The sequence below is a fragment of the Vigna unguiculata genome, chromosome 9 (assembly GCF_004118075.2).
Source record: "Vigna unguiculata cultivar IT97K-499-35 chromosome 9, ASM411807v1, whole genome shotgun sequence".
Taxonomy (NCBI): domain Eukaryota; kingdom Viridiplantae; phylum Streptophyta; class Magnoliopsida; order Fabales; family Fabaceae; genus Vigna; species Vigna unguiculata.
The window spans coordinates 26864464-26936552 of NC_040287.1; the positions used below are offsets into that span (position 1 = coordinate 26864464).

The window sequence follows — 72089 nt, forward strand, 5'->3', positions numbered from 1 at the left end:
CTATTGGAAGGAATCCCACAAAGGAAAACAAATATATAATTAATGGTATGATAAGATGAAAAATATCTTAGAGATCTAAGAAAACTTTTCAAATATCAATATACTCAATGGTTGATAAAAAAATGACGCAAAAAATAAATAATAAATATAATAAAATTTTATCATAGATCTTGTATCTTTTAAACTCCAATATATGTTGGATGGTGATAAAAAAATATTCATGGCAATTACATTAAATTTTTATATTGTAGTAAATAAAAATTATTTATACAATTATAGTGAAAAAATTAAAGTATGATTGTAATGAGTTAGAAAATAAAAAATAATTAGATAAAATTTATCGAAATAGAATTCTACATGATGAAAATAAACAAAAATAAAAATATTAAAAACTTAACAAATGGGTGTCTTATAAACAATTTGGAGACTATTGGAAGGAATTGCACAAAGAAAAACAAATGTATAATTAAGGGTATGATAAGACGAAAAATATATTAGAGATCTAAGAAAACTTTTCAAATATGAACATATATACTCAATGTTGAGAAATAACAAAAATTGTTTTAGCGAAATAAAAGAGAATTGCACAAAGAAAAACAAATGTATAATTAAGGGTATGATAAGACGAAAAAATCTTAGAGATCTAAGAAAACTTTTCAAATATGAACATATATACTCAATGGTTGAGAAATAACAAAAAATGTTTTAGCGAAATAAAAGAGTTCTTCAAATGAAACAAAAATTAATAATAATAAGTAAATAATTTTTTTATATTACCTAGTAAATGAAATGTTTATGTTATTAAACACTTAAATTGAGAGTATTAAACATTCTCATGTGAAAGGAAAATATACAATAAATAAAAATTTAAACGATGATGGAGATATGGCGGGGACAGGTATTATAGCGGGGATATATGCATCCCCATCCCCATCCCCATACCCAATTGAAAAAATCGGGGATTTCCCATACCCATACCCATACCCAGTCAATGCGGGGATTCTCCGTCAAAACGGAGACGGGTTCGGGCAATACCCACAAGGACAAGTTTATTTGCCATCTCTAGTTCACTCTATGTGAGACTAACTGACTTCTTAGAGTGTCAAGATGCAACCTTACCTTGAATCCTTACTAAATTATATAGATGGGACACCACCATGAACTCCCACTAATAGGGGTCATGGAATTACGTCCCGACCAACTGAGGCACCACCATGAAGTCTTACCTAGAGGCTCATGAAATTACGTCCTAACCATACCAATAACATATTCCATCCATTTATATCATATCTCATACCAACACCATGCCACTTTCATTACCAACCATCCCATTTGTTTCACATGCCAAGATCATACCAACACACCCAACAAATTCATACCCTCAGATATTTCATGCATAATCACATGCCTCATACTTTAAATAAAGCAAACCAACCAATCAAACAACCAATAACAACCATGTGAGGAAAAACAGTTGACCTGCAACACATCTCGCTCGAGCTAGAAGCACTCGCCCAGGCGAGAAGGGTGCTCTCGCTTGAGTTGCAGACTCTCGCTTAGGCGAGATAGCGACAGAGGCCCTGGGAGGTTTTGTGAACGCTCGCTTAGACGAGCCCTCCTCGCTTGAGCGAGGCCACCCCTCGTCTGGGCTAAGACTACAACAACATGCCAAGGCCCCCACGCGTTCTCGCTTAGGCGAGCGTCTCTCGCTTGAGCGATATAGTACCTCGCTCAAAACAAGAGTTCTCCGCCTGAGCGAGAGTTTGAGGATAGACCTGGCCTGCTTCTGCAAGTCTCGCCTAGGCGAAACAGGCTCGCTTGGGTGAGAGTATCAAATCTCGCCTCTATTCTCCCTGCACAACCACATTTTTCATATCCAAATAACAACACAAGGCATCCCACAAGTTCACAACAACATACAGTCTATACAAACACCAAGTAGACTCCAAAAACAGGCCAAAAATGATTTAAAACTCAAAACCCTAACTTCCCTTACTTGGATAGTGCTAGCTAAGAGCTTTGACACCTAAACCGTGGGGTATAACAGCTCAAGGAGTAGCTTTGAGAGCTGGAAATAGTGAAACCATTCAAAATGTGTTACCAAGGTGAACCTTAGTTAGACTCACGACTACAGAGCGGAAAACAAAGAAGACACGGAGGGGAAATCAACTTACGAGAGCAGAAACAATGGAGTTGAGCGAGCTCGAAGAGGGAAATGTCCAAACCCTAACAAAACTTCTGTTGGGAGGGAAAGAAAGGCTAAAAGTACTGTCTTTGCAAAGTGTGGCAGAAATGAGAGGGGTTAGGCTGCCTTAGGGGCTTTGGACATCCTATGGGTCAGCCCTAAGCTCAACTGATTTGGGGCAGCCCCTTAAAAATTAGGGCAGTACAAATAGTGGGCCTTACATTTAAAATTAAAACTAAAAATATAAAAAGAAAAACACACACACACACACACACACACACACACACACATATATATATATATATATATATATATATATATATATATATATATATTAAATTTTGTTTATTTATTATTTATTATTTTTCTTTAATACATTAAATATTTTTAAAAAACATAATATATAAAAACCACCAAATATTTTAATTTATTTAAGGATAATCGAAAGTCGAAGTTTTTTACAAACATTCGTAAGTATATATTTATATGTTTTTTTAATTTTAATTGTATTTTGTTTTTAATTATTTTTTAATTTCTTAAATACATTATTAATTTGTTAGTTTTTTATTTTATTTTTCTTTTAGCTTTTCTAATAATTATTAAAAAGTAAAATTATATATATATATATATATATATATATATATTTATTTATTTATTTTGGGCCGAACTTTTTGAAAAGAAGAAATAAAACATTATTAGAGATCCGGTTCTAAATAAATAAAAATTTAAAAACATAACACCTGATGTGGAGAAAAAAAAAAATCATATGTCGACATCTATAAAACGGGTAAGAATTGGATGTCTGACAAAAAACTAAAAAAAGAAAACATAGCAGATGTTGAGAACAAAATAAAGAATCGGATGTCAATATTCATAAGAGAAAAAACTTGGGACGAGATTAGAGAGTATGTCTTAAATAAGAGAAAGAAAAAATGTATTTCCTAAGAGAAAAAGTGAGAATTTAAAAAAGTGTTGGGAATGGAAAAGAAATGTTTGGAGGTGCAGGAAAAGGTCCCGGTCACAATTTTATTACCTTTTCCTACTGCATTCATTATTTTTTTGAGAACTATTAACCAGTTCTGAAATATTAAGAAAATTATTAATTTAATTTATAGTATTGACCATTTTTTAAATTTATTATTGACGACAAACATTTAGTTGTTATTTAGTTGTTGCAGATACATTCGTCTAGTTAGATTTAGAGTAATCACTATAATAGGAATTTCGTTAAATCGTGTCGCCTATTGCCGAAGTGAAGCTTTAATTTTGATTGGAGAACAGTGTTAACAGAGTCTCATAAATATTGCATCTATGTTTTTTTTTCTTTTTTTTTTATATGCACAACGCTAATGAAACAATGTATTTCATTGATTTAAAAGTTAGATAAATTTTGTAAAAAAAAAAACATAATCAAGTTAAAAGATAGTGTTAAGATATTTTGAATTGATTGTCAGCAAAAGTACCCTGCTTTTACTAATTGTTTCATTTTTTTTTGTTTGCCCTTACTTAAGTGCTTCCTCAATTTTCTTGGCGCTGAATGGCTTCAACTTTGTTATCTTGTAATCATGGTCACCGGGTGCTGTCCTTTGTAGAGTTTTTCTCGCTTGATCTTCTGTTTTATTTTATTTTTTCCCTACGTTTTCTTCTTTAACTAATTGATTATGCTAAAATAAGAAAATTTAACGGGTCTGGTTAACCAGTGTTCTAAGAGTATTGTTTAAGAAGTAACTAATGAACATTGATTTCTGTAAAAAAATTATAAATAATTGTAATATTAAATCAAGGAAAATGATATAGTAATATCCAAAAAACGACAATTTCTCTTACAATCTTATGTGATAGTGATTATTTTATTTTATTTTTTTAAAATAAACTCTAAATTTAAACGTGATTTTGGATCCATCTTCAAGTGCATCTTCTCCGAGTCATCTTCTTCTTCCTCAACTCGTGCTTATCTCTCCATGTCGCTTACTTTCTCAACTTGCGCTTCCTTAACTCTCGTTTTCTTCAACATCTCGACAAAGTATTGAACCCCTCTTTTTTTTTGAAAACCCCTTTGGTTCTTCGTTCCCCTTTGTTGTTGTTGGCAGAAACGTTTTCGTTTACCTAGTGTATGAAATGTGTGGTGGTTCATCGTTGGTATCAATTTTGGCGGAAATGACCCATTTTTATTGTACTAAGTGGCGTAGTGATAGTAGTAGCGTTAGGTTGGTTGTGGGTTTAGTATTCGCCGTCGAAGAAAATCGGGTTTGCTTATTGGAAACTTTGTTGGTAGTAAGTACAATTGATTTGTGCGTTTTTGTTTTCATTAGTAGTTCTGTTTAAGGGTGGGTCGAAGAATGGTTATGTTGGGAATTTGTGTTTTATCGGTTAGAGTTTATTTGTATGATTGTTTATGAATTCGTTCCACTTGAGTTTGTTCTCGGATTAAGTTAGTGAGGTTTGTTATTGCAATCATGTATTTCTATAATTTTCTGCTTGCTTTGTGGTTGGCTATTGTAGCAGATTAATTCAATGAGTATATAAATTCTGATTCCATTTTTTGTTTGCTGAAAAACGTATTAAACAGGTTAGACAAACATGTGCAAAGCAGTGTTGAAATAACTGCAAACCCACTTGATATCATTTGAAGCTCATCAACCTACATTCCATTTTTAATTTTTTTTAAACACTTAAACTCTTGGACGTGGTTCCCTTGATTATGTACCTAGAAGCTTCATTTGGTTAAGTATAAATATACCTTTTAATTATGGAAGACATGTGAATAGTCTCTAGAAGAAATTTGCAAACCAATGGATTAGTAAATTCAAACCCACCTCATGCCATTTGTATCTCATAAACATACATTCATTTCTATTTTTTTTAATACTTGCTCATGGTTCCCTTAATTATGTACGTCGAATGTTCATTTGCTAAGGTAAAAATGTTCCTTTTAATTCTGTAAAACATATTAATTAAGTGTGGAAGACATCTACAAACCAGTGCTTAAATAAGTGGTAACCCACTTCATGTCATTTGTACATCATCAACCTACACCCAATTTATAAAATATTTTTTATACTTACACATGTTTGCCTTATTTATGCACCAAAAGCTTCATTTGGTTAAGTAAGAATGTACCTCTTAATTTTGAAAAACATATAAATCAATTCTTGAACAAATTTGCAAACTAATAGATAAATAAGTGCAAAACCACTTCATATCATCTGCACTTGCTAAACCCACGTTCATTTTTTAAATCTTTGTTAAATACTTGCACGTGTTTGCCTTATTTATGCACCAATAAGCTTCATTTGGTTAAGTAAAAATTTACCTTTTAAATCTGGAAAACATAAAAATAATGTGCGAAGACATTTGCAAACCAGTAGGTAACAAATTGCTAACCCACTTGAGATGATTTGGACATCCATCATCAACATACACCAAGTTTATACAATTTTTTGTACACTTTCACGTGTTTGTCTTATTTATGCACCAAGAAGGTTCATTTGGTTAAGTAAAAATGTTACTTTTAATTATGTAAAACATATAAATCAAGTGTGGGTGAAATCTGCAAAGCAATGGGTAAATAAGTTCAAACCCAATTCTTGTCATTTGAAACTCATAAACCTACATTCATTTCTTAAGTTTTTTTTTTAAATACTGGTCGTGGTTCCCTTAATTATGTACCTGCAAGCTTCATCAGGTTAAATAAAAAAGTATCTTTTAATTATGAAAGACATATAAATCATCTGTGGAACAAATGTGCAAACTAATGGATAAATAAGTGCAAACCCACTTGATGTCATTTGCACCTAATCAACCCACATTCATTTTTGAAATTTTTATTTAGTTACTTACATGTGTTTGCCTTATTTAGGTCCCTGAAGCTTCATTTGGTTAAGTAAAAAAATACATTTTAAATCTGGAAAACATATAAATCATTTGTGGAACAAATGTGCAAACTAATGGATAAATAAGTGCAAACCCACTTGATGTCATTTGCACCTAATTAATCCACATTCATTTTTGAAATTTTTATTTAATTACTTCCATGTGTTTGCCTTATTTAGGTCCCTAGAAGCTTCATATGGTTAAGTAAAAAAATACATTTTAAATCTGGAAAACATATACATCTGGAAAACATATAAATCATATGTGGAACAAATGTGCAAACTAATGGATAAATAAGTGCAAACCCACTTCATGTTATTTGCACCTTATAAACCTACATTCATTTTATAATTTTTCTTTTAAATACTTGGACCTGGTTCCCTTTATTATGTACTTGCAAGCTTTATTTGGTAAAGTAAAAAGTTCCTATGGAATATAAAACAAGTTTGGAATAAATCTGCAAACCAATGGATCAATATGTGCAAACCCACTTCCTCTCATTTGCAGTTCATAAACCTACATTCTTTTTTTTTTCTAAATAATGCTTCATTTATGCATTAGGAAGCTTTGTAAGACCCGGGAAAAATTAATTAATTAAATAATTAATTAATAAATAAATGCGGGTAAAGGCGCCTTTATGGCATTAATTGTTGTTTAATGTGATGTGGAAAAGTACTAGCTCAAATGGTTGAGAGTACTTTGATTGTGTGAGAGGACTTGGGTTCGAGCCTTATGTATGCCAATTATGTGTTATTGTTTTATGATTTGTTTCTAATAATATGTAGGAGTATGGAAATTGTAATGTAAACTGTTTTTGATTAGAAGGTATCACCAAATGGGATTTGGTATAGTGGTTGTACTATGGCCTTATGAGTGGAAGGTCATGGGTTCAAACTTTGTTGGGCAAAGAATAAGCTTTATTTTTGCTAACTACTAGTTGTGGTATGAAGATGAAGGGGTAAAGAAAACCTAGCAGGAGGGTAACCATTAGGTGCTGAAAAATCAACCACTAAGGGACTTGAATAGCCATTAAGCCTACACTAAAGCCAATCCCGTTTTATTTTTAAAACATATTTTAAAGGCACCTATAAAAGCCAAAGTTTAGGAAAAAGGAAGGGACGAAATTGAGACTGTGAGTGGAGGTTTTGAGTGTGCAAAGGGCTGAATCGAGAGGGAGTCTGTGGCACGTCATTGGCAAACCAATAATTTGCAATTTTTCTTCCCAATTTCAATCTAAATTTCAAGTTAGGGGAGTTGTCTCTGTGTGTTGTATGTTAATTGATGGTTGTGTTATGATTCTGGATTATTGCTTCTTGATTAAATTCTGAATGGTGGCAATTTCGCATTCTATGTGCCGTGATTGTGAAATGGAGATATTTGGAATTTGGATGTTTGATTATGTATGTGGAATAGGTTGTGGGATGAGGGTTTTGGATAATTTTAGTCTTATATTCGCAATTGGTAGTATATTGGGTTGGAATGGATGATTTTGAATGTCATTTATCATTATAATTACATTGGTATCGATTGAATGGTTGTGGTACAATTTTTGGGTATGATTTAACATGGTTTTGGGTAAAATGTGTGTGTGCCAATGAGGGAACTCTGCAAGTCTCGCCCAAGCGAGTTTATCTCGTCTAGGCGAGAGTTGCAGAACCTCACGTCTGGTTTGGTTCGCGCTGCTCGCCTAAGCGACCTTGGTTTGGTGTTGAGCGACTTAGTCTCGCTCAGGCGAGGGACAGCTCGCCTAAGCAAGGTCGCGAGGAAACTTGGGCGCTTTTGAGCGCGATATCTCGCCCAGGCGAGAAGTATTGGTGTTTTGAGCGACTCCGTCTCGCTCAGGCGAGAGACATTCGCCTGAGCGAGGTCGCGATGAGAAATGACGTTGTTTAAGTGGTTCCTCGTTTAGGCGAGGGGTGAGTGTTACTTTGAGCGATGGTGCAGCTCACCCAGGCGAGGGAATCTCGCCTAAGCGAGATAACGTGAGATTGTGGTTATTTTAAGCTCGCCCAGGCGAGGTGAGCTAGCCCAAGCGAAGCAGAGGGCTTAGCTTGGGCGAGAGGCTCTGGCTTGAGCGAGTTTATGTGGATTTTCTCGTGTTGAATGATCTTATGAGTGTGTTTTGGCTGTTTATGCTAAGGTTAGGTTGTATATGCATGTGGTGTGGTGTTTGGGCTTGAAGGACTAAGTCCATTAGGGGTCTGGGATGTGCTCGGAGGTTGGACACATGATGGGCATGGAACTGGTTGAGTTCCCGTCGGCTACTAATGGGCGAGGAGTCCTTAGTATGGTGATTGCATGTGTCGGGCGCACGATGGGCAAGGAACTGTGATGTTCCCGTCGGCTACTATCGGGCGAGGAGTCCATAGTATGGTGATTGCGTGCGTGCCAGGGTCCAAGTATGAGACTTGGATGCTTTACTATAGACGAGGAGTCTGTAGGGCAGGACTATGAGCAGGATAGGCTCATAGGGTTGGACCACGAATGAGTTAGTTTCGTGGGAGCATAGGGAAGTCCCAAGACCTAGTACATGCATACGACTCATGAAGGACTATGAGGTCATGGTTGGGTAATTTGATATGAGATATTTAATTATGTTGTTTTGGGTTGGGAAACATGTTTATTTCATATATTTGTTTATACTTTATTGTGCATAGCTCACCCTATCTCTGTGTGTGTGGCGATGATGATTTGGGAGCAGATGATTTGACAAGTGAGCCAAGAGACGCTTAGACTCGGAGCGTGGGCTAGCTTGGGATTATTGTTCATATATTTATTATTTAGTTTTGAGATAATTATGTAATCATTTCGAGAGCCATTGAATTTTAATTCAGTTTTATTATTATGGACTCCTGGTTTATGACAGTTATATTAAAGTTTTAAATTTCCCGTGTTTTTGGGAAATAGTTTTATTAAATGTGAACTTTATTTTAATTTGGAATTATTTATTAAATATTCGTAATATTCCTTAAGGATGTTACAAGCTTCGTTTGGTTAAGTCAACATGTACCTTTTAATTATCAAAACATATAAAAAGACTCTGGAAGAAATGTGCAAACAAATGCATAAATAAGTGTAAATCCACCTTATGTCATTTACACCTCATAAACCCACATTAAATTTTCTAATTTTTTTGAATACCTTATGTCATTTACACCTCATAAACCCACATTAAATTTTCTAATTTTTTTGAATACTTGGACGTGGTTCCCTAAATTAAGTACATGGAACCGTCATTTGGTTAAGTAAAAATATACATTTTAATTTTGCAAATGGCATGAGGTGGGTTTGCACTTATTAATCCATTGGTTTGTAAATTTCTTCCATAGTTGATTCACATGTCTTCCATAATTAAAAGGTACATTTATACTTAACCAAATGAAGCTTCTAGGTACATAATCAAGGGAACCACGTCCAAGTGTTTAAAAAAAATTAAAAAAGGAACGTAGATTGATGAGCTTCAAATGATATCAAGTGGGTTTGAAGTTATTTTCGCACTACTTTGCACATGTTTGCCTAACCTGTTTAATACGTTTTTCAGCAAAAAAAAATGGAATCAAAATTTCTATACTCATTGAATTAATCTGCTACAATAGCCAACCACAGAACACGCAAAAAAATTACACAAATACATGACTGCAATAACAAACCTCACTAACTTAATCTCAGAACAAACTCAGGTGGAACGAATTCATAAACAACCAAAAAAATAAACTCTAATCGATAAAACACAAATTCCCAACAAAAATCATTCTTTGTCCCACCCTTAAACAGAACTACTAATGAAAACAAAAACACACAAATCAATTGTACTTACTACCAACAGAGTTTCCAATAAGCGAACCCGATTTTATTCGACGATAAAGACTAAACCCACGACCTAATGCTATTACTGTCATTGCGCCACTAACTACAGTAAAAATGAGTCCTTTCCGCCAAAATTGATACCAACGACGAACCACCACACCTTTCATACACTGGGTAAATTAAAACGTTTCCGCCAACAAAAACAAAGGTGAACGAAGAACCAAAGGGTTTTTTAGAAAAAAGAGGGGTTCAACACTTTGTCGAGAGGTTGAAGAAGACGAGAGTTGAAGAAGCACAAGTTGAGAAAGTAAGCGACGTGGAAAGGTAAGTGCAAGTTGAGGAAGAAAAAGACGACTTGGAGAATATGTAGTTGAAGATAGATCCAAAATCACGCTTTTGTTTAAATTTAGGGTTTATTTAAAAAAAATAAAATAAAATAATCACTACCACGTAAGGTTGTGAGATAAATTATCATTTTTTTAGTGTCACTATATAATTTTCCTTAAATGAATTATAACCTTAATAATTATAAGTCCACTTTTACTTTATTTAGTGGACAAAAATATCTATAAGTGTTATACATTTGTAATTGATTTATTTTATGCACAAAAAATAATTAAACAATAATTTTTTTATATTTTAATGTTACTAAAAATGAAATTATAATGAAACTTAAAAAAATTAATAGAAAATAAAATATTGTTTGTTTTTTTAATATAGATGGTAACATCCCAATTTTTAGCAGCTTAAGACTAATAAAAATAGGGAGTTTCATCATAGTTCCAAAATAGATAATTCAGTGTACACAATATATTACTACAATCTTACAAAAGATATGACTATAAAAATATATCACTTATACACTTACACTAAATTAATAAAAATATACCTAAACTGACCACCACTAAAGCTCACACCTAAAACGATGGCTCCTCATCCTTTAGAAGTGCCTATGACGTTGCAACCACATCTGCTCCCACCATTAAGGTGATCATCGCAAAAGGAAATATACAACACGAGACAGAAACACAAAATGCAAGGGTAAGCTAATAATGATTTAAAGAAGGTTACATTAGAGCAAGAACATAATAACAATCAATTATCACAAATTCACACAGGAACGCTCCAATACTCACACACTATTAAACTCTAGACTCAATTATCCGGATATATGCAATTAACATAGGACCTCTTGGTGGCTTGCAGCAGTGTATGATTCCCAAACTCTACAGAGTTTGGCCTCAAGGGGTTATCACCCAATCATCACACCAGGTAAGTCTCCTTCGCGCCAAAGACTTGATCGAGTCTAATGGCTAAGACCTCCTGCTATTCCTCACGACATAATCCATTATACTCTATATGAGCCTTAATGGTTATTGGAGCGTCAAGATACTAACCAAAATTGAGTCCTTATGTCTTTGCATACCCTACCTCATCCACACTTAGAATTTCTCCACGAAATTCCTCCATAATTCACATACAACAGATCCATATTTACCCAATCTCACTCAAAGCATACCAAGACAGTCAAAATAATCCATTTTAGACCAGTCAATGAAATCAAACACATCAAAATAGCAAACACATGAAATCTGACAGCTCAATGCTTAGCCTCAGCATTAAAATTTCATTCCGGACCTGTAGGGGTCCCAACGCTGGGGCACCGTTCGACTGGCGCTTAGCCCCATTCTTCTCGCATTTTTCAACGCTAGGCACCACTAGGCTGGCACTCAGCATTGATCCTCTCAGATTTTTCAAGGCTCAACCTTGAATTCTGAGGCTTAGCCTCACACCAGAAAATAACACAGATTCTGGTTTTCATTGGGAGATGTTTCACTTGATTTCATGACCCAAATTGGCACCTCTATGGCAGTGTTGTCTAGTTTTCAAAATGGTTTGCAAGCAAAGTGAGATGATACCAATTAGAGCCATGATTCAAGTGTTCATTTTCCAATTCAACATCAACTCATACAATGCATTCACAATTCCACTTATACAAAGCATCAACTAGTTCACAATTCACAACAAATCAAGCAGTCAATTCTAACTACACACAATTATATTCATTGAACTCTCTAAATAAAGTCAATTATCAGCTTCTCTTACCTGTTATCCTGCTCAGACAACTTTATAAACGTCAACACCTTAAAAATGACAATGTCTCTAACTCTACAGGATGCGCTATCTACACATAGAAACATCACAAGAATGATCAGGACATACCGTTATGATCACTGATCAGCAAACACTTATACTGATGATTAAAACGTCGCATGCAAGCGAAAGAGAGCTCGCATGCAACAAAAAATAGAAAAAGACTAAAAAGAGAGCGGAAACTCAACTTACGCGAACGGAGAAACTCGTCGGTCCAATTTGAAGAGCTCGCCAAGAAGATCAATCCTACGGTCTCGGTTCTTCAATCAAACGACCAGAGAGACAAAATCTCTATAGAGAAGTCAGAGAACTCTAGAAAAGTGGTTTCTAGAGAGATAGTGTATTTTAAAATAATGAAACTCGTTTATAACAATTCTATTTATATTAAAACCTTTTAATATTAAAATAATCGAGTCTCACTATTTTTAAACCACTAATGCCATTTTCTAGGGTCTTACATTCTCCCCAACAAGAAAAAATTTCGTCCTCAAAAATTCACTCATGAGATAGAAAAAAAACCATGTTTTCCTCATTTTCTCTACAACAACCACCTAGACATGAATAACTTAACGATTGCAACACCTAGACTTACTGAAAACTCTGCCTCTGTGCTAAGTGATAAAGTATTCAATAGTGTAGATTGGTTTAGCCAGTACTCTCAAAGCAACTCCCAACCTCCAACCTTAAAACTTGAACGATCCTTCACACCTGGCTAATTAACTTGTATTAGATATACTGACTCACCTTCTATATGCTCTTCACTACCTCTTGTAGGTATTTATCAAAATCTAAAGATTTGCAGCCGATCTCAACCTAAAACATGATTGTTATCACTTCCCATTATCTAGTTTCTTCCTTGAGGTACCACTCATCTGACTTGATCACACACAACTTCATAACATTCTTGACCACCCTATCCACCACTATCCTCATGACATCATGCTTCTCATACTAACTTTGACCAAGGCAGCAGAGTCTATAACAATGTTATCCCACTTTCAGACTAGACCCTTCACTTGCGGTAACAACGACACCAAATTCTGACACTTCCTCAGCATTTATTAAACCACTGATCTGCAACCATCCCTCCACCAATTTTTTCCCTTCATTATTGAACCAACCATTACAATTCTCTTTCTGCTTAAAACATATACCAGTACTTTTCCACTTGTGAGGTGATAACACAACTCAAAACCATAGCTCAATTCATCTCTTTCGTCTCCTATCCATCTCCCTTTATGCAACTCTATACTTCTAGCTGTTGATGATCACTAAACATCTTTAACAAACCTTCATAACACTGACACATTTGTTGTTTTAGAGAACTCACTACCACATCAACCACAAGGTCATGAGTAAGCTACCTTCTCTTCTCCTATATTCCCACTATTGATAAGTGTATCCCACCATTATTCCACTGCATCACTCTGATCAATAAACCATTTTCATATCTAATGTGTTTAGCCACAATATACCGCACAGAATAATCAATCATTGAAGTGTCGATCATGTTCTTCTTCAACGTCTTGACAACTCTCTTCACACTTGAGAAACTTGCCACGAAACCTTGATAACAACTTGCATGTAAAACCTTACTTAAAGTCACTCTTAGAACTTCCTTTCTCTTAACATGTTTCCCACTCATCTTAACCACTTATGGTCGTAGATCTTAACATATAATTACTTCTCATTCCAAACTTTGTTACACTGGGTTACTCATGATGACACACTGTAAGACCCGTGAAAATTAAATTAATTAATTAATTAATAAATGCGGGTAGAAAGTGCCTTTATGACATTAATTATTGTTTAGTGTGATGTGGAAAAGTACTAGCTCATGTGGTTGAGAGTACTTTGATTGTGTGAGAGGACTTAGGTTCGAGTCCTATGTATGCCAATTATGTGTTGTTGTTTTATTATTGATTTTAAGGATATATATGAGTATGTGATTGGTATTGTAAACTTATGTTGATTTGGGTATATCACTAAATGTGAATTGGCATAGTGGTTGTGCTGTGTAGCATTGTGAGTGGAAGGTCATGGGTTCAAAAAGGGGTTTCTTTTTGGATCCCAAAACATTCTCCCGTACTCCCAAAACTTTTTTTAAATTCCATCTTTGGCCCCCAGTAAAATTAAATGAAGAAACACTAAAATAATACACCCACCTCCTTGATAGAGACCGTACCCCACCAAATTAAAATATTTAAAATGCAGTATGTGACAGTTGAACCAAGTCGTCTCCCAACGACCAATGTTCTTGTTCAAAGCTTCAATTTCCAGATTCAAACACAAGGGGGGTTTGGTAGATTCAGTATGCTAATTAACAGATTAAATTAAATGCGACAATGATTAAAAATGTATTGACATCCTTGATTCAAACACAATTTCACTTATCATAGGCCACCAAATTAACACCTCTGCTTTCTCTCAATCCACTAGATAATAATCCACTAAGCGAAAATTGCAATCCAGCTTCATTATGCAATTAAGTAATGCACACATCCTTAAATTCGTGACAGCCAAGCTACATACATTAAGCATGAACATAACTTAACCCAAACACATGCAATTACTATGTAAATTAAGCACAAACAAATTCACCACATACATTCCCCGAATTCAAAACAAAGAGACATGGCAGATTTCACAAAACAATCACAACCTCAAAGGTTCATTGCATTTTTCATCAAAGAGTCAATACACGAATTTAGCTAGACATGGAAATGCGACAATTAAACACTTTAAATCTGAATTCAATAAAATAGAACATCATAAACCCTAACTTACGAATTCTTCAATGAAAACTCAAGAACAAAACAAATTTTGAAAGCTTTAAATGAACCAAAATTGTTGTTATCATATAAAAACCGATATCCCCATCAATGGGTGTTGTTCCAAGTCAATAAAATCCACAAAATGAGCTGCCCAATCTACCAAATGCATTCAAAACGTAAATCCCACAATGGGTTCTGTTAAATGTGCATAGAAATGGCAAAAACTAGTGCAAAAACATCAAAACCGAGTGGAACACCTCCATGGACACCCACCAAAGCTTGGAGAACGGAAATGGAGGTTGAAGAGGAGTGGAGAAGAAAATTATGCAGCTGGTTGCATGCCAAGAGACCTAATTTCGTGGTCAAATCAACTTTGCCAGCATTATTTACAAAAATGTCATTCTGCCACTCAGAATTACAAAAATGCCACTACTGGGCCTCAAGTGTTTGCCCATTCACTCAGATGACATGGAAATGATGTGGCAATGATGTGGCAAGTCTCTTCAACTAAATATTAATGTTCAAGCTCCAAAATTGCTTCACCCAAATACCTAAAATAATTAAAAACGAAAATTAGGCCAAATAATGTGAAATTAACCCAAATTCGGAATAGTGACCCAATAAAGCCCAACAGATGAAAACACACTAAAGATGATCAATTAAGCACTAAACTACTATCAAATGGGTACACAAAGGCTAGTGGAATGGAGGAAAATAATGACTCATCACTCCTACACCCCCAAACTCGTGCACCCCCAAAGAATACCCACCCACCTCCTGCACTCCAAATTAATATCCAGACCCTACATCTTTTGACCTAACTATTTCACCTTTCTCTCGCGGCGCACTTCCTCCACTCCACTCTGCATTGTATTCCTCTTCCTCTTCCATTTGCATCACCTTTGTCTCACAGTCTCCACTTCATCTATATAGGCGAGGAGTAAAGGAGAAAGAAGAACAAGGTTAAATAAAGGAAGAGATTAAAGAGAAGGGAAGAAATTGTTTCACTGCATTGAGATAATGCGTTAAATAAAAACACAAAAAATAATGAAACGGATGTCGATATCCGCAACATAATTTTCTGAAGCGGATGTCAACATCCGCAAAATAAAAAAACAAAAAAAATTACGAAACGGAATGAAACGGATGTCGACATCCGTAATACCCAAAAAAACAAAAAAAATAATGAAACGGATGTCAACATTCGCAACATAATTTTCTGAAGCGGATGTCAACATCCGCAAAACAAAAAACAAAAAAAATTATGAAACGGATGTTAACATCCGCAACACAATTTTCTGAAGCGGATGTCGACATCCATAATACAAAAAAAAAGGAAACAGATGTCGACATCCATAATACAAAAAAAAAGGAAACAGATGTCGACATCCGTAACACAATTTTTTGAAGCGAATGTCGACATCCGTAATGGTAACAAAACAAAAAAAAATTATGAAACGAATGTTGACATCCACAACACAATTTTCTGAAGCGGATGTCGACATCCATAATACAAAAAAAACAAAAAAAAAGAAACGGATGTCGACATCCGCAACACAATTTTCTGAAGCGGATATCGACATCCGCAATGGTAACAAAAAAATTACAAAACGAATGTCGACATTCGCAACACAAATTAATCAAGGACAAAAATGTAATTATTGGGGTACAAGAGAAAGGTTGGGAGTGCAAGGAGAAGCCCCTTAAAAAAAATCTGGAAAAATTGCTCTGGCCTGCTTTTTATCTTATTTTTCTTTTTGAGGTTCAATTATTCTTCTGCACTCCCTTCCTACTTTACCCTCCTTTTTTTGTAATTAATTTTTGTGTTTCTTAAAAATCCCAGAGAGTGGTCAATGTGAAAAACTTATTAGTTAATGACTCGTGTAGTTATTTGTTACGAAAATTATATTTGAACAAATATTTTTGACACGATTTTTAAAATACTAACATGGCAAGGGAGTTTTTATTTTTTTTCTTGCAAATGCTTCAATTATATGGTTCCTTACACGATCAGGAGGATTGGTTTTGCAAAGTGAAAGAGAGAGAGAAAGAGAGAGAGAGGGAGAGAAAACGAGTGTTGTAAAGTTGTGGAATTGAAGCTCCATTGCAACCAGTGAGAGAAAGAGGGAGAGAAGTGAAGCATTGCATCCGTGTGTGTGGATTACCGGAGACAGTGAGTACCGAAAGTCGTCGACGACAACCATTTCATCATCCCCACTGTACCATTCAACCGTTCTGTGAGTCCATTACACCTCTTTCCCCCTTGTGTATTCGTCGAAAGGTGTTCCTCCCTCCAAAACCCTTATTTTGTTTATTTAATTTTATGGAACAGAGTAGCCGAAAGTTGAACATGAAAAAGTTTGTTTTTGATGACATTGAACATAAAGGTTGAAAATTTTCATTTATTTAACCCAAAAGTTTGTGTTAAAGAATGATTTAATTTAATTTTGAAAGTTTGACTCATTTGGGGATGTTGATTTCGTTGGCGGGTGTGTGTGTAAAGTTTATTTATCTGTGGTTAATGTATTGTTGGCTTTCCATTTGGTTGTTAGTGATGTGTGTTATTTGTATGATATTTTTAGTCATGAAGGATTAGGCTTGGACAATGAACATTTTTTTTTGTTTGCTTCATTTTTTGTGGTTGATTTGGTTGTCCGGTGTGTGTGTAAAGGTTATTGATGTGTGGTTAATGTATTGTTGCCTTTACATGTGGTTATGTGTGATGCAGGTGGTTTGTTTGATATGTATAGTTGTGAAGGAGTACAAAATGGACAACAAAGGTGATGGATATGTTGATTGCACTGAGGAGAAGAAGGTGTGTTAATTTGCACTCTTGTATTGATGTTTATTCAATTTTAATTAATGACTTTTTTTGTTTATATCTTATAGATGTTATTTTGTCATTGCTGCAAAGCGAAGTTTATCGGTGCTCTGAATGATAGATTAAGTCTGCAACAGAAGGATTTTATTGCTAGTGTATGTCATTTAATATTTAAATTGGTTGTTGAGTAAACTGGGTGTCTGTGGCAGTTTCAAATTGTTATATTTGTCATGTCATCCATAAGTGGGGAGTAAAGACTACATATGTGGGCAGTCAAGTTACAAATTGTGGAGCGAAGTTGCAGAATTTACAAGAACGGAAATATGGATATGTGATAACAGAATGCAGTCACTTACACAAATTTTGCACCATTCAATGTCCATTTAATAAACACTAAATATTCACCACCGTGGGTGTTTGTGGCTCTTTCAAATTGTTCAAGTCGTCAAATCTTCCATATTTGGGGAGTAAAGCATTAACATGTGGGGAGTACTGGTAGAAAATGTGGACTGCACTTGCAGGTTGTAAAGAAATATAATTGCGGTAATTTGATGACACCATGAAGTCACCAAAACACTGAATATTGACCATGGTGGATATTTGTAGTTTTTTAAAATTATCAAAATCCCCAAGTCATCCGTAAGTGGGGAGTGAACCATTAATATGTGGGGAGTGAAGTTGGAAATTATGTTCCGAGGTCGCAGATATTTAAAAAGTTACAAAATTTACTTTTCATCAAGCAATGCAGTAACTATCACAAATTTTCTATCTACCAAAATGCATGACCAAAAACTAAACATTGACTCTTGGTCTTTGTTGAATGTTTTAAATTATCAAAATCTGCATGTCATTTGTAAGTGGGGAGTATGTGGGGAGTGAAGTTGGATATTATGTTTCGAGGTGGCAGATTTTTTTAAAACTAATTTAAATATGGTATTGGGTTCACATTATTCACTCACTTAAACAAATTTACCATTTTCCATTGACTGACGTGGGTGCTTTATTACTTGACAATTGACAAAATACTCAACTCGTACTTAACTAGGGAGTTAGGAATTACTATATGGGGAGTTAAGTTGAACATTATGTTCCCCAATTGCAGATATTTTTAAAACTAATTTAAATATCGTATTGGGATCTCACAATTCACCCACTTAAACAAATTTTCCATCAGCCAGTCTTCATTTACTGACGTGGGTGTTTTCTTACTTGACAATTGACAAAATACTCAAGTCATACTAAAATGGGAAGTTAGGAATTAATATGTGGGGATTTAATTTGAACATTATGTTTCCCAGTTGTAGAATATTTAGAAAACTAATTTAAATATCGTATTGAGATCACACAATTCACTCACTTAAACAAATTTTCCATCATCCAATCTCTATTCTCTAACGTGGGTGCTTTCTTACTTGACAATTGACAAAATACTCAAGTCATACGTTACTGGGGAGTCATGAATTAATATATGGGGACTTTAGTTGGACATTATGTTTCAGGTTCAAGATATTTTTAAAATTAAATTAAATATCATATTGGGATCACACAATTCACCCACTTAAACAAATTTTCCATCTTCTAATTTTCATTGACTGACTTGGGTGCTTTCTTACTTGACAATTGACAAAATACTCAAGTCATATGTAACTGAAGAGTCAGGAATTACTATATGGCGAGTTAAGTTGAACATTATGTTTCCAGGTTGCAACTATTTTTAAAACTAATTTAAATATCGTATTGAGATCACACAATTCACTCACTTAAACAAATTTTCCATCTTCCAATTTTCATTGACTTACATGAGTGCTTTCTTACTTGATAATTGACAAAATACTCAAGTCCTACGTAACTGAGGAGTCAGGAATTAATATGTGGGGAGTTAAGTTGAACATTATATTTCCAAGTTGCAGATATTTTTAAAACTAATTTGAATATCATATTGGGATCGCACAATTCAACCACTTAAATAAAATTTTCATCATTTAATCTCCATTCACTGACGTCGGTGCTTTCTTACTTGGAAATTGACAAAATACTCAAGTCATACTTAAGTGGAGAGTTAAGTTGGACATTATGTTTCCAGATTGTAAATGTTTTTAAAACTAATTTAAATATCGTATTGGGATCATACAATTCAGCCACTTAAAAAAATTTTCCATCATCCAATTTTCATTCACTGACATAGGTGCTTTCTTACTTGTACAATTGCAAAATAACTCATGTCATACGTAAGTGGGGAGTCAAGCATTAAAATGTGGGGAGTTAAGTTTGACATTATGTTTCGAGGTTGCAGATTTTTTTAAAACTAGGTTAAATATTGTATTAGGATCACACAATTCACCCACTTAAACAAATTTTCCATCATCCAGCCTCCATTCACTTAAATGGGTGGGTGGTTGTCTTACATGACACCTGCCAAAATACTCATATCATACGTAAGTAGGGAGTCAAGCATTAATATGTGGGGAGTTAAGTTGGACATTATGTTTTGAGGTTGCAATTTTTTTAAAAGTTAAATATGGTATTGGGATCACACAATTCACCCACTTTAAGAAATTTTTCATCATCCAATTTCCAGTAACTAACATCGGTGCTTGTCTTACTTAACAATTATCAAAATCATTAACTCAACCCGTAAGTCGGGAGTCAACTATTGATATGTGGGGAGCAGTGTTGCAAATTCCTAATTGCTCTTGTAGGTGGTTAAAAATTTAAAATATCATAATACACATTGTCCTTCATACAATTTCAATAAACGAAACATTACATACCACCATAGTCCATGCTTATGTTGCTTGAAAGTTGTCAAAATTCTCAAGTCATCAGTAAGTGGGGAGTTAAGAATTATTATCTGGGGACTAGTGTTGTAAATTCTGGACTGCAATTGCATCTTTTAAAAAAATTTCAATATGGTTTTGTGATCACACAATTCATTCACTTACACACATTCTACATCATACAAATTCCATAACATGAACATTGTATATTGACTAACATGGGTGGTTTTGGTCCTTCAAAATTATAAATTACATCAAAGCTTAAAAAAGTGGGGACTCAAGCATTCAAATGTGGGGAATATTGTTGCAATTTCTACACTACAGTTGCAGATATATAAAAACTGACAACATATAAATGAACAACAGAGTTCCAAATTAATATTCAGCCGAACTTCTACAAAACCTATGTCCTTCATGTAGGCACCCATTACAAAAAATCAGGGGATCTACCATATGTTTTTAGTCAACAAAACAAACAACTTTACCAAAATATCACACTCCGCTCAAATTAATTGAGACCACTACATGCACTTCATTTCATTCGTGTTCAATCCAGAATTTTGCTCTTGGAAGTGCTTTACAATGTCATCAAAGAACTTCGATAACAACTAACTTTTAACAAAGACGATTAAAGGACGTCGTAGTATTGAAGGACGTCATGCCTGTGGATGTTGTCAACATCTACAATCCAATCCCAAATGTATTGTTGTCTTATCTGTTGTAGTTCTTCTTGCCAAACAAATAACACAAATGTTACTGCACACATCACACTGAAATAGAAAATGAAAAAAATCCAAACAACAACACACAAGCACCCAAATACGGAATTTCTTAAATGTGCTTTCTTCAAAAACTGCAAAGAGCCACAACTCTAGAACACACAAAAGCGAACTACACCAATGTGCACTACAAATGAACAAAACAGTGATGACAACACCACCAAATCAGTTTTGCAAACTTCCATCAAAAACAAAAGAAAAACAACTCTTTTCCACCAAAGCTCAAAACTTGACCAGAAAAAAAAAAATTCATCATCATCGAAGACAGTAGGGAAATGTCTAATGGAAGCACAACAAACTTACAATGCAACACTATGGATGACAAAATCCTTGTCGTCGACGACTGAAGGTGGCCGTAGTCTCCGCAAACCCACACTGAACTCTAAATGCAACAGTCTCGATGAATGATAGTCAATGAGAAAAGTGTAAGTGACCTCTGGTATGGACTACGAAATGCTTGTCAGCGAGAACTTCAGGTGGGTGGTCGTTGTCTCCTGTTACTCCGGTGAGAAGTTGGAAACACTTCATTTTCTCTCTCTCTCTCACTGTCTCCACCAGTTCCTTGTTTCTCTTTGTCTTTCGCCCTTTCTCTCTCTTTCACAGTTTGCAAATAATCCTCCCGCACGTGTAACGGTTGCTTTCATTAAAGCATTTGTAATAAAAATTTTAAAACTCAGTTGCCACGTTAGATTTGACAAAATCGTATCAAAAAATTGTCCAAAATATCATTTTCATATTTGTTACTACAACGAAAATATATTTGTCGTCAGATAAACTATTAAGCCGGTACACAATCAAAATAAATATAATCAATATAATATTCTATTGTCACAACTTTTGGTTAAAACCATAACAATTAATATTGTTTTTTATGTCAAGTAAACTAATTCCAGCAGATTTTTGTTGATTTTTTCCAATCTTCCTGGTTTTATACTGATTATTTGCATGACCTTTTTTGGGATTCATATATATAAAAGATGTATCACGAAGGCACGGTTGCTTGGGAAAATGGGTAATATTTATTTGAATATCGTTTCAGGACATGTAATTCGGTAGGACTAATTTAGAAATGTACTTTAATAATAATGAAGCATAAAATAATAACAGAAATCGTTTTTACTGCATAAAATGAAATAATTGAGCATTAAGTACAAGATTAATATTATTACAAATGAAGTCACTAGCAATCGAAATATCGAATAGTTTGTGAACAATAGCTTTCATTAGCAAAAACAGCCATCACCTGCATATGACTGAGGTACACTATAGACAACAATAAACCTACCCTTGCTTCCAAATCATGGATAAAAGGTTAAAGAGAGACAGATTTTCAAATCTAATCAACAACGAACAAGACAAGAATCAAACCACAGACAGAAACATTAGTAATTTCTACAAATACTTTCGTGCAAGAGCTCGGACTTTGGTATCAAAATGGGACGACGTGATCCGAGAGCCAGGCAAGTACAGGGGATTGAGGAGAGTCTGCAATTTCCCAAACAAACAATAAAGTTACTTCATCTCCTATCACTTCAACAATCCGTAAAATGAGGTTTACAGACAGAATTAACATAAGAATTTGCACTTATTTCCACAATCAAATTAAGAGAACAATTAACACTTCTTTTACTGATAGGAGTGTTCCAAATCTTATCCTCTCGAACAGAACAAAAAGTAGTAGTTAAAACTCCGAAACTCCAACTACCGAAAAGAAACCATTGGGAACTTATTTTGCATTCTGCATATTGATACAGGAAGAATATTGTTCTCCAAAACAGTTAGTAAGGATGGAATTTTGCAACACTTATAAAAATTGCTTTTAACCTTGGGGTCGTGTTTTGGGCCTAGATTACGTGTTTATTGTTTAACTACGATAAAATATTTATGGCACAACAAATATATTCTCATTTACTTTCCTAATTATACACCAAGTGACAAAGCTTATCTAAAGGTAGGTCAGGTTCCAACCACAACCCCCAAGTCTTTGAGCGATAAAACATAAGTCTTTAAGCGACAAGACTTATCTTAAGGTAGGTCGGGGTCCTACCTATCACCACAAATAAAATTTCAGTTTGTCAATTGTCATTCTAGTTGTAATTATGTACGAAGTATCTCATAGGTAATTTAGCATACCTATGATAGTGAAACATCGAATTGGTAAGTATGGGGAAAATGTAGAATGTGGCTAATTCAACATTTTGATAAGACTAAGACTAGATTTTTTTTATTCCAACAGCTACAGGTACTTTGTGTAGTCAGCAAAGCATGCTTCAAGGAACTGAGAGAAGCATATTGTAGACTAAGAAAAAGCCACATACGAAACTGAAAAAGTAATGAAATGTAAATATGAAACATGTTATTGGGGTGAGCAAGAGAAAAAACATATTACCTTTATGTAAAGCTCGTGCACCTCTTGGAAGAAACTTTTAATGCCATCATCATTACGAGAGTCATGTAGCAACATCAACCTGGTATGTATGATAAGTCAAGGAAAATCTCACACAAATGCAGAAAGAATGTTCGTAAGCTGTAAGAATTCTCCACTCTTGGCTTGTTCATTTTGTTCCCCTTCCGGTCACAGGAAAGTGAGCAGGATCAATGGCATAATTATACAATTAAAGAAGCAAACAATATTCAATGGTCCTTAAAGGTGGGGACTCCGTCTTCATTTATTTGGATAAAACAAGATTAATCAAAAAGAAAAAAGTGAACAACACAAGAAGGGCAATACAACTTTCTTTGTCTTAACTATAATTAACCCCACATATAAAGGATATGACCAGCTGTAACATACACGGACACCATAAGCTCATTAAACCTGTCTACCGATTTCAAGTACCTGCATAGATATGTCAAGGAACAATATGTTGAGAAAAAGAACATATAGAACAGAAGCACAAAAGAGGATCATGATGTCAAAAGTTTTAAATTTGAACTAGAATTGTGTATCACCCAAAAATTTAACTCACATAGCACTAGTAGTCCATGCGAGGTCCTGAACAATATCCAAAGCAGCATGGAGGATAAATTGATGCAGCTGAGCAGCATCCTCTCTCTGTCACCAGAGCATGGAATTGTAAAATGGTGTAAATTTGGTGAAGTAAAAGGATAAACTTCTTTAAAAGCCACATAAGACAAGCTGATGAACATAAGCAATTAAATTAATCAGGTGAAAAAACCCAAACAAAAAACAAATTACTCCATAACATTTTTCACACAATAATAGCGAAAAGAATCACACAACTTAATGAGTGATCATGGGTCAATCCACCTAAATAGTCTTATTACCAATATCTAGCAAGCAGCATGTTAAACAATATAAATAAATTTCATAAATGAACAAAAAGCTTGAAAATCACAAAAAGCTAAAATAAAATAAATAAAGAAGAAAACCACACTTTAGCAGCTACTCCAACTTCAGCTTCATATATAGGAATATCATTTCTGCTAACAATGATGAAACAGGCAGTGGTTGCCATTATCAATACTCTGCACACACAAAATGCAAAAGAGGATATAATATATTATTATTATACTTATGTCCAATATATCAGTAAAAATTTCAAAATCACAGAAAAATGAAAATCCTAGTGATTTGAAAATATTTGCTTGCGTGCAAAAGCAGAACAAATTAATCAATTGAAGAAGCAGACACTGTCGTGTTCACTCCGAGTTTAAAGCTCCACCAAGTCATCTATATTTTTTAACTATTATATTATGTCTTATCTTCCTACTCCACTTCTTTCCTAGTAGACCAACAGAACAAGTACTTAGAAATGAAAAGGGAATAATGTGATTTTCATGAAGACAGAAACTATAAGGATTATTGGTCCAAAACCAGAAAGACAAAACTAAAGCACATAATTTCCTTTACATTTTAACTACTTTTGCTGTTATGAGAAGTACATTTTTACGTATAACTATAAAGAGAAAAGAAAATAACTGTTGTCTACTCAAAAAGCATTATTTAATTTATTTTGATTGATCATTTTGACTTAATAATTAATAATTATTATCAAATTTCAGCATGCACCACCATGGCGGAAAGCAGTGGCGGTTTTCCGACCTACCGCTACAACAAGGCGGAGGCGAAACAGATTTCCCATGACGGTTCATGGCGGCCGTTTTTTGTATAGTGGCTGGCGGTGGGAGAATGGCAATGGTGGAAGAAGCAGAGTGGAGAAGAAAGATGGCAGCTGCATGGAGAAAAGTAACAACAAAGTTGGAGAAGGGAGGGCAGCAGCGGTGCAGAAACCCTAATTGCACCATGTTTTCTGTGTTTAAAACACACTTAAAAGTTGGCTGAGGCCCTAATAAAAATTTAAAACCCACCCTACTCTAATAGACACAACTTTAAAACACTTTTTCTTTTATTTTTTCCAGCTGCAACTTACTACCACCAATATTCACCGCTGCCACCACTGCTCACTAGTCACCGCCGCCATTAGCAGTCACCAGCCAAGCCTTTTTTTTATTTTCAGTTTTTTTTTTTTTAATTTTCTTCTTCTGCTCTTTCACTACAACTATTTTTCAAAAAAAAAAAAACTATTTTCACTATAATATTATTACTTTTGCATTAGAATTACATGTGGGAGGATTATATTTCTTTTGAAAGTAATGTTTCCACCATAACCTGTTATGTTTCCATTATAACTTTATAAGGAAATTTTTAGTTTCCTATATTTTCTATTATCCGATATCAATAACACATTTTGAAGTTATCCTCCACCCATGTGACTGATTATCTGTTATGCTCAACAGTTCTTTAATTTGCCACTTAATTAATATACTTTTCACCATTGGTGGGAAACAGGATTACAAAACATTCCACTCCACTAAGTAGTAAATATGCTACCTGCTTACTAGGTTTGAGCAGAGGATAGCTAAGTATAAGTTAGATAGTTTCGATTCATTCAGGTACATCAAACACCATGAAATTTTAATTCAAAAGCGCACTTCCAACCCAATTGCCATACATCAATCAATAAGAACCACAAGTTAAACAGAAGGGAGATCTACAAAAGATCCCTCATTCACTTACCCTTTACAGGCTCTCTCATGTTTCAAGATACAGATCAAATTCTAAGCAAAGATACATGACATAATAGATAATGCTCAGTTTTTCTTTGGGGCATATTCCACCAATTTATCCAGCATGGAAAAAAGCCAACATGGCTAAAACGGGTTTGTTTAACAGAAATTGGTCAAGCATTATAATTTTCCAGAAAAAAAAATTGGCATCCTTTATAATTTCAAAAATCCTTATCCTGAAAGATTTGGACACAGTTGCATCATCATGGGTTTCTACCTATCCAAGACTACTGACACGTGAATTAGATCCAAGACAATATTAACACTCCATAATAGGGACCGATGTAAAAGATTTACAGTAAAAATTGCACCCAAGAAGACTGACTTACAATTAGGAAGCCAATTTTTTAAGACAATGCTTAACAGCGCCTGGCTATTGCAGTTTCAGTCAACAAGGAAAATTGAGTTTCATATTGGCTAATGTCAAAGACAGCTAGAAACATAAGCACTAAACAAACTGCATAACATAAGATAAATCATTACATTGCATATCAGAAAATTAGTTCCTAAAAGTTCATACACATCAAGACAAACGAATTGAAAATAAAAATTGATATAGAACTATCAATATTTAACGATCAAAAGTAGCACTAGCTAATGGTGGAACCTATTATAAATAAGTATGTCATACTATTTAAAATATACATATTATTTTCATGAAACTATGATGGCAATTATAATGGAAAATTACAAGATATTGGTGCTCATATTTTATGAGCAGCTTTATATGCAAAGGCCAATAGGTAGTAGGAGGAAATTTTAAGACAGAATAAAAACACCTAGCCCCTTCCTCGGAAAACTTAGTTCTATTGGGTAAGGTCTTGATGAAATCACTAAAGTGGTATAGAGCGGTATGAGTCCATTACAGGGGCTGAGTTTAGTGTAGCAGCCATAGCGGGCCAAATATCGGGCTGAATAGTGGTGCTAAGCTCTGATTCCAGAAAATCCCTCTAAACAAAGATCTTATGGCTTTCTTAGGGAGTATGCTTGGGATTTCAATCTCCAAATATGAAATTTACAACGGTAATAATATTGAAACTGATCAACAAGACCTGGACTTAATAAATTGTGATTCATGATTATAGTAAACTTGTATTTGACTGTTGCCTGTATATACTTACAGTTACATGTTTTGTTTAAGACACCTATGACTTTTATTGTTAAATATGAACACCAATAATGTTGAGTAATGTTTACAACTTTTTAGAATTTGTATGTAATAACATGCATCATACAAACCATATAAAAAAAAATTCAAAATAGCAGCTAGCTTGTTATACCCTATCCCTCTTCTAGGCTCCGTATCTATACAGGAGTACAACACACCCTATCAGAGATTTCACTCTTAGTATTGACAGTATCTCCACAATCTTAGTATACCATCCTACAGCACTTAATAATAATAACTCTTGTTTTAACAAAAAGAAAATAAATTTAATTTCTCTTCAACATTATCAAATGGCCAAATAACTGTTAATTACTTTGGCATTTGGCTGCAAATACCACGACAGTATTCTGCAAGCTGATCCCATCTAGTAAATCATTGGCATATGGAATCGAACCCAAAGTAGGCCCATGTTTTAGCAATTGATAGTGGAACGGGATTTGTAATACACATACTAAGTCCTGATTGAAGTGAATCTCCCGTAGTAGATGTATCAATTACGTTGCACAAAAAGAATAAGACTTTAAGAACAAAATAGAAGGATGCACAGAATGAATGAAATCAATATCGAAACACCAAATCAATTGAATAGAAACGAAACACAAACTGAAATAACCCTAGATCCAATAGAGAGGAAATGCACGGAGATTAGAGAGCGAAAGAGACAAACCAGCGAGCGAGGAAGAGAGTTCTGAAGGATAGAGAGGGAGAGGAGGAAGCTCTGGGTGCGAGAGTAAGGAATTCTATATTAGTGAAATTTAAATTTCTATACTTTAAATTAATCAAATATTTTACAATAATACTCATTATTGTTTTCCAATCACACTCTTCTTTAAAACTCTCATATCACATGTTTGTACTCTTAAAATATCCACTAAAATACTCTTTTGAGTGCTATTTTCGTCGGATTTATTTAATTTTATTTTGGTGTTTAATTAAGTTTTAATTTTTATTAATTTTAATCAATTTGAATATGTTTGCTAATAGCATATAAATAGTTAAGATATCAGTTTGTGTTTTTTTTTTAATTTTTTAATTTTAAAAAATTATGTACATATCAAATCAACTATCACGTGTTATTATCACTCTCTCATGTCACTTATTACTTGTCATTTTCTTTCTTTTAATTTAGTTTTTATATTTGCTAATTTTTTTTAGTTTAGTTCTATTTTTTATTAAAATGAAATAATTTTGTCATTTTTTATTTGAGACGGTTTATTTTCTATATAAATTGTATATTAAATTTTTTTTATTAAAATTAACATTTTTATTGATTATTTATGAAATTCAATTTAAATTATTAATAAAAATGTAAATTTTAATAAAAATATTAGTATAACATTTATATAAAAATTAAATGATTAAATATGTTTTTGTCCCTTAACTTTCTACTTTGTGACAATTAAAATTAGTCCCTTTCGAAATTAATGAGAGATACATTATTTTAAAATACATATTTTTTATGTGAATTTATATCTTTTGACTATTATTACACTTTTTTTTTTCATAATCCTAAAATTGTAACATTTAATAGCATAATACTACTGAAATGAAATGTTTCATTATAAATATTAAGAAGTCAAATAATTCAATATATATATATATATATATATATATATATATATATATATATATATATATATTAGTAAAGTCTTACAAGATAAGATTATAGTAATATCACTAATATACATTCGCATATATTAGACAAAGATCCTATTACAAGACTCCACCTAAAATGTTTTAATATTGTTGCTCCACCCAAACAACCGACCATTAAACAATAAGAGGTGCCTTAACACATGTTACTCCACCTATTCATACAAATAAGGTGATCATTGCAAAAAAGAACACGACATGTAATAGACAAACAAACAAGATATGGTAAGCAAATTAACAAAATAATATCATATTTTAATAAAAACATGTTGTATCACAATACCATGCATTCCAACTAATCATACAGATTCATAACTATTAATAGATGACTCTTCTTAACTCAATACACACTGATGTCAAATCTCGGGAGGTTTTAACACTTGCAATGGATAACCTCCGCCCACAAGGTTAATCCTATATAAGCCACTAGAACTTCAAAAAATTCTTCAAAGCAGGACTTCCTACAACTCCCAACACCTCAACCATTTTTCTCTATATGAGTTGAATGATTAGTAGAGTATTAGGATAATTTCCAATCTTGAACTCCTATATCAATGCATACACTACTCAACAAGTGGACTTTTCCCATGGAATTCCTTTCACCAAAACAAATCACACTTTACTTCATGCTTATTACCATTATCTCATACAAAAATCCATTCATCTACACAAACCATAACATAACATATTTCAAACACTCATAATGTCAATACACAAACATCCATACACACATATACATCAATAAACCATATACCTTATTTTATTCAAGATCAAACTAAAACCAAAAGTAAGCATGTTTTTAACAAAAAGAGAAACCTAAAATAGGCCAAACATAAGACATAAAATTTTCTAACTATAGACCTCAAATCAAAGATCTCACCATTCAAAGTAATAATTCTTGTGTCTAGGACATGTTATCAAAATTTTAGTTCGATTCGACAGTTAACGAAACGGAAATTCCATTTTTTTCCTAGATAATGCAGAGTAGAAAAACATGGTGGCGCCTAATGCTGGAAAAGTGGCGCTTGGAGCTACAACCCTCTGGAACCCACTGATTTGAGTGTGTTGACGGTCTAACAATGGCGTCTGACATTCCCAAGTCTGTGGTCATTGTCTCAATGACGCTTTAACAACACCCGATGGTTTATCAATACACACAACTCCCTCTTTAAGTTTTGATTGAGCAATTTGACTCCTCTTTAGTTAATCTCCACTTAGTAAACTTTCAAACACTTAAAATTAAAGAATCTCACAAAGGCATCCAAGTTCATAAACAAAACAATAAATTTGCACAAAATCAACATACAACGCAAGCTTAACCTCAATTTAGCAACTTTAACAAGCCATTCAAAATTTCAAATGAAATAAACAAAATGATGCACAATCCAACATACTACACCAATTCAATATCAACTTATCAGCTAAAACATGCAGTTCATCACCACAAAAGTAAATCACAAATTCATAATTTATCACATCAAAATTATGAGTTGACAACAACAAATTAACAATCTTGACATGCAAAAGCTAGAATTAGTTTTTCTCACCTGTAAAAGGCAGTCCAAATAGCTCTAAGAACACCAAAATGCCTTTAACTCCACATGATATTCTATCTACACGTAGAAACATCACAAGAATGATCAGGACATACAATTATGATCTTTGATCAATAGAGAGTCATATTAATAATCTTGACATGCAAAAGCTAGAATTAGCTTTCCTCGTCTATAAAAGGTTATCCAAATAGCTCTAAGAATACCAAAATTCCTTTAACTCTTCATGGTGCTCTATCTACACATAGAAACATCATAAGAACAATCAGAACATACCATCATGATTACTGATCAATAGAGACTCATATTAATGACTCAAAGGTCACATGTAAGTAAGTAAAGCCTACATGCAAAGAGAAAGATTGATTGGACCAAGAAAAAGGGTAGAAAACCAACCCACCCTATTGTGATTTTGACCGGCTACCCTTATAGAACTTAATGCTTTGATCACAAAGATAGTCTCAGATCATCAAACAAATTAGCAAAGAAAAAGAACACCTAAAGAGAAATTAGAGGACTCTAGAAAAATAGTTTCTAAAAATATGATGTATTTTAAAATAATGAAACTCGTTTTTAAAAAATCTTATTAAACTTCTTATTTATATAAATCCTCCTTCTAAACTATAAGAAAATAAACACCTCTGGATATTACCCAAAACCCCAACTTAATTCGTTGACACGTGTCCTTTTTTTAGGTTTTTTCGTAACTTTATCTTATTTTAAATAGAACCCGTGATCTGAATTGAAACACTGAGTATTTACTGATGTAACCCTTTTCTCCAAACTCAGTTTCGTTTGAAATTTTGGAGATAAAAGTAATTTGCTCTTTCCCGCTAATTTGAGTGTTGGATGGAGAGAATACTTTGTATGATTTGATTGATGTTAGATGCATTTTGAGGTCTGATGGTTTGGGATGATTTTTTAATTTTAAGGGCATTGTTGGGTGGTTCCAATGTATGGATCTTGCTTCTTCTTCTTTCCAGGTTTCAACCCCTCGCAACTCCATTCAAAAAATTAATCTTTTATTTCATAATCCATTCCCTTAATTTTTCGTCTTCCTCTACCAAAAACTTTTCAAACCTTCTCCCACCCTTCTCCATTCTTATCCCTAAAGCATAAATGAGGGTCCTCATTCGTTGAAGTTGACATGGTTTTGGATTAAAAACGCCTTCATTATTTTGTTCTTCAAGCTTTTTCTACGACTCTCCAACCACATGGTAGGTTCTTCTACTTTTCCTTTTCTATTGGTTACCTTTTTCCTTTCCCCTCTAATTTCCCTTCATTTCGTGTTTATGTGTTGAAAGTGTCATCTGGGTACTCCAAATTAGTTCATATAATGATCTAAATATATATGATGTTCTTGAATGTTTAGTTTTACAGATTCTTATTGTGGATTGAACAAAAAGGTAAGTTTCTTTTTCTGTATTGTTTACTTATTTATGCTTTAATATGTTGTTTTTCAAATTTTAGGGTTTTTTCAAAGTTATACTTTTACAGATTTTTTTTTATTCTTCTGATGAGTTTTTATGGTGCATGACTAAATGCAAAAACTTTTGGTGAATGGTTCCCGACCTCTATTATGAATAACTTCTATTATGAATAGTTATGTGTATTGCTTTTATTTTTAAGGTTTTCAGAAGTTAGTACATTATTGGACTTTAAAACTATTATGTGACTTTATTTTTGTCTTGGGTTTATTGTCTTCTGATTGTTTGAACTTAACAATATTTATGAATTCAAATTAAAAAAACATGGTTGTATGAAGTAATGTGAGAACAACTAACAAAAAATGTGTAGTTTGTGCTCTTAAAGTAATTTATGCGGATACAACGCCTTTATTATTTGCCTTCATTATTTCGTTCTTCAAGTTTTTTCTACGACCCTCCAACCAAAGTAGGTTCTTATACTTTTCCTTTTCTATTGGTTACCTTTTTCCTTTCTTCTCTAATTTCCCTTCATTTCGTGTTTATGTGTTGAAAGTGCCATCTGCCTACTATGTTCTTGAAAGTTTAGTTTTACAGATTATTATTGTGATTGAACAAAAGGTAACGTTTTTTTTTCTATATAGTTTATTTATTTATGCTTTATTATGTTGTTTTTCAATTTTTTGGGCTTTTTTAAAGTTATGCTTTTACATATTTTATTTTATTTTTCTGATGAGTTTTTATGGTGCAGGACTGAATGCAAAAACTTTTGATGTTGGTATTCAATGGTTGCTGACCCGATTAAACAAACAGTACTATTGTTTAATCTTTTATTTATAATATTTATTTTTGTGGTTTAATTTGTTCTTTCATAATATTGACATTATTGAAACTGATACTGGAAGTAATTCAAGTTCTAATTTTAGCCAACATTCTATTCTTTTGATGAGGAGTTTTTATGGTTCAAGACTGAATGCAGAAAATTTTGGTGTTGGTATTCAATGGTTCCCAACCTCGATTAAACAAACAATACTATTTTTTAATCTTTTATTTATTATATTTATTTTTGTGGTTTAATTTGTTCTTTCATACTATTAACACTATTGAAACTGAAATTGGAAGTAACTCAAGTTCTAATTTTAGCCAATATTCCAAGTTCCCGATCCTACCCTTATACCAACATTTCAGGTTTTATCACATGGTGAGTCCCAATTTTGTGTTTTGTTGAATCTGAAGTTGTTGGGGTAAGCAGTTATGTAACATAAATATAAATAGTTGGTTTTGCACATGTTTAAAAATTTAAAGATATCAAGAAGTGCATTGTAAGTTTTTCTTCAAAATTTATATGATGGGGAACGAAATATGTTTTTTATTGCTTTAGTATATTATTATTTTATTATTCCACAGATCAGTATTTATATATGATGGGGAACAACCATAATTAGCACTGCCACGAAGGGATTGGTGAGAAACTTGCCAAAGTTTATATATGATGAGGAAAAAGGCTTTAGAGGTGAGTATACAAATGTTTAATCTGCTTATTTTCACGATTTTAAGGCTCATATATGAATAGTTTTGTGTATTGCTTTTATTTTCATGGTTTTCATAAGTTAGTACATTATTGGACTCTACAACTATTCTGTGACTTTATTTTTGTCTTGGGTTTATTGTTTTCTGATGGTTTGAACTTAACTACTCAAGCCACCTAACAATATTTTTGAATTCAAATTAAAAACATGGCTGTATGAAGTAATGTGAGAACAACTGACAAAAAATGTGTAATTTGTGCTCTTAAAGTAATTTATATGGATATTTCAGTTTGTTATCTATTATGTTAGTGATGAGATGATGCAAAAGCTTTGTCAAGTGAGTTGTTGAATGTGGTATCTTCTATGGTGGATGCACATGGAAGTGATGGTCCCTTGCAAGAATATATGAATGCAGATGAGTGGGTTATGCTATTTATGGACATCTAATGAAATGAAATGGATCAGGCTAGCCATGAAAATATTGCTAAGAAGGTTTGTTTTTTTTTCTTTCATGTGAAAAATTCAGTCAAAATGGTTTCCATTTAAATCAACTTGTGCACTTATTATGATATAAATGATGAAGTTGTTCTTTTTTATTTCTTTTGTCAGTGGATCCCTAAACTAAGGCATTACGCACCTGGTGTTCAATAATTCTCATTGAAACCAAGTTAGGTAAGCATTTAACCCCACCCTTCATTGAATGGATTGGCATAGTTGCTGAAGGGGTTCTATTGTTTTTTTAGTGAATTTAAAAAAAAAACTTTATTCATTCCAATAAATATAATTTCATTCAATCATAGAACTAAATTTAACTAAATATATAAACTAGGTAAATGACTAAGTGTAGCTATTTGTTGATATTTAAATCAGGAGTTTAACTTTGACTATAATTTCTTATACTAAATAGATCAAGGTGGTTGTATGAGGTCTGATAAGGGTCCATGGCAGGATCCAAATTTTTGAAGTCTTATTTCCTTTAGTTTTTTACTCTCAGTAAGCATTGAACATTGTAAAAGATATTAAAAAACTAACTATAGTTATTGCTTAGATTCAATTAGAAGTCGCATGCCTATGCATCCAGTATCTCACATTTGTGTTTGGATGTTAAAAGAAAGACGTTGCAACATGCAGACAAAGAATAAGTCTAACTTCTTAAAAAATGAATAATGAGTTGGGTTATGTGCATGTTTCTGTTAGTAGTTGTTGTTCATTCAGCTCATTGAAATTTAGAATGTTCCTAAATTAGTTAATCAAAAAATAGCTATCAGATAATCATAATAGTTTTCATATTTGATTTTTTTTGTCTTTTTTAATGATTAATGATGTGATTCAGTATAGAAATTTTGATTGTCGAAGATGCACAATATTGTTTTGTTGTTTTAGAATAGTGAAAGGTTAGTTCTTCCTTTAATCATTCAATCCATAAAGACAATGGAGACATTGGTGGGTCCCAATCCCAAGTCAAAAAATTGAAAGATAATTCTTCTAATTCTTGATACAGAGTATTAATCCCTATTCTGCTTCATAATAATTCTAATTCCATCAAATAATATGAATACTTTACATAGACATTACTATTGGGTTTTACTGTAAATGCATAAAAAACTATGATACACTGAAATAATCATAATTATCTATTCATGTCGGATTCTGCCTTTGATAAAATATCAAGGAAAGTATAGCAAAGTTGTGATCACTGTGACCTTTCTTGAGTTGCTATGATGAGGATTGCCCGATTATTATTATAAAGATCTGGATTATATTAAAATAATCATAGAATGACCTTTATATATTACTACTTTTTCTACTTTGACAATGAAATTGCAATATGTCCTATAGGTTGTACTACTTTTTCTACTTTTTTTTTGCCTTTGATAGTCTACTGAAGATTAAGGATGAGTAGAAAATGTGTTTGGGTCAATGTATCTTGTAATGCTACAATGATATGAATTTGGATCCCTGTAATACTACCAAAGTATCCCTTGAGTTTTTAGACATTCTAGAAATTTGGGATGTTGGAATAATCAAATTTTAAGACAGAAAATAGTGAGCATGCTAACTAGAACAGTTGTGTGCATGTAGATGGTTCTTAATGGTGAAGTACGATTATGTCGATGAAATGCTTTAAAGTCAGTAGATTTCTAACCTTAAGTTTAATTTTAGCGTGTGGTATGAAATGTTTGGTGCATTATCATGTCAAGAGTTTTTTATTGAATTTTTTTATTGTCAAGTAGCAACGCAATATACATTATTTTGTTTCCTTTCATACATGTATATATATGGTGTTAATAGTTTCCTTGGTATTATTTAGAGACAATTAGTTGAGCTTTGAACATTTTTTATATAGGCTGAACTTTCTCTGAAATGAGTAAAAGATTATTAAGGCTTTTTTAACTATTTCATTTTATATTTTATTTGTTAGGCATTGCAGGGTTATGGAGCTAGATTTATCTCAAAGAAGGCAATTTTATTTTTCGATAAAACCAATGGTTGAAAAATCATGGTTTGGTAGTATGTGGAAAGCTCCTCGGAAGCATGATGCTAATTCTGATAAGGTTGTATAAAAGTATAAGCATTTGTTATAGGATGTTTTGTGTAAAAGTAGTTAATTTATGGAAGTCTTTGCATAATAAATGGATTCTTAATTTATGGTACCAATTCCTAACTTATTGGTGAAATCATATCACAGATTAAAACCAACATCATTTTCAGATTTAACAATTATTTAAAGAAAGTGGTTCCCTATGCTTAACCACTAAGTCTACTTTAGGAACTCACAGATAAAAAAAATGGCAGACTTCCTAATCTTTGATAGATGAGTACCTACTCATTTGATTAATTTTTTAAGATCCATTCTAGAAATTCTTGCAAGATCATGGAATAAAGCTTAAATTAATTTGTTAGTCCCATACTTCTTTGAAATGTTTAAACAGGTCCAATTACACTTTAAATTTGGGTCCTTGAACTTATAAATATATACGAGTAATATTATATATGAGCTTGATAAATGTTAGGGTATTATGGGATACATAAGCCTTATATTGAATAATATTAGATACTCGGTTGACTACACAAGTGGCTTGATCTTTTAACTGCTAGCTTTTAGGAGAGAATTTTTCAAACACAACAAAACCTATCAATTAATGTAAGTATACAACAGTATTGTATATACTTTGTGGATATTTTAAGAATTAACCTTAAAATTGTTTTTAATAAAACATGTATTTTAACTTTAATATTTGTGATAACATTGTATAGTAAGAACAAAGAAAAGTGTGATGTTCCTGCTGCTGAAAATTCGACTGATGCAATGGAGTAAAGTGTTTTAATGTTGTACATACTTTGAAGGGTGGATCGTAAAAGAGGTTATTGCATGATGGTATTTGTAACCCTGAGTGTTTGATATGCATTTTTTTTTATTTAATGACCTTTAACTTTTAATGAAAAGTGAAGTAGAAATTTATAGAAAAGGAAATGTTTCTACTCCTAACAGCATGATACGCAAGGAAATCTAAAATCAAGTATGATATATATGATTTTTACAAGATATTGACAATATTATGTATTTTATGTGATTATCAATATAATTGACAAATATTTGGTATTTTCAAATTTTCTTTTCAATGTAAAATGGATTTGTAGTTTATCCAAATCAATTGATTTTACTATTGTGATAGGTAACTTGTAGTGAACATGATGTCATTTTTTAATTAATATAATAATGCAGATATTACATGCTATCATCAAAATAATAAATTTATATTTAAATATTATTTTTTAATTTTATTATTAGTATTAAAATAATAATAATAATTATTATTATTACTACTACTGCTGCTTCTTGACAATTGTATTTTTCTTTAAATCTATTACTTTATCATAAAAATTCAATATTAAAATAATATTATTAATTTTAATTAATTTGTTATAAAAAAACATCAATAATTATTATTTGATTATTTTTCATATCAATCAACTCTTTATTTAAATATTAGATTTATATTATAAAATTATATAAATAAATAACTTATTTAAATTAATAATAATTGTATTAATTTTTTAGTACAAATTAAAAAATAAAAAAATAAAAACAAATGCACGGGATCGCATTATATAGTATGCTTACATTTTACTTTAATAATGATCGTGCATCTACATTCATTTTAATATAATATACATGTGTTTATATATATCTATATGTGTTTCTATTCAAAAATTTTAACATCCATCTCATGTTATATTTAGTTTGTACGAGATCCTATTACATAATATGCTTACATTTTACTCTAATAACGACCCGTCCATACGTATTTTAATAAAATATACATGTGTTTTTATTTAAAACTTTTAATATCAATTTCATGTTGTATTTATTTTGTAGGGGACCATGTTACACAATATGCATACATCTTACTTAAATAATGACTCATACGTACACATCTCATTTTAATATAATATACATGTGTTTTATCTACATGTGTTTTGATTTGAAAATTTTAACATCAATTTCATGTTATATTTATTTAAAAATAACGTAAATTTTTTAAATTTTAATTTTAATTTTAAGTTTATTTTTTAATATATAATACCTTCAAATATGTTTAAACACTAATTCTAGCAATCCATATCCACTACTTTTTAATAATTTTTATTGTGATATATATTATTTTATTTAAATGGTCTTTAGTAATTTTTATTAATGTGTTACTTTGGTAGTTGTTTTTTATGTTTAATTACTTTTTAATTATTATTATTACATTTATAGTGGTAGTTTTGTATTTAATTTTAACTATTTTAATATTTAACTATTGATTGAAATGTTATTTTTTAATCTTAACATTTTTCATTAAAAAAATAATAATATCTTTGATTTTATATATAAATATATTTCAATTGTTTTGTATGTGTTTGTGGATATTTACATATGTTTCTATTTAAAATTTTTAATACAATCTCATGTTGTTTTTATTTTCTACGGGACCATATTTTGATTATGTGCATATTTTCTAAATGATTATATTATTATTTCAATTAATATTAGTAATAGTATTAGTAACATTATTATTATTGGTATTATTATTATTGGTAGTAGTAATGTTAGTACTATTATTATTATTAACCTTAGCATTGACATTAACATTATTATTATTAGGATTAACATTGATATTAAATTTATTATTATTATTATTATTATTATTATTATTAGTTTAAGTATTTTTATAAGTCGTCACTTTGAATTGAGATGAGAGTTCAACTTTTAACTTAAACTTTGTATGTGATAGCTACTTTTTTAACATCAATTTCATGATGTATTTATTTTTTATTTTGTACAGTACCAGATTACACAATATGCTTATATTTTACTTTAACAATAACCCGTGCATATACATTTAATTTTAAATAATATACTTCTACATGTGTTTTTATTTAAAAAATTTAACAAATGTCTTGTTGTACTTATTTTATACAGGACCATATTACACAATATATTTACATCTTATTTTAACAATGACTTGTATGCATATTTTATTTTAATATAGTATATAACTCAAAACTATAATTATAAATTTTAACCGTGTAATAATATTATTTTATTACACATTACTAATCGATTAGTATTAGTATTATGATTTAAAACAAACAAATTCATATCTAATTACTATTTTTTAATCTTATCATTATTATTATGATAATCTATTATTATTATTAATATAAAAATAAATATATTAATTATATAAATAAATAATTATTTAAATAAAACAATAATTATTAAAAAAAATAATCCAAATAAAAAAACAACAACAAAAATATGACCCGTGCGTAGGCGAGTCTCATACTAGTTTAATATAAAATAATCGAGTCTGACTATTTTTAAACTACTATCCATTTTAAAATATCATTTACTATGTCTTTACAAAAATTATAACACATTATGAATTGACCATTTTTTATAATTTAATATTAATCATTATTCTTTTAATTTTTATTTATTTTAAAAAAATATATAGAGGTAAGAACTGTCTTTCTTTCCTAATAATAATAATAATAATAATAATAATATTATGTTATTACTATTTTTGGAAAATAAAAATTTATTTCATAGTATTAATATAACATTGATTTTATTTAACGGTTATTCAAAGATATGAAAGAGAGAAGAGTTTTCTTGTACCTAACGGTTGTATAACATTCGACAAATCTTGCAATGTGGACTTTTTACGGTAGGAAAAATAAAGAAATCACGTTAAGTATTGAAAAAAAATACCTATTCATAAATCACCTCTCACAATTAGTGTCCATGGCCATGTTGTGTTCTAGATATCTATCACTTGAAGATAGTGTCTTCAGCTGTTAATTTTCCTTTTATTCTCACTATTATCGGTGTTAGTAGAAGAATTTATTTTATAGTAGATATATTCTCTATTGTAAATTCTTATAACATTTTTGAAAAACATCATATATGAGAAATTGGAATGGAAGAATGAAATCTAGATTTTCTGTTGGATTTTTTAACATTATCCTCTTGAGGATTAAAAATTACTGATTTTGATATATTAAATTATTTTTAATATATTTTAAAACATCTAAATAAATATTCATCCGTATATCTTGAAGTTGAAGTCACAGCAGAAAAACAACACTGAAAAACCCCTGCAGAATAGGAGCAGCGCATGCGAAGAGCAGGTGTGGAATCATTGGACTGAACTATAAGTAGAAGCACACACCGAGACAGGTATAGACAGATAAAGCTATAGTTTCCTCTTTTACTCAAACCAATTTATGTCCCACTGTTTTAGTTTTGTAAGCCACTTTTGTGTGTCTTGAGAAATACATGGTGTCTTCATCTCACCATCTGCATCATCACTCTTCGTATCCTTACCAAGCTTCTCATGTCTGTTCCTTTGTCTTACCTTCAGCGACAGAAGCCGAGAAACCTCGTGTAGTCCACCCCACTTTTCCAATGCACGCGCAATATCATACCTCCCTGCACGTTCAAATGACTTTCTACTCGGCATAAATGAAGGGTCTATTCCCCAGGTCCTCTGAAACCTACTTATCTGCATCAACATCTCAATAATCTCATTTATCTATCAATTTTCTTACACTCAACATTTTATATAAACATTAGCAACCAACTTTTGCAGCTTACCTCTTCCTGTAAATTTTCAAGATTGTCCCAGTAACCCTTTGGCTTCCGGTGTTTGTAAGCCAAAGAAAGGTTCAATACGGTTGCAACCTTTCTGAATCCACCCATGCGAGTTATAGCCTTCTCAATATCCACTCTACCATGCAAACGAAGTTGCTTCCTCATTGGCATGAATCCTTCCTGTCCATGTTCTGCGATGAATTGCAGGAGTTCAGATTTTAGCACTTCAATATTCCTCTGTAAACCTGGCACTTTAGGTCTTTGCTGAGATGAACATCGATCGTCGCAATTAGGAACTTCCTCGGCTGAACCAGGGTTGTCATCATTTTCAAAGCTTGATGAAATAATTTGCTGCCCTGAATTTGTATTCTGCTCACAAAATTCTGAAGATTTTAATGCATTCCTGTTCTCAATGTAGTCTCTTATTGCAGACAAGTTTGATGGGAGATCTTCATAAATGACCTGAAATGGCATTGTGCAAAAAATTCACAACATTTCAGGGTGCAAATGGAGAGTTAGGACAGCTCAGAAGATTAAAAAATAATGATATTTGTCTTTCACTCATTTAACAGTGTTTTTAGTCAGCTAAGGAATTACTAGACAAACCTCCTCCATGATGGCTTCTGAAAGGAAAGTATCCTTGCGCATTTTTGACTCCACAGAGTACTTCAGCAAGGTGTGATGATTTCCTAGTTGCTCAAAAATCCATTTTCCCCGGAAAGAATCAAAGTCCCCTTCAACTTGTTCAAAACTGATTTCCTGTTCTAAATATTCACACAACTCCAGCACGACACGAGCATGAAGCACCATATAAAGTAGGCCCTTACACCCTTCCTGCATGTTGAAAAATCAGGAAATCACAAAATTATAGATAAATATACCGTACATGTTCATTCTTGTATCGGTGTTTGTGCTAATGGGTACAAGTTTGTTTAACTGGCTGCAGATAACGATGGTAAAGCACTTGCTGTTAAGAAACAATTCAGCATATAAATAGATATCATGTTCTTTTTTAAGACTTTACTTCTCTAACATACACTGTCCTATACCTGAAGAACACGGACTTTATTGTTATCTCGTGATACAACCTTACTGATTGCTAGATTTGGAACTATCCTGTAACATATTATGTGGAATCAAATTAGAAGAATGAAACAATAGAACCGGGAATTTCATATTCAATGTTCCGATAAATCTAGCGTAACTCAGGAAGTGGCTTACTCAGGAAGAGTCTCATAGGCAGTTAGAATATTCCATACTTCCCGAACAGGAGCTTTAACTGTTATGCTTGCAACAACACAACGATGAACACCTCCATTTTCCTTCATATCAAAATCACTTCATTACTAAGTATGTATGACTAATTGCTGTAAAAACAGGTAATTGTCTGAATCCAGGTCAACTCATAATAATTAGTACATAAAATTTACCAGAAGGCCATCAAATCTGCGGAGATGAACTTCATCCACCATCCGAGGCCTGTCAAGCCTGCAAAACTTTCCAAATACACCCCAGTTGCTTCTCATCTCACTGGAAGATGTGAGTATCGAACTGGAAACAGAGGTGGCAATTTCTTTTTTGTTCTCTGCAGGAGGCAACTTATCACTTTGACACAAAGAGCCATTTATCTTTTCAACACTTTCACACAAAGTACCATTTATCTTTTTAACAGATGACCCGTTAATGGCCATATAAGTTTTATGCAACTGATTTTCTGACACCGGAAGTTTCTGATATCCCATAAAATTCTTTTCAGCTCTGAATGCCAAAGCTCGAAGGTTCACAGGAAGATCAGATCTGATAATCCTTTCCAAAAAAATAGCTGGAAAATTAAATCTTGGTATTACATTGACTTCATACGATAAAATAGCAGTTGATGACCTGCATAAACCAGAATTCGTGTAAACTACATATGTAATATATCAATGTGATTAATTTCAATAAGAACAGCCCATATGTTATAAAGAAATGAAGATACTTATACCATAAAAACCCTTAAGAATTGAGACATACTATGAGTGAAATAATTTAGGATGGCAATTGGAAAAGTTTTATTGTCTTGCAGGTAGAATTATTATTGCATATGGAAAATTAGCCAAGTTATTTCATTCTCTTTCTAACATATAAGTATACTTTGATACATTTTGATTTATGTAAAAAAAGACGAAAGACGCAACAATAGCCTTATACCAACAGGTAAGTCGGCTACATGGATCACATGATTTAATTGCAATTGGTGAAAAACCAATTACTCAGATATTTATCACCTTTAGTTCTATTTAATAATTTCTTCTAAACTCCTGCTTGGCCTCCCTCCACCAATTTTTACAAGGATAAAACTTGTGCAATCTATTCTTCCGAACTCTGCCTATCATATTGAAAAACTAATAAAAATAGTCCTCCTATCTCCTTTGATATCTTGATCTCTAAACAAAGTTTTCCTTCTTTATTTATTTACCCTATTTTTGACAAGATTATTCATCCATTGATCTTTGTCCCAAGTTCTCGTAAAAACTCTCCTAAAATTTTGGATTGTGCTTCACAATTCTTCTCTTATTTCCAGCCTTCTGGTACTTTACCTAATTTTCAACGTTATTGCACCCATTCTCCCTTTTGTTTCTTACCTTTCCTTACACATTTTCATTTCACCATCAAGATTTCTGATCTCAATCCAAAACCATTTTATTTACCTAAGAGTTCTTGAGCAACCTCTCTAACCTTCTTAGACATTTCATTCCAATTCTGACTAGCACTATCTTATAGTTCCCAATTACCTTCTTCTAATAACTTCACAAAAGTTAATTGTTTAGTACCCTTAAGCTGCAACCACGAGATTTTTGGATTTGTATCTGGTTCGGTTTTGTGTTTACATTTCTTAAAATGAACATCAAGAACCAAGACCCTATGTTGTGTAGCAAGTCCCTTTCTTGGAGAGCCATACAAAAGAAGAGCACACTCAACATACTGATATGTTGTTATATACTCAAGATAATTATTACCCCAACCAGGCTATCCAAAAATGTGAACGCAAAAAAACAAGCCAATCAGACCTTGAAGGATTTTGTGTGGTGAATGAGGTCACTAGGATACAAAAAGAGTAGGGGTGCATGTGAAATTTGTGATCTGTCTTCCCTCTCTTGGCCCTCAGGGGAATACTTTTTTTCTCTCTGTATTGCTTCACTGAGCCAGTGAATGCCTTCTTATCATTTGTAAGAAATACCGTTATCTTACTATATCATAATACCATTCAGAGATTGCTGTCATTCGTTCTTTTCTTGTGTGTGGGTTGTTTACAGTTGATGCAGGCTTAACTAAAATGAATCATTTCATTAATCAGAATCAGAACTTCATTAAACCAAATTTGATAGTTCGAGATTGATATGACATATCATGCTAAATATATACATATTGGTATATTTAGATTGATTTAAAGCTGCTTTGCAAAGATGGCTTCATGAAATAGATTATATACCTTGTTCCAGATTTTACGGACCATTTACCGTCAAACTTCTTAAAGTCTCCATCAACCATGGAAAAGTGCAGTTCTCGATCCCATTCCTGAAGAATTAAAACAATCAAATATAGCAGTATTAATTTAACTAATTCACTTCTCTAACTTTTTCCTATTGACTGCCTAACCTGTCCACTAAACTAGCCAACCACTGCTAATGGAAACTAATCAATCAACTATTTTTGACATGATCTTGCGCAAGGCTCATGTGGCAAATTGTATGAGATAACATGGGTTGGAGTATGAGAGATTAAGGGTATCTTTGATTCTCTTCTCATTTCCGGTTTTAAAAAATGTTTTCTGAAGCAATTGCCAGCTATTGAACAATCAATTTCTCATTCAAAATCTACTTACGTTTTGAAAATTAATTCCGAAACAAGTGCTTTAAAACCTAAAGAAACAAAAATTCTCCTCCTCTTCTGTTCTCATCATGTTCAGCTTCTCCTGCTCTCTATGTCTTGTACCATCATCTACCAGTTGTCTCAACAATCTCACACACAAGCCTTATGAAAACTAAAAAAAGAAATTAAAAAGAGAAATCAAACACACCCAAAAGTTTCAATTTCATTCCAATCAAGTAAGGCTAGTGGCTCGCTACAGTGGCCAATTCATATAGCGTTAAAAGACACTCACTGAATTGATGACTTCTCGAAGATCCAAGACAACACGAGCTTCTATATGCCAATACATAGCCCTTTGTAGTCCCCTTTGCTCTAACCATATCCTTCCTGGGTATGGACAAGGAATTTTCCCACTAACAGAAAAAAAAAAATGTGCCTTATAAACTGTACCTTTAACTTAATCATCGTCAATACAAAGCAAAAGCACTTTTCCTTTTTTTTAAATTGAATGTGTATAGAAGCATCACCATTTGCATTACCTCCATACAAGATTTGGGATGAAATCAGCGAGACGCTCGTAATCAGTGAGAGCATCCCAAACGGATTCAGTGTCAGCATCGACTGTGATTTGGGCATTGACTCTGCGTTCCCTCCACGATACTACTTGGACCTCACAAAGCACTTCACGGTCACCCTCTTCCTCTTGCTGCTGAAAGCTTCCATCTTTGGCGTTGAAGTGGCACGTGAGCTTCTGGGTGGTCCTAGTTGACGACGAGGAAAGTGCAACAGAAATACCTCGAGAGTTTAGTGTGAGAGACAGAAACCCTATTGTGGTGTGTGCGGCTGGTTTTGAGAGAAAGCACGAAGGGTGAGTTGCAATGGCGGAGGTGGAAGCGATCATGACTGGTGGGACTAACCAAATGAATGTTCCATTGGGTGGTTTGAGTATACATGGAAATGGAAGCTAAGCGATGTTGTTGGTGACAGTTGAAGAAGATACTTCTTGCGTCGTAGCCACCAGTTTTTTTTTTTTGTCGTTTAGTGTGGCTCGTGAATTTGTGGCTCCGACACGACACTTGATGATGCGGTTGTTTTCGTCATTTCATCAGATTCTTTTTAATAGGAAAACTACTATGTGAATGTGGGACCATGTTCCATAATTAAAACAAAGATAGAAGCATGTTCTTCTGTAGCATTAGCTCCTTTTATAAATTTAATTATTTAATATTGTAAAAAAATATTAAACATCAATTAAAAGTTTATTACAATATCTTGAAAATTATCTCCAAAATGCTGTCCTGAACCGTATAAAAAATTTTCTGTATTTGAGGGAAACAAAATAAATGACAAATTTATCTTCAAAAAGTAGATGTGTTTAGTGTAGAATTTTTCCTTCACCAAGTAATCCCCGTTTTAAAAAAAAAATTAAATAAACCTTTGGGGAACATTATTTCGCTAACTATATTATTTTCTCATATGAACTTATTTTTATTTTTTTTATTTCTTTTATTTTTCTAAATAGGAAGGAGAAATTAAAAAAATTAAAAATTAAATATTTAACATTAAAATTATGAAAAAATAATTTAAAAAAAATAATTAAAGTTATTGAGTTTAAATTTTAACTATTTTAAGAAAACGAATAAAAAGTAATAATTTATAATTTTTTAATATAATTTAATATTAATTTTTTATTATTAATTTTTTGAAAAATAAAAATATTTTAATAGAAAATATTTATGATCAATAATAATAACAACCCTAATAATATTCTAAAATTTTAAACTTATCTTTTATTTCTCATTCATCTTTTTCTACAAACTATTATAACACTAATAGTTTTTATTTCAAATACATTACAAAATTAATATCTTTAAAAATTTTCATGAATAATGATTTTTGTTTAAAAAAAATCTTCAAATAAAGTTAGTAGAAAATTATTACTTCACATGAATCGAAGTCGAATTCTTTAATTGATTGTTTGATGTCCAATTTCATAAGTTTATTCGGAATTCAGTTTTTCGGCACTGAATTGTGGAATAATTTTTTAAGGGAAAAAAAAAACAAAAAATTAAACATTGAAATTTAAAATAAGGGAAAAATAATTTATAATAATTAATTAAAAATGCAAAGATTAAATTTTAGTTACTTTGAGAAATAAAAAATAAAAAATAAAAAATTTAAGAATGAAAGTTGTATTTTCTAATACTGATTGTAATATAATTTAGAATAAAATTTGTTATCATAAAAATGGTTTGTAGGACAAGATAAATCATAAATAAAACATAAATTTTAGGTTTTAGAACATTATTATGCTTATTGTTATTATTATTTATCATAAATATTTTTATTTTTCAAAAATTAATAATGAATAATTTTAAATTATAATAAAAATCATAAATTAATTTCTATTTTATTCTTTCTGTTACAATAATTAAAATTAAAATTCAATACTTTTAATTATTTATTTTAAATTACTTTTTCATTATTTTAGTTTTAATTTTTTTATTTTTCCTCCGTATTTTAGAAAAATAAAAAAAAATAACAAAAATAAGTCCATTTAGAAAAATTATCTAAAATATTTTTCACTTTATTTTTTATTTTACATAGAAAATTGATATTATTAATAAAATAGACGTGTATTATTAAAAAACTAAATATAATGTACATATATTTTCTTAAAATTATATATATCTTAAATAGTAAAACCAATAAATTTATTATTTATCTTTTATAAAAATATAATAATATATATTTTTAATCATACAACTAATTTTATTATTATGATTCCATCCTAATTAAAATATGAAAGCTTGAGTCACTGTATAGATTGTTTGAATGAGCAATCCAATCTTAAAAATAATTATAATTACATATCTTTAATATGTTATTGTTCAAAATTAAAATTATTTGTTAGTTTTCATTTCGAAGTTTCAAGAAAAAAGTTGCGGAAATTGGATAAGTATCAAAAGTAGTAAAATTGCAAAATTACACAATTATGATATAAAGATAATAGTTGCTCTCGAGAGTGTTTCACTCATCATGTATACGAATATACAAATAAACACTAACACAAAAAAGGCCTTTAACGTCACCCCAATAACGTCTGCCTAAAAAAAGTCCAACGTTAAAAATGAGCGGTGGCATTTTTGTAAATAATACGACATTTTTAACATCTGACGTGGAGCGGGCAGACGTTACTTAACGTCTGTTAAAAAATACCCCGACGTCACTCAAAAAAGGACGTCGGCCCCCAGCTCGACAAACGTCCCTTGACGTCGGACCAGCGCGCGCCAGACGTCACTTAACGTCGGCCCCTCCCACCCCCGACGTCACTTAACGTCGGACATAACACCCCCGACGTTAAGTTTCAGCTTATCTCTGCGCGAAACGCAGAAACCCTCGCGCTGTTCATCGTTTCCGCGAGAGTTCCCGCCGGCGACGCCATTTCCGACCCCCTCCAGGTGAGTTTCGAAAGGTTTTCGCCATCAAACTTGTTGGGGTTTAATTATGGGTTGATTTTACACATTTTGAACCGATTATTTTCCGTTTTCATCCCCATTTGCAGCGTTTTGAGATTCGTCCCACTTGCTCTTCGTTCCCATTTGGCCAGCAGTGTGCGGAGACCCTAGACTTCCTCTCAAAGTTCGTCTTTCAATTAGAGGAGGTTAGTTTTTCATTGTATGTATATATTTTTTCATTGTATGTATAGAATTACTTGTATTAATTTATAAATGTCATTATAGTTTTAGTCTTAGACTATTTTTTTGTTAATTTTTTTGGCCTATTTTTTTATTTTATTTAAAATTTTATAATAATATTTGTAAAATTAGTAAATAAAATTATATTTATTATTAGATATATGCATTTTAAATAATTCTCATTGCATTTTATTTTTGAATATTATTGTTGTAGTGTTATTTTATATATGTAGATTTATTATACTTATAGTATACAGTGAGCGAAACTTAGTTCCCGTTTGAGATTTAATACAAATGATTAAATTTTTAATCGTTTGTATTAAATCTTGAATGGTCCGATTGGACAGTTTGAAAAAATTATTTTTCATAATTTGCTACAATGTGTACATTGAGGTTTACGCATAAATTTCATAAAATTTCGATTGAGGCTAATTTGTGTTGTTCTTTGGATGCATACTTGATTGTGATCATGATTAATCACTTTCATTTCGTGTACTTCAGAGACCAATGCGAAATGCTGTCGAAATTTTGTGAAATTTATGATGTTTGACTTATTTGTACATGTGTTAGCAAATTATGAAAAATAATTTTTTCGAATGGGTAGGGCCTCACCTTGTGAGAGTTAAAAGTTTGAGATGGATTGAGTTTTTTACGAACATAGTATGGATCGAAGCTGGATGAATGAGCGTCGCATAAGTGAAGAGTATGAAAAGGGGGTTTCTGAGTTTTTGCAATATGTTCAAGAACACGCAATCTCAAGTAACGGGACATATTTTTGTCCTTATGTTCGTTGTCTTAATCAAATACGTCATGACTTAGGAACAATGCGTGATCATTTATTCATCTTTGGTATAATGAGAAGTTATACACTTTGGACTTGGCATGGAGAAGTATTAGATAAGCCTACAACGTCACGAGGAACAGATTATGTAGACGACTGGATGAATGATCATTTAGAAGATATGGTACGTGATGTTGGGGAGGAGAATTTTGGAAAAGTTCATTTATATGATTCTCTTAAGTCCGATTCAGAGGAACAATTGTACCCAGGATGCACTAACTTTACGCGACTGTCAGCAACTTTGAAATTATTCAGTTTAAAAGCAAGGCATGGATGGACGGATACAAGTTTCACAGAATTGTTGGAGTTGTTAAAGGAGATGCTTCCAGAAAATAACACGTTACCTATCCGTAATTACGAAGCAAAGAAAGTTTTATGTCCAATGGGTTTGGAATATCAAAAGATACATGCATGCCCAAATGATTGTGTTTTATACAGAGACGAGTTTGCTTCACTGAAGGCGTGTCCAACATGTGGTTTATCGCGGTCTAAAAAGAAAATTGATGGAAATAGTGGCGATGAAGACAAAGATGGTCCACCTGCTAAGGTGATGTGGTACCTTCCTATAATTCCTAGATTCAAACGACTATTTTCCATTAAAGAAGATGCAAAAAACCTGAAATGGCACGTTGATGGAAGAAAGTGTGATAATCTTCTTCGACACCCAGCTGATTCTCCACAATGGAAGAAGATTGATGAAACATTTCCAGAATTTGGTGCTGAGCCAAGAAACTTAAGACTTGGACTTGCTACAGATGGTATGAATCCTTATGGGAACTTAAGTAGCAAACATAGTTCATGGCCAGTTTTGCTGATGATTTACAATTTATCTCCTTTGTTGTGCATGAAGAGGAAATATATGATGTTGTCTATGATGATATCGGGTCCTAGACAACCTGGAAATGACATTGATGTGTACCTAAAGCCGTTGATCGATGATTTGAAACTATTATGGGAAGAAGGTGTCGATGTGTATGATTCATATTCTGAAGAATTGTTTTGTTTGCGTGCAATGTTGTTTTGCACCATAAATGATTTTCCAGCATATGGAAACTTGAGCGGTTACATTGTTAAAGGTCATTTTGCATGTCCCATTTGTGAAAAAAACACGAGTTATATTCAATTGAAGCACGGTCAGAAAACTGTGTATACAAGACATCGAAAGTTTCTTCCTCGAAATCATCCTTATCGTAGAATGAAAAAAGCATTTAATGGAAGTCCTGAGGATGAAGTTGTAGCGAGACCCCACAATGGTGAAGAAATATACAACCAAGTGGAAAACATTGACATTGTGTTTGGGAAACATCCAAAGAAAAAGACCACGGAAAAAAGCATTTGGAAGAAACGATCAATCTTTTTTAATCTTCCATATTGGTGTAAACTTGATGTACGGCATTGTATAGACGTGATGCACGTTGAAAAAAATGTATGTGATAGCGTCATTGGGACTTTGCTAAATGTAAAAGGAAAGACTAAAGATGGAGTTAAAGCACGACAAGATTTGGCTGAAATGGGCATCCGTTCTGAGTTACATGCACAATCAATTGGAAGACAAACCTACCTGCCTCCAGCTTGTCACACTCTTTCTAGAAAAGAGAAGCAAATTTTTTGTGAGTGTTTAAGAAGTGTGAAGGTTCCCCAAGGTTACTCTTCAAATATTAGTAGCCTTGTTTCTATGCAAGATTTAAAGTTAGTCGGTTTAAAGTCTCACGATTGTCATGTGTTGATGCAACAACTTTTACTAGTAGCTTTTCGAGCCATCTTACCTACTTCTGTCAGAGGTATTCTAACACGTTTGTGTATGTTCTTCAATGCCATATGCAAGAAAGTTATTGACCCTCGAGTGTTAGACGATTTGGAAAATGAGGCCATTAGACTATTGTATCAATTGGAAATGTATTTTCCACCTTCATTTTTCGATATCATGGTTCATTTGATAGTTCATCTTGTGAGGGAAATTCGATTATGTGGGCCAGTTTTCTTGAGATGGATGTACCCAGTGGAAAGATACATGAAGATCTTAAAGGGATATGTCAAGAATCAGTATCGACCAGAAGCTTCTATTATAGAGCGGTACATTGCAGAAGAAGCCATTGAATTCTGCTCAAGTTATATGCCAAGTTGTGAACCAATTGGAGTTCCTAAGACTAGACATGAAGGTAAATGTGAAGGTAAGGGTGTGCGTGGAGTGAAGATTCAAAGTGTTAGTAGAAAATTAGTTGATCAAGCCCATTTGTACATCTTAAACAACACTGTAGAGGTCATTCCTTACATAACACAACACATTGATGAAACGAAATCAGCACATCCACGAATGAGTGAAAAATGGGCACTTAATGAACATAACAAAACATTCTTATCATGGTTTAAGAAAAAGGTTTACGCGACTCCAAATGTTTCTGAAACTCTATTGAGGCTAGCTCGTGGACCGAACAATGATGTCATTACATATGGCGGGTACTACATAAACAATCATTGTTTTTATTCAAAGATGGAAGATGACAAAAGTAGAGTTCAAAATAGTGGGGTTACACTTCAAGCTGAATCTGTACATTTTGCCAGTTCTAAGGACAAGAATCCAATTACGGCATCCATGAGTTACTTTGGAATAATACACGAAATATGAGAAGTTGATTATGTAACTTTTAGAGTGCCGGTTTTCAAGTGTAAATGGGTTGATAGTAATTCGGGTGTTAGCACAAATGACTTTGGCTTTACTTTGGTGGATCTTAACAAGATGAGTGATACAAATGAACCATTTATTATGGCTAGTCAAGCAAGACAAATTTTTTATGTCATTGATCCAGCCAATCAGAAATTGTCAGTTGTATTAGAAGGAAGAAACATGCACGTAAATGATGATGAAGATTGTCTAGACATACTTGAGACAACGTCTTTCTCATCAAGAACCATTCAAGACAAAGTTGATGATGTAACTGATGACATCCATGCTATTCGAAGTGATCACAATGAAGGCATATGGGAGAACACAATTTCTTGATAGGTGTTTATTTAATAATATTGTCACATTTACAATTTTTTATTTTTCTTCCTGTTTTAATATAATAGAGGTTAATTGAGTATATTTTCATTGTTAACATTTCCTAATGATATGTTTCAGGTATGGCAAGCTCCGGATCAGACCAGGAGGGACCTGGTAGATCTGTGACTCGGTTGCCGGATGTCACAAACCGACGAGAGAGGATGCCGGTTCACATTGATCCTCGATCGGGTGAACCCAGTGGCCCTTAGGAAAAAAAGTACCGTAGCTACATAGGAATGTTGGCCAAAACGAAAGTTTCTATTGCAATTGCATGTTGGGATGACGTCGCGGAGGTCGAGAAGAACCTCCTATGGCAGGATCTTGTGGTATGTTTACTTAAACCAACTATAGTATTTTTTTATGTTACTGTTAACATAACATATTTTATGTTTTAAACAGCACAAATTTGAGATTACTCCGAACACTGAGCGAATTAGAAAGAAAGTCTTATCTCACATAGCCACCAGATGAAGGGACTTCAAGGCAAGGCTCACACGTTTATATGTGTTTGGAGATAGACAACATGACACTCCTTGTGAGAAGTACAAAATCTCGGAGGAGGGGTGGATGCAATTTCGTGCATGTAGAGAGTCTGGAGACTGGCAGGTTTGTTTGTTAAATTTGTTTATAGTGACACTAGTCATACATTTCTGTATTCAAACTATTAAATAATGTTATGTGTGACAGGAAAAAAGGACAGCAGCCCAACAAAGACAAAGGCTTAATGATAGACCACATGTACTCTCTCGAGGTGGTTATGCATTATTGGAGAAAAAATTGAAAAAGTCGCGTGCACAGTCTCTGGGACTTGAGTCCCCTGACCTAGTGGATTCAATTCCTAGGTACGAGATGTGGAAGGCTGCTCGGACTAAGTCCAATGGGCAAATGACATCACAATCAGCTCAAATCATATCTCAAAAAATAGTAAGTACAAACCTTATTTGACTATCATAGTTCATATGTTTCTCCTTTTGATTAAACTTTCTTTTGTGGTGTAGGATGAATTAATTGAGCAAGAGACTCAGGGTTCGTTTGTTGGCCATGGTCGAGACGATATACTCACAACGGCAATTGGAAGGCCAGAGCACCCAGGACGTGTGCGTGGTGTTGGAGGTGCCATTGGTCTTCGAGATTACTTTGGTCCTCCACAAAGAAGTAATGAATCGTTGAGTCAAGAGGCCTTGAGGAAGATGGAGCAACAAATGGAGGAAAGATTCAACCAACGCATGGGAATTATGGAGCAACGTTTTATGGAACAACTTCAACAGCAACAACAAATACAAAGAACACTTGAAGAAAAGCTTCAGTCCATGCAGCAACAGAACATGGAATTACCCACTCAAGCTCCAACAGGACAACGTGTGAGTACAAAAGGCTCATGCTCTGGTGTAGATCATACTGACTACACAAGTCAGTATGAGCTATTGGTTGATGAAGACCCCCCGCGCGTAGTGGCCATAGGACGACAACTTCAGGGTGGGGAGACTATCCATGGTGTTCCTCTATTGCCCCATCATGCGCGTGTGATGATTGATGAAGTTCGAGATCCCCATGCCCAAGTGCCTGTGCCAACTTCAGAAATCCAATTTGTTGGGGAAGCTTTAGGCACATTTATTGCTTGGCCTAAAGCATTGATCATGCCATACTTTAGCCCACCAAAGGTATTATGACATCATGTTTTTAGTAGTTCAATCTTACAATTTATAAAACTTTTAACATCAAACCTTTCTAAATCTTTATTTCAGTCCACTCGTCCTGAAAAACAGCCGGTCCGACGTCCACGTGTTATACGTGAAGATGATGAAATGGCAGAAGCAGAAGATGATCCTCTAGGAAAGCTACTTCTGAAATTACACAAGTTGAAAAGAGGACCGGTAGAGCTAGAGTGGGAGTTAAGAGTATTTGGCCTTCATTGTCATGTCCCATTGTACATAAACCTGAATGATGCACTAGAGATCATTACAGGAGACAAGATGTTAAATATTTCAGTCATACAACTATGGTGCATGTAAGATTTTTTTTATTGTGTTTCATATTTAAAGCAAGGAATTGGTACCTTTTAATATTATACCTAACTGTCTTCTTGTAGGTACATGGACAAAGTCATTGTGGACCAAGGTCGATCTTCCGTCTATGGATTCATTGAACCTCAAACAATTCAACCTTCGGGAAACTCACCTGACCAAATCAAACTTTATTTGCAAACATGGATGGTTGAGTCAAATAGAGAGATCTACTTTGCACCATACATTGATTTGTAAGTGTTTTTGCTAATAATATTTTGTGAAGTATTATTAATTATTTTGGCTAAGTACTTGTGATTGATGGTAGGTATCATTGGCAACTTTGTCTCATCATTCCAAGACAATGCCTAGTTGTATGGTTTTGTTCATGCCATAGGAAGATTCCACCAGCTTTTAAAAACATGTTACAAGAGTAAGTATTTTTTTTTTCAATCCTAACTTATGTATCTACTTAGTTATAAAAACTTACATATGTTTTATGTTTTCAAAATTTCATTAGAATTGTGGGTAAGCCTAGAGGCCAACAACTTAAAGTCATATATCCAAAGGTTAGAACTCATTCATTTTAAAGTTATTAATTTCTGTATGTCAACTTATGACTTTGATGTGTTTATTTTATTTGTAATGTTCAATGTAACAAGCAAAAAGATTCATGGGAATGTGGATATTATGTCATGTCTTGGATAAGAACAATCATTCGAGCTGCAGTTAAAGATGAATGGATAGAGGTAATTATATATATCTTTCACATATTATAAATCATATCAAACTTTAAAGAATGATATTCATACATAATGAAATTGTATTACTTTTTCAGCGATTCAAGAATCCATCACCTCTGCCAGATGACATTATCCACACACTAAGACAGGAATGGGCGGCATATCTATTGGAGAGATGGAGTTGATACCACATGAATTAGAACTCCTTTCAAAAACTTTATTGTACAAGAATTTCATGTTGAAATTTTTAGTTTGTTGCTATTTATATTAGTTTAGAATATATGTTGAAACTTAAGTTCTATTATATATAACTGTAACTCCAGAATTGTGCTGAAAGTATTATGAAATTGTTCTGGGAATTTTCTGATTTTCAGGTGTATGGATGTTGTAAAAACAGTCAAATTTTTTTTAAAAAAATGGAGCAGTTTGACGTCTGGTGTGCCCTGACAGACGTTATTTAACGTCTGACCGTACCAGGGCCGACGTTATTTAACGTCTGACGGGCTCTGACAGACGTTAAACTGCTCAGGTTTTTCCCTCATTTTAGCACGAAAATTGACGTCTGTGTTACTAGCCCCGACGTTGGATAACGTCGGACTCCTAAAAGACCGACGTCAAGTGACGTCTGCTATTTTTCCGACGTTATTTTGACGTCACCCGATATGACGTCGGTGTTTGGGCAGACGTCAAAGGTCGAAAATGTCGGACGTTAAAAGACTTTTTTGTGTTAGTGAAAACACTTTTGTGGCACAAATGCTAACTTTCTTTTATTATTCGACGGTCTTTTTATTTAATTTAAATTATTAAGATTATCATGAATTAAATGTATTAATTTTTATATCAAGAAAACTTAATTATTATCGACTAATATCAAGTAAGCATTGCATAATAAAATTATATGAACATAACAATTAACGTCTTAAATATTTTCTTCACAAAAAGCATAAAAGAGTTTATTCATGATAAAAATAAAAATCTAGAGACATCTAAGTTAAGTCTTAACAGAGAGTCCACCGCTAGCCTCTTGACAATGCTTCCACAAGTGGTTGGACCAAATGTCTTCTTGGAAACATCAATTGAACATGCTTTCTTCCCAACATATTCCTACATTTTCAAATCATTAGCAACTTCATATATATATATATATATATATATATGCTAACTAATAGATAGAGATATAGCTCAGTAAACACGGGAATCACTATCGCCTTCGGCTTAAACACGGCTAAGCTTCGCTCTTTTTAACTATCGCTAGTCTGTAGTCTGTGAAAGAAGATTGCAATATCTGGTCACTTTCAGTCTAACCCGGATTTACTTAGTTAGTTAGGACTTGCTTCTTAGCGTGTAGTGGATCAACCAGGCTAGCTTTCCTGTAATAGAGCGCGGGGAGAGTGACCATTAGGGCCTTGAATAGGGTGTGCCTTTTTTTTCTTTCTTTTTTTTAGGAATACTCTTGAATGTACTATATAGTAGGTTCTCAGTGCCCTAAGATCCCAATCCCAGATCGAGTTCCAATCGCAGAATTGTTCTCAGGCGAATGGCTTTTACTCAACCTCAATTCATTCAGTTAGGACCTCCCTTTATGTATGTCATTTCTATCCTTGCCAGCGTGAGGAGTCAGATCGGATTCTAGCACTTGCAAGGAATCTGGGATAGTGGCTATTTGCAGCCTCTCTTGGCATGAGCACTAGCATCTTGCTAACATCGGCTTTTTCCTCCGACTAGAAGGGGATCTTGTTCACGGCGGATTCAAGATCCTCAAATGTGGCTTTGGCTTCAGCTATCTCATTCGTTCTTTTTTATCTTTTTATTGGTAAGTAGCCCTTTTCGGGTTAGTTGAAAGACCAAGAATGGCCTCTTTGAAAGAAGACGACAGACATGTTGGGAAGGAAAAGGAAGGAGATGTGGCCTAAGTAGGTACAACAAACTATATATATATATATATATATATATATATATATATATATATATATATATATATATATATATATATATATATAAATACTCTCTTTCATTGCTTCACACCACCCTTCCATTGACATCATTGTCACGCTTGTGTGTACGTATTTTTTAAATATACATGATATTATATTAATAAATGATGATAATATAATGTTATTAAGTTAATATATAAAATAAAATTATATTTATTAAAAATAAAGTGAAATATATAAGAAAAAATAAGAGAATAATTGTTGATAAATAGAAAAAAAAAAGTTTGTAAAAGTAACGGTCAATTTTTCAAAAATTTAATAAATAATTATATTTTAAAGGGTAAAATTGATATTTTAAAATGTGGACGCAAAAGAGGGAATCATCTTTATATATTGTTATATATATATATATATATATATATATATATATATATATATATATATATATGTAAATAATTAAGAGTTAAATATGTTTTTGGTCCCTTAACTTTTAGTAAATTCTGGAATTAGTCTATTTCGAAACATTGGACCAATTTAGTCATTCATCTTTCGAAATACGTGAATTTAGTTCTTTTAATCAAATTTTGTTGAGTTTATTTGACATTGAAGCGTGTTTCATAATAATATTTGACTTAACATTAAAGCAAAAATATGTCAAACAGTATAAACATCTCAAAGACAATCCTGAAATGCGTACGAAACATCAAATAAACCCAACAAAATTTGATTAAAAGGACTAAATCCACGTATTTTGAAAGATGAAGGACTAAATTAATTCAAAGTTTCGAAATGGACTAATTCCAAAATTCATTGAAAGTTAAGGGACCAAAAACATATTTATCCCAATAATTAAATGTGATAGGATTGTTATATTTTATTAGCCAATTTATTAAAGTGATCTGATTAATTATATCTATGGTTATATATATATATATATATATATATATATATATATATATATATATATATATATATATATATATCATGAAAATATTAACTGTGTAGATACCGTGATATTCTAATTTGATGAAAGGGACAAATTAGGAATACATCTTCATGAAATAGTAACGAACAAAGGCTAGTTAAAGGATTTATGGTCCCCATATGAGAGCGTTCAAATTCATTTTGTTCTTTTCTCTTTCTCCCCATAGGAAGAAAAAATCTAGAGGAAACTTAGGGTGCTCTATAGTTGGAAGACCAGATACCAAACTATTATCGTTTCCAATAATGATCAATCTAGGTATGCTTCCATTTTTAGTTCTTTGGAGTATGGAAATTGTTTAATTATTTATAGGGTCTATTGCTCTTTATATTTTCGTAAACCAAAAATTCTTAGCCAACATTCTATATGCAGGAAAATCACTTATTGTCCACAACAATGCAAGTATAATGTTAATTAATAAAATCACTCAAAATGCGGCTAAGAAATTAGTTAGTTAGATGCTCAATGTTAATGTGGAAAAACAAACATCAGTCAAGTACCACTAATATTACATTAATAGTTAAACCTTGAAAACCTAGTCAAATGGGGTAATTGACCAAAGGTTTATAAGACCAAATTTTGTACGAATGAGAAAAACCATAAAATGGTCTAAAGTAATCAAACCAAGATAAATTATAACGTCACATTATCATGGGATAGTTTTAATTATAGTCATTATCATGATTTGAGAATGTAAGTTTGCCTATTGATACAGATGTCTGGTAGGTTTTTGTTTTGACCAACACCTTGACATTTGACTTCAATATGATGTTTGATATTACTGCCTTGCTCCAATATACTCACTAGTTCCGTAAAGTTTAATGGAAATAATCATAGCTAGCTGATTACGAAGTGAACAACCTAAGTTAAGGCTATTTGAAGCTAGTGATGAAATATTACAAGGCAGAAACGATAAATGTGGAATAAAAAAGAAATAAAATTCTACCATAAGATGAATCAATATTTGAAGTTCTTAGTCTCATGGGAATATCAAAAAGGGGTATAGTAGTGACCAATGGTGGATCTTGACCAAAAGTTTTGGAGGGGTATAAATAATATAAATCTTTGATCATTAGATTGTTGGATCATTAATACAATGTTTCAAAAAATAGTTTCTTTAACTGGATAATTTGATCATTAGTATAATACTGTGAAGAAGTATAATCTATCTTGTTTTCATCTTCACGAATAACTTTCTTTTTTTCACTTGTAAACAATGAATTTATTCTTTTATTCTTCATCAATATACCTATTTTTTTAAATAATATTAAAAAATAATTTATCATAATCTAATAAAAAATTAAGAGACGTAATTATTAAAAGAAAAATATATTATAGTTAAGTCACAATTAAAAAATGGTTATGGAAAAACACATAATACATTATTTTTTCTTCTATATTCATAAAAAATGAATATACCAAAGGCTTATGAGATAAAAATAAACAAAGTTAACTATTAAATTAATATTCCATTATCGAGTAAGATAAAATAGTTATCTTTTTTGCTTCAAAAAAGAAATAGGACAAATGAGAAATGAGAGAAAAAATAATGAGGTTATATCTAACTCCCTTTTTTCTTCAAAAAGAAAAAGAAAAAGAAAACATGAGAGTGAGAGATGAGTACAATTTGTGTAAAACTAACAAGACAATGAGAAAGGAAATAAAAAATATATTAATAAAGATTTCATTTAATTATTCTTTTGGTTCTTGTTTTCGTTCAAAAATGTTAAGTTGGTCCTCTAGTTCTTTTTAGCCTCAATTTGGTTCTAAATTTTGAAAAACTTATGCAATTTGGTCATTTTCATTAAATTTCTTGAAATAGATAAATAAATTTTCATTAAAATTGGTGCAGTTAATAAAGATGGTTTGTTTTGTTGGTTTAATTAACATAATCCTAATGTCAAACTTGATGAAAATCCTTGATCTGCTTTAATAAATTTAACAAAAAGTTCCAAATTGCATCGATTTTTTAAAAGTCGGGACCAATTTGAGACTAGAAAAAGTATGAGAATCAACTTGACATTTTTGGATGAAAACAATGAAAAAAAGATTAATTAAACCTAAATATTTTTATTCTTTATTATATTTAATTTTATGTTTTATTATCTATTAAACATTAATTGTTGTGTTTTATGAAAGGAATAAAATGACAAACAATTTAATTTCCATGAATTTCTAAAATATACTACCTATAATTTAAAAAAATTCAAATTTTTTTAAGAATTTCAAAAATATATATATAATTTAAAAAAAACTCAAAAATATTTGGGAGGCAATGGCCCCTCCCAGCCCTTACCATGATCTACCACTAGTAGTGACCTATGTACTCATGTGTTCAAGAGTATCTTGTGCTTTTTATTTTTGTAATCAGTGGTTTATTATGGAACCCTTTGAATGTTCCTTGAAGAAGAATTGTACATAGTCCAAAATTTTAGGATAAATCAAAATAAAAACATTATGTTATTCTTGGTCTTTAGATGATTTCTTGTTAAAAGTTATACTACTTTCGCCGGAAAGTCTCATGCTCTTTATAAATCTTCCTTTTATAACTGATATGTTATTTTAGTTTAAACTTAAGATGTTTAAAAGAAAAAATATTTGCTCAAATATAATGATGCCATTAGATCATAATAACAACTTCAACACTTATTTTTCAACACTTATTTTTTCACTTACAAAACTTATCTCAAAGTTTTAGAAAAATTATAAAACTTTTACAAATAGATTATATAAAGATTGGCTGAAATAAATTAATCCATTCAAATAAATTTTAATCCATTCGAATAAATATCTTAATGGAATGTCTTGTTTAAATATTTTAATCCATTCATTAAAAGCATTAAAATTTGAAATTGAAGTGTCCTTAATCCACTAAAACAATATGAAATTTAAATGCTTAAATATTCAAGTAAAAAAATAAATTCAAATTATTAAATTATTTCTCATTTCAAATCCAAAAAAACTTAAAAGAACATTTTAATAGATTAAATATATTTTAATCTATTAAAATAGAAGTAAAGATTTCAAACAAAGCTAAATAGTTTTCAAATAAATTGTTTTCTTTCCCTATGTTAAATAAACATAAACAAATCACCTACAAAAATTTTAACATAAAGTTATCATCAATTCCATATCAAATCTTCAAACTCTAAACTTGTTTCAAGTATCGTTAAGCAAATAAAAATCAACCCACCTATTCAAAGAAATTTGAAAAAAATGTTGAGAGCATTATCCATTTGACTTGAGTGAGTGAATAATAATGTTGGGAGTGAATAACTACAAATCTAACCCAACCCAAATCATACTCAAATTTAATTTCAAGATTTCATCTCAATAATATGTAATTATAAATAATCATATTAATGAAAACGTGTTTTATATAAATTATTGATATTTTAATAATTTATGTGAGCACTATATCACTTTTGTTTTCTTGCAACATAAAGTGCACCCTATATCTAACCTTTTATAGATTAATAGATGAAAAATAAAAAATTCAAATTTTTTTTTGAATTCTGTAAAGAAAATATATAAATAACTTAGATTATTAAAAGTTATCTACTAAAATATTCAATAATTCTTAATTGGGCAATTTATGTTAAAATCTATAATTTAATTGAAAATTCATTTCACATTAATTATGTTTACAAAATTAATTTAAAATTATTTAATATTTTATTCATATGTATCAAAATTAACATGACATATTTTTATAAAATACAAAAACAAGAATATATTTAAATTGTTTTTAATATATTTCATTGATAGAGTAAAAATTCAATGCACTCTTAACTCTCTCTCTGTACATACATTTCAAATATAAACAACCTGAAAAATGCATGTTATTGTCTTTGTATGAGGCAGTGTGCTTAACGTTTTCAAAATTACTTGATTTTTTCGGTGCATAAAAAATCAAAAATTAATTCTTGCATGTTCTTTTATATTAAGGAAGATATATAACCATATAAGCTATCAATAGAAAATTAAAATGATAACTATTTTATCTAAATAATGATAATTGATTTTTAATAAAATATTAAATTGAGATATTTAAGATTTAAATATTTTATAAAACATTAATAAAGTGGTTGTTTAAAATAATAATGTAGATATGTAACTTTAGAAAATTTTGACTTTTTGTTATGTCCAACAGAAAATGAGACTAACCATAAAATAAGTTAAGTGACACCATAAATAGATATGTACAGGTGGAGTTTATGTTATTGATGATGTATTATGTAGTTACATACCAATAATGTGTTTTAATCTTAGGTTCTATGAGAAAAAGAAAATAGATATAAAGGTTGAAAGCACCATAGTAGAAGAAACATCGAGAGTAAGTGTATCAATTACAAAATCAAAGGAACAATGACGACCACAATACCTGCATGTTACAACATATCTATAGTTAATTCTAATCAATTTTGGAAAACCGATAAAGTCCTGAAAACAGAGCTCCCTATTTTGGCCATTCAAATTGCTTTTGTTGTTGTGTTATCTCGTCTATTTTCCATAATCTACAAACCTCTGCATCAAACTCGTCTCATTTCACAAATCTCAGTAAGTAAATAAATTTTGAAGTTTTTTTGTTTACTAAATTTATCTCCAAATTTCTGATACATGGCATTCTAACAATGTAATGTGTGGGCATTCTAAATTATAATTATGTAGGTTGGTTTCCTATTGACACCGCCATTACTTGGAAGATTCACAACAATTTTTGAGTTCATTTTTCCGGTAAATGGGATTATCAACGTCGAGATCCTTTCCCACGTTGGTCTCATTTATTATGCATTCCTTAGTGGATTGGAGATGAACTTAAATACCATTCTAAATGTGAACAAGAAAGCTGCAAGTATCGCAATTGCTGGGATCGTCTTTCCCATACTCGTTGCGCCATGCTTATATGCTTTGTTTCGAAAAGTTTATGGACATAGTATGATGTTTCCCCTTGAAGAAAGTACAAATAATGCTTTTATAGTTTGGACTTTAGTTCTCACCGTTACAGGTTTTCCTGTGGTAGCATACACACTTTCTGAGCTTAAGCTCCTTTATACTGGTCTTGGCAAAGAGGCTTTAACAGCAGCCATGATTAGTGACACCTATGGTTGGATTCTTTTCACTTTATTTGTTCCATTTTCAATTAATGGTAAAGGAGCTGTCTACACTATGTTATGCACGATAATATTCATTGTTGTGTGCATCTTTGTGGTACGCCCACTCATTCAATGGTTTATTGATTGCAAGGCAGACAAAGATGAATGGAATGATAACCAATTACTCTTTATAATGATGGGGGTTTTAGCTTGTTCATGTATTTCAGATTTTCTTGGTTCACATGCCATTGTTGGGGCTTTTGTTTTTGGATTAATTTTACCTCATGGGAAATTTGCTGAATTGTTCATGTCAATATCAGATGATTTTGTTGGCGGCTTTTTAGTACCCCTCTTCTTTAGTGGAACTGGGATGAGACTTATGTTGATCGCAGTTTTCTCCCAAGGAAGCTGGCCCTTTACAATTGTGATTATACTCTCATTATGTGCTCTAAAGATTTTAAGCACTTTATTTGTCACCTTTTTCTTTGGTATGCGTATTCTAGATGGTTTGGCCTTGGGCTTGATTTTGAATAATAAAGGTGCCATGGCATTAATAATGTTGAACATTGCTTGGGATAAAATGGTATTGATCTATTTAAAACGTTGTATTTAATTACTTTAGTTTCTTAGATATACAATTGTAGTCTAATCAATAAGTTCTTGTGATGTGTTATTGCAGATATTTTCTGTACCTACCTATGCCGTTCTAACTTCTGCTGTTCTTCTAATGACCATAGTTGTGTCTCCCATCATCAATGTCATCTACAAACCAAGACAGAGATTTGAACAGAACAAGCTAAAGACCATACAAAAACTAAGACTTGATGTAGAGCTCCGAATTATAGCATGTGTTCATAATACTCGCCAAGCTGCAAGTGTGATTAGCTTAGTTGAATGTTTTAACGCCATGAGAGTTTCCCCTGTGTACGTTTGTGCCTTGTACCTTGTCGAACTTACTAGACGTGTTGCTGCCCTAGTTGCTACACATATAGGGAAGCCTAGTTGCCAACTTGGAGAACAAAACCTAACCAAGTCACAAGAAGAGTTAGAAAGCATTCGTAACACATTAGATGCACTTGGAAAGACATATGATGCTATTAGAGTTGAGACCTTAAATGTGGTGTCAGCATATACAACTATTCATGAGGACATATACCACTCAGCAGATGAGAAACGTACAAGCTTAATTCTTCTTCCATTTCACAAACAATTAACCTTAGAAGGTACTTTAGAAGTAACCAGTGTTTTATACAAAGATATAAACCAAAATGTAATGCAAGGTGCTCCTTGCTCTGTGGGAATATTTATTGATCACGATTTTGGGTTAGTTCCTAAAATGAACCTTCATATTCGTGTGGTCTTTGTTGGGGGCCCTGATGATCGTGAAGCCTTAGCCATTGCATGGAGGATGGCAAGACGTTCAGGAACACAACTCTCAGTGGTTCGAATTCTTCTGTTGGGTGAAGCAGCAGAAGTAGATGCTTCAATTCATGATGAAGTACAAGGGATATTATCTACGGTAATAGATACAGACAAACAAAAAGAGTTAGATGAAGAGTATATAAGCATATTCAGACTTACAGCAGTTAACAATAATGATTTAATATCCTACTCGGAGATGGATGTTAATAGTGGTGAAGATATTCCTGCAGTCCTCAATGAGATAGAAAAATTTGGTTGTGATATTTACATAGTTGGACAAGGAAATTGTAGGAACTCTAAGGTCTTCTCAAATTTGTTGGAGTGGTGTGAGTGCTTAGAACTTGGAGTTATAGGGGACATTTTGGTTTCAAACAACTTTGGTTCGCGCTCGTCTGTGCTAGTTGTTCAACAATATGGATATGGAGGAATGGATTTTGGAAATAATCTTAACCAGAAGGCCACTAACAAAGACATGTTTGAGTCTATTGTCTGAAGACAGAATAAGCATGAAGGTTTACAATGAAGCACAACGATTTTAAAGAAAATGTTTTCTCAGCTTAATGTATATCAACTTACAGTATATAAGTGGTTGTAAACCATACTTGATAAACCAGTTTTGTAAGACTGAATTAGACTTAAAATTCACTTCTTAATAAATGTTATTATTTGCCCAATATCATATAATTTCTTTTGTGTTTAATTTTTGTTTAGTTTTGGTTTTATATCATTTTATATTCCTCAATTAAACTAATAAATGAATAAATTTCACTTTGCTTATATTTCTCAACCTCTTTTTGAATACTAAATTTAATTATTTTTTAAAATCCAGTTTTTCTTTCCACTTTCCACTTTTATTTGGTAAACACATGAATTTATGCATCCTTATTCAACTTAGTTTTTAACTTAGTTAGTTTTAGTTTTATCATTTTCCTATTCTCTGTTATATTTGGATATACTCTTTTTACTTGATCACATGAATCTGAGGTTTGCATACTTGAACTAACATACAAAGAGAAATAATAATGATAAATTAATGATATAATATCCTTTTTATTTTCTTCTACTATCGATGACATCATTTGCTCAATTACTGATATAATGACACCAAAAATAAATATGTATAGGTGGAATTTATGTTGTTGATGATGCACTCTATTGTTACATACCAATAATGTGTTTTAATCTTAGGTTTTGTGAGTAAAATAAAAAAGTTATAAAGGTTGAAAGCACCATAGTAGAAGAAACATTGAGAGTAAGTGTAACTTATAGTATCTTTCTTCTTACGAAGTAACACCCCTATAAGAAGGCCATGTTGTGAATTCTTTGTACAAAAGTTATCCCTAGTATTCAACCTTTGTTTTGGTTGTAGTAAGAAGTTATGGAAAAAATATTTGAAGTTCTTAGTCTCATGGAAATATCAAAAAGGGATATTGTAGTGATCTATTTACTTGTGTTGTGAAGAGTATCTTGTGCATTTTGTTTGTAATCAATGGTTGATCGTGGAACCCTTTAAGAGTTTCTTAAAGAAGAACTATACATAGTCCAAAATATTAGGATAAACCAATAATAAAACATTATGTTGTTCTTGCTCTTTAGATTATTTATTATTAAAGATTATAATACTTTTGCTAGAAAGTCTTATGCTCTATTAATCTCTCTTTCAGAACCTGTGTTGTTTTAGTTTGAACTTAATATGTTAAAAAAGGGAAAAATACGATTTCAATTTGATTTGCTCAATATATTTATGTCATTAAGTCAATATAACATCTTTAACAAGTGTTTTTTCACTTACAAAACTTATCTCAAAGTTTTGGAAAAATTATAAAACTTTTACAAATAGATTATTTAAGGGTTGCTTGAAATATCTTGCATATATAGTTGCGCGTTTAATGAATTTTTTTTTATCTAAACATTCTAATAAATGCTAATCCATTAAGATCATTAAAATGTGAAATTTAGTGACGTAATTAAATTCAAATGCTTAAATATCGAAGTAAAATAACAAATTCAAATTATTAAAATATTTTTCATTTCAAATCCAAAAAATTTAAAAGAACATTTTAATAGATTAAATATATTTTAAATTATAAAATCTAATTAAAGATTTCAAGCAAAGCTAAAAAAATTTCAAATAAATTGTTTTCTTTACCTATGTTAGATAAACATAAAGAAATGACCTACAAAATTTTTAATATATAAATTATATTCTACATATATAAGTATAGTATCATAAGTTATCATCAATCGCATCAAATATGCAAACTCTAAACTTGTTTGAAGTACCCTTCACTATGAAAAAAATAATGTATTTGCAATGTAAGAATTCCTAACTAATCACTCGCTAATCTCTCACAAAATGGTTTTACAAGGGATTAGCGAATGATTAGCTAGGGATTATTCCGTAGCTAAATTATAGGTAGCTAAATGGCAAGGCAATCATAGTTAGTTTTGAAATGGTGATTTAAGCCAAGAAGGGGGGGGGGTTGAATTGGCTATTTAAAACTTTTTCGAAAGCTTAAAACTCTTTTTCAATTGAATCAAATAGACTGGAAAGTTAGGATGTAAAAGCAGCATACCAATACACTTTCAATCAGTTAAAAAATAAAACAACAGACTAATTTGTTCTTGAGTTATGAAACAATCGATTAAAAAGACAAATCGGTTAACTAAAATACTGGAGATTTATGCAGAATGTAGAATTCGCAGATTTAACTCAAACATCAATCTTTTATATACAAGACTTGTTCCAATCAATATTTTTAACAAGTATATAGCCTCATATTACACAAGAACGCATTAAATCACACCAAAGAATGAATTGTTTGGTTTTCTGGAGTTTTTAAAGAGATTCAAAGTGAGTGAGATGAGGGAGAGAGAATTGCACAATTGTTTTTATACTGGTTCACTCGCTAATCACACCACTATATTCAAAAGTTTTACAAATCACACACCAAGATTACACTTTTCAACAAAGAAACTCACAAAATTTTTGACTCACACAAAAATATAGACACACATCCTGCAAGAATCACACTTACAGACCTGAGATGACATCAGGAAAACAAACCAGAGGCACAAGAACATCTAAACCTAGTGGTGATTGTCCCTAGCCAACCATACATGTGTTCTTTAAGCTACTCACAAGCCAAAATGCCTCCAAGATCAATCAAGATCTTCAAATAACGAGTTGCAACTATGTATTGCAGAGAGAGAATTTTCCATAGAAAAATGATAAAGTTTCATGCTCAAAACTCATAAACGTACACTTGCTATCGAAAACACAACATATATATATATTGGTTTAAATGAAATCAGTCGATTGAAACTGATTTCACTTGACTTAAGTGAAATCAGTCGATTGAAAAATAATTCAACTGATTGAATGCATTCACACCATAAACTATATAATGCAAGCCTTTTAACCTATTAAAACCCATTTTAACAGATTATAAAAGACATACTAAGGCACACAAGACATCTAACCTATGTCATATAGCCTACCAACATGATATATCACAAAAAGATTACATTTAACATGTTATTTTCATATTTAACACACTAAAACTTAATCTTCAAGTGGATTTTCATCAATCTTCATCAAACACCTATGATCTTCATGCACTTGGCTTTATCAATTATTTTCTTCAAGCTTGCTTGTGCTAACATTCTCTCTCTGAATTGATGAAACCAACATCCTCGAGTTGAATTGATGAGCTAAGATCCATAGAGAAACCTGAAAAATCTTTTGTATACAAGATACCAAAATACCAAACATACATCCAAGCAAAAGCGCAAAAGCACAAAAGCATACATACATATCACCTATGCATATGCTCCCCATATCACTAATGTGATTAATCATCAAATTTTAGATTAAGTTTGCAATATTACATTGTTTCAGCAGATTTCATTCAGGTTTTCCAATTAAACTCAAATTTACTCATTTCTCTCCCCCTTTGGATTCATCAAAAGAAAGTAAATGCATAAATCCATTTGGAAAAATGAAAATTTTCATTAAATCAATAACATAAAGGTGTATCAAGGCACCTAATACGAATACAAACACACAAGAAGAAAAACAAAAAGGAAAAATAGATCATGAAGCTGGGACTGATATAATCAGTCGATTGAAATTTGAAAATAGCCGATTAAAAAACTAAAGCAGACAGACAAACACAAAATGTAGCACAAAAATGCAATACATGACCTATGAGCCATCCTTTTCACTCATTCCTAGGGTTGTCTCTGTTGTAGACATTGGAGAGGAGGTCATGAACGTTATGTAGTTGATCATCCAAGTCTTGAAACCTTGTTGTGCAATAAGCATGGTGTGCATTTTGTGCCATGTTGAGATCTTAAAGCTGGTTGAGGACCATCCTCTCAAACTGGGAGTATGCAGGTTCAGTGTTCTCAAGAGGGTTATAAAGCTCAATTACCATGGGTTGGGGTTCATCTTCCCCTTGGTTTCCTCCATTAATTCTCGCTTCATGGTCATTGGCTCCAACTTCAATATTTGCACCATGATCTCCTGCAACCAACCAAGTGTTTCCTATCTTGGTGAATCCCATCTTGTGCATATTCAATGTGGAAACATGATTTAGAAGACCAGTAGACTCCTCAAGCTCTCCTTCGACATCCAAACCAAAGTGCCTAATGAACTTGGAAATGAGCACCATATAAGGAAGCTTGAAATCCGTGAGCCTCTTTCCCTTCATCATGTGGTCACGAATGGTGTATGTCCAATCACCATAACACCATTTTGAATGTAGTACATCACCACAAGATCACCTTCATTCAAGGTTGACTAATTGCTCCCCCTAAGCATGATGATCTTGGTCACCACCATGGCTAATACCCTTTCCTCCACACGTAGCCTCCCCACATGAAAATTTCTGGTTTGCTCACCATGATTACGCACACATTGGTTGAAGTATTGCACCTTGTTGAATTCATCTACTACACTAGTTTCACCCTTGCGAACTTGCATACCTTTTTGCCTTAGGCCAGCCACATCCTTCCATGTTTGCCTAGTGATTTCCATCTCCACACCTTTGACACTTGTTTTAAGAATGCCATTGCTGAACTTGAGGTTGGCATAGAACACCTTCACCAAATCTAGATACATCTTGCCTGAAAGCTCAAGGAATATCTTCAATTTTTGAGCTTTGAGATGTTTCTCAAAGGTGCCAAAGTTCTCTACCTTTAGCCATGACATGTGTATCACCTTACGAAGGATTATTTGCTTCCTATTGATTTCAATCAAGAGGGTTTGAATGCTGTCTTCGTGCCCTTCAAACCATACTTCGAGCCTTCCATGATTCAAGGCATTGGGAGAGGATATAGTAGGTGGGGTGGAGTTTTCATCATTTGAGGGGGTTGTTTGCTGTCTTCTAGGCATGGTGAATTGTAGGTTTGGCTCTTGCTAACAAATAGGAATGCCAACGCATGATGCTTATGCAAGTATTTATAGAATCAACATGTTAATTTTCAAAATTAGTCAATTAATTTGTACAAATTTTCTGGTTTCAATGCAGTACAGGAAATCACAATCAATTAAATGTGAGGGAATTTGTATCAGAGTATGCAATGATGTGTTTCCCATGCCTTTATGAACAATCCACTCACAAACAGTTCATATATAATGCATGCACATTGGAAATCATGTAATTAAAGCACTTTATGGTCAATGCAACCTGAAAAGTTGATTTTAGCTGATGTAATAGTTGTTACATGGTACTACAGTCCAAACATAGTCATGTGATGGATAGTTAGACTGGGTCAATAAATTAAAATCAATTCAAGCAAATCTACATCAACATATGTGATTTTAACACATAAAAATACAAAGTCAGTTGACTAAAACTATACTAGACAACTGATTTTTGGTGTAGTGACAATTTTAAGTGAAATCTATGTGTTGATTTGGCAGTTTTAGCTGAATAAAAATTTCAAATCTCACGAAATTCATGTAAGACCAATTTAAATGAAATATATGTGCTATTTTTTAAGAATTAGTAGATTGAAACAGTTCCAAAACACAAATTATGTAGATTTTGATAGTTTAAGTGAAATATTTGTTGAATTTACAAATTTAGCTGATTGAAATTCTGGTAGTTCACAAACTATGTAGATTTTATCACTTTAAATGCAACACACACATGATCTAATAAAATTAACAAGCCAAACGGATATCAACATACATTCTTCATGTCAAGAATACCTAATTCAGTTCTAAGCTTATTAAATCTATCACGTGCAATAAATTCGCCAATTGATTTTCAGTTTTCACAAACATGATTTCAATATCACTTTTTTGAATATGATCCCTTATGAAATGATGCCTGATTTCAATGTGTTTAGTTTTAGAATGCTGAATTGGATTCTTAGTTAGGTTAATTGCACTTGTATTATCACAATAAAGAGGAACCTTTTCTAACTTTACACCATAATCCATAAGTTGATGCTTCAACCATATGCTTTGAGCACATCCATGTCCAACTGCTATATATGTACTCAACCTCAATTGTAGATAGTGTTACACATGCTTACTTCTTGCTATTCCATGAGATTAGGCTTGATCCAAGTAGATGGCACATGTCACTTGTGCTTTTCCTACTCAATTTGCACCCTGCATAGTCAGAATCTGAAAAACCACTAAGAACAATGTTAGATTCATTAGGATACCATAATCGAACATTAGTTGTCCCTGTCAGATACTTGAGAATCCTTTTTGTAGCTTTGAAGTGCGATTCCTTTGGATTGTATTGAAACCCTACACACAAACAAACACCAAATTGGATATTCGACCTACTAGTGGTTAGATATAGCAAAGAACCAATTAACCCTCTATATTTGGTTGAATCAACTTGTTATCCAGCTTCATCTGCATCCATAAGGCAATTGTAGCAATTGGAGTGGCAACCTCTTTGCAATCCTCCATTTTGAACTTTTTCAGTAGGTCAAAATAGTATTTTGTCTGGCTTAAAAATGTTCCATGCTTGAGTTGCTTCACTTGCAGCCTTAGGAAGTAGGTTAGCTCACCCATCATTGACATCTCAAATTCTCCCTACATAGCTGCAACAAACTCTTCACACATGAAGTTATTATTTGATCCAAAGATTATATCATCTACATATACTTGAACAAGTATTACATCACTTGCATGCTTTCTAATGAAAAATGTTTTATCAAGCGCACCTCTAGCATATCCTTTAGATAAAAGAAAGTTGCTTAACCTCTCATACCACTGTCGTGGTGCTTGTTTTAAACCATATAAAGCCTTTTTCAATTTGGAAACATGATTAGGATATAGGTGATCTTCAAAGCCAAGGGGTTGTGATACATACACTTCTTCATTTAAGAAATCGTTCAAGAATGTACTTTTTACATCCATTTGAGAATGTTTGAAATTACACATGCATGCATATGCTAACAATAACCTCACGACTTCTAGCCTAGCTATAGGTGCATATGTTTCATCAAAATCAATACCTTCCTCTTGATTATAACCTTTAGCAACTAGCCTAGCCTTATTCCTTACAATGTTACCATTTTCATCCATTTTATTCCTAAACACCCATTTAGTACCAATCACGTTCATTACATCTGTTTTAGGAACAAGAAACCACACATCATTCCTAGTGAATTGATTAAGTTCATCTTGCATAGCAACAACCCAATTACTATCACATAATGCATCATTCACATTCTTAGGTTCAACTTGAGAAACAAATGCAACAA

The 72089-nt window shown here is 32.3% G+C and overlaps 4 protein-coding genes across 5 annotated transcripts; 2 read left to right on the forward strand and 2 right to left on the reverse strand.

Annotated features, from left to right (window-relative positions):
* Window positions 1-22283: 22283 nt before the first annotated feature.
* LOC114162227 (trafficking protein particle complex subunit 2) lies at window positions 22284-28250 on the reverse strand. 2 transcript variants are annotated; one of them, XM_028046045.1, is made up of 6 exons: window positions 28097-28250; window positions 24569-24659; window positions 24140-24225; window positions 23948-24009; window positions 23560-23645; window positions 22284-22655 (listed from the first exon to the last, which is right to left on the reverse strand). In XM_028046045.1, exons 2-6 carry the CDS (start codon window positions 24647-24649, stop codon window positions 22563-22565), a joined length of 408 nt encoding a protein of 135 aa, XP_027901846.1. In that variant the 5' UTR covers window positions 24650-24659; window positions 28097-28250; the 3' UTR covers window positions 22284-22562. The 2 variants fall into 2 exon arrangements, with proteins under 2 accessions (XP_027901846.1, XP_027901847.1); XM_028046046.1 differs by lacking the exon at window positions 28097-28250 and adding an exon at window positions 26591-26698.
* A 12074-nt stretch (window positions 28251-40324) lies between these two features.
* On the reverse strand, window positions 40325-45618 carry LOC114164849. Its single transcript, XM_028049622.1, has 9 exons — window positions 45127-45618; window positions 44880-45000; window positions 44208-44293; window positions 42166-42616; window positions 41957-42057; window positions 41785-41851; window positions 41342-41569; window positions 40739-41197; window positions 40325-40646 (listed from the first exon to the last, which is right to left on the reverse strand). Exons 1-9 carry the CDS (start codon window positions 45486-45488, stop codon window positions 40353-40355), a joined length of 2169 nt encoding a protein of 722 aa, XP_027905423.1. The 5' UTR covers window positions 45489-45618; the 3' UTR covers window positions 40325-40352.
* A 3329-nt stretch (window positions 45619-48947) lies between these two features.
* Window positions 48948-51752, forward strand: LOC114163618. Its single transcript, XM_028047921.1, has one exon. The coding sequence runs from the start codon at window positions 48948-48950 to the stop codon at window positions 51750-51752; it is 2805 nt and encodes a 934-aa protein (XP_027903722.1).
* A 10447-nt stretch (window positions 51753-62199) lies between these two features.
* Window positions 62200-64842, forward strand: LOC114163619 (cation/H(+) antiporter 15-like). The gene is made up of 3 exons (XM_028047923.1): window positions 62200-62391; window positions 62503-63510; window positions 63607-64842. Exons 1-3 carry the CDS (start codon window positions 62200-62202, stop codon window positions 64840-64842), a joined length of 2436 nt encoding a protein of 811 aa, XP_027903724.1.
* Window positions 64843-72089: the final 7247 nt, after the last annotated feature.

Coding starts and splice junctions, on each gene's coding strand:
- LOC114162227 (XM_028046045.1), bottom strand. CDS start 24,649: ATGGCAACCACTGCCTGTTTCATCATTGTTAGCAGAAATGATATTCCT. Junction 24,010..24,139: donor GCATGGACTACTAGTGCTAT/GTGAGTTAAATT, acceptor ATATCTATGCAG/GTACTTGAAATCGGTAGACA. Junction 22,656..23,559: donor TGCACGAGCTTTACATAAAG/GTAATATGTTTT, acceptor GGGAAATTGCAG/ACTCTCCTCAATCCCCTGTA.
- LOC114164849 (XM_028049622.1), bottom strand. CDS start 45,488: ATGATCGCTTCCACCTCCGCCATTGCAACTCACCCTTCGTGCTTTCTC. Junction 44,294..44,879: donor TTCGAGAAGTCATCAATTCA/GTGAGTGTCTTT, acceptor TTAATTCTTCAG/GAATGGGATCGAGAACTGCA. Junction 40,647..40,738: donor TTGAAAATTTACAGGAAGAG/GTAAGCTGCAAA, acceptor ATGTTGATGCAG/ATAAGTAGGTTTCAGAGGAC.
- LOC114163618 (XM_028047921.1), top strand. CDS start 48,948: ATGGATCGAAGCTGGATGAATGAGCGTCGCATAAGTGAAGAGTATGAA.
- LOC114163619 (XM_028047923.1), top strand. CDS start 62,200: ATGACGACCACAATACCTGCATGTTACAACATATCTATAGTTAATTCT. Junction 62,392..62,502: donor GTCTCATTTCACAAATCTCA/GTAAGTAAATAA, acceptor ATAATTATGTAG/GTTGGTTTCCTATTGACACC. Junction 63,511..63,606: donor ACATTGCTTGGGATAAAATG/GTATTGATCTAT, acceptor GTGTTATTGCAG/ATATTTTCTGTACCTACCTA.